A 72,089-nucleotide genomic window follows, 5' to 3' on the forward strand; every position below is an offset into this window, starting at 1 on the left:
ACTCTATGTACATGTTATAACTATTAAAAAGGGGGGGGGGAAAAGAGCTAACATATTTATGTAAATATGCTCTGTGGTCCTAATGAAACATTATCTCATATTTACCGTGTGAGGATGGTATGAACGCTAAACAAAGATGACATGACTTGACTTGACGAGATGGGGAATAGTCCGTGGGATGAGTGGACCATGGAGTTGTGAGGGAAATGGATTCCACCATTGGTCACATCTTCTCCATCTCCACCCTTTTCTGCCTTCCCCAGGGGCCACATTTTCTGTGACTCCCTGGCTCACTTCTCCCTACCAACCCTTCATTCCCGATCCCAGACACTCTCTCCTGCTATGCCCCATTTACCCTTCATTCCCAATCCCAGGCACTCTCTCCTGCTATGCCCCCTTTCTCACCACCATCCACGGACCTGAACAGCCCGTCCAAGACAAGAGATTCACACACACCTCAACGTGGGCTCCATTATATCAGTGAGACCTGTGTTCTTCCCCGAATCACCTTGAACATTCGGTTGATATTCACCAAGACAAATGGTTACTTAAATAAAAGATGCTTTTAATTATCTTTAAACATGAAAACAGGATCAAACTTTAACATCACTATTAACTTAACTAACCCCCTTCTAATTCTTTTTACACTCATAATGTTAGTCTTATCTATTCTCATTGATGTACATTGTTATGTTGTTGCAATGTTATTTTCTCTCAATACCCCATTGCCACCACAGAGGTACCTTGTCTACAAGGCCTAAGGCTACATGTTTAATTATCCCTCTTTGGCACAATTGATTGCTCAGGTCCTGAGTCTGAGCCCATCAAACACTCTGTTCATGTTACTCCAAGGACAAAATGGAGTACGGAAGTTGTCAGCCTCCATTCCTTCAAGCACATAGCAAAGAGTAGTCATCTCGTCTCACTTAGCTCACTCCAGGTCATTGTTTCTGGCCAACACCCAGTTTAATTGCCTTCCCCCACCAGGCTCCATCAGCTTACCATCTGCACATTCAACCCACTGGTTTCCCTATCCCCTCCTCCATCTATCCCCACCTGCTCACCCTTTCTCTCTTATCTTTATCCACTCAAACCTCTCTCCATCTCACCCCCTCTGCACCTGGTGCAAACTTCTGCCTTCACACCTCCCCCCTCACCCGCCCTTCCCCCCCCAACTCCCCCTCCCCTCCCCCCACCTGCCTTACTCCTATTTACAATCTAGGTCCTGAGGCAGGGTCTCGACTCAAAACAGTGACCAACCCTTCCCCTCCACAGATGCGGCATGACATGATGTGACATTCGCTTGCTCCCTTTAGCTGAGGTTCCTGCCAATGGTGAAAGTTTCTTCTCATTTATCCCAGCAAGAATCAGTGCCCATTTAAAAGAATAGTCTTGAAAGGAACTGTTTGAAAGGAATAGTCCAGGAGTCAAGTCAATTTGAGATCCGTGCAACAAGTGAAACTCTTCAAAGTTGAAATATTTCCTTTCTTTACAATGTTTGGGTGACAAGCTGATTGTCTGCACCTCCGACTACTTCTACATCGTTTGAAAGCTGAATCTGATTAGGATTTAGTTGCAAGGAAACAATGCACGCTTTTGGGCAGCTTGCCAGTTTCCATATACAAGCTTTAATTGACACATGTGTGAAGCAATGTATGCAGATTAAATAATAGAAGCATTATCAAGGTTACAGTCTTGAAGTAACCGATGGAGTCAAATGGAAAATTGCCTCATAGTCTCCCGAGAATCGACCAGAACAGTTCCGTAGTATGAAATATCAAAATCAGATTAATTGATAAAACAGAGGGTTTCATGCACAAAACAGCGGAGAGTTTCACTGTGTTGCATGTAATTGTGGAGAAAGGACTACATCACACACTACAGCGCCATTGATCAGCTTAGCTAATGAGAACCGAATTCAGCAGAGCCTGATTACAAAACCTGCAGGGAAGGCACCGAGTCAAACAAAGGTGGTTTCATTTTAAACCTGTCTGCCCAAGCATTTAGCTTGGATTTGGAGTTCCAAGCTTCTCCAGGTTCAAGAACAGTTTGTTTCCATCTGCCATCGGGGTCTTGACCCTCCCCTTGTTACACTAAACAGGGACTACATCAACACAAGTGAGTGTCTGCACCTTTGCAAAAGTCACTTCTTTTGCACTTGGATGGGAATGAATATTTATTACCAGTCCACGCTGCTGAAGATCCAGCTGCGCTGGGTGGGTCATGTCTCCAGAATGGAGGACCATCGCCTTCCCAAGATCGTGTTATATGGCGAGCTCTCCACTGGCCACCATGACAGAGGTGCACCAAAGAAAAGGTACAAGGACTGCTTAAAGAAATCTCTTGGTTCCTGCCACATTGACCACCGCCAGTGGGCTGATATCGCCTCAAACCGTGCATCTTGGCGCCTCACAGTTCGGCGGGCAGCAACCTCCTTTGAAGAAGACTGCAGAGCCCACCTCACTGACAAAAGGCAAAGGAGGAAAAACCCAACACCCAACCCCAACCAACCAATTTTCCCCTGCAGCCGCTACAACTGTGTCTGCCTGTCCCACATCGGACTTGTCAGCCACAAACGAGCCTGCAGCTGACGTGGACTTTTACCCCCTCCATAAATCTTCGTCCGCGAAGCCAAGCCAAAGAATTTGTTTGCATTATTTGTCACTTTTTAATTCAATTAAGAATACTTTTGCAGGTTTTTTTTAGGCATTTTGTTGTTTTTTTAAACAAAGTGCCTATTCAGGAGCAGTAGGTAAGGATTTTGGTGCCATTTGTACATTGTACAATGTGTATGACAATAAACACATTCTTGTTCCGATACAAGGGACCTGTTTTTGGTTTCGATCGGAAAGCTGTCTGTGAATTTTTTTTTCTTGGAATTTACTTTGTGGTGTTTGATTCAATAAAGAGTATGTTGGAAAATGAAACATTTGATCATTCTGGCACACTTGAATACCCACAGATTTCAGAAATAACATATTGATTGTTTTTTTTCTGCCCCTTTTGTTAATCTGTATTAAATGGGACTGTCACCCTTATGTTGGCTTGTGTTTCTTCTTGGCATGTCTAATGGATTTGAACCATTATTGATTTGATTTTATGTATATTGCACTCAGCCATGCATCCTTATGTGCGTTGAAATGCTTAATGACGTAAAATACATCACTTTCCATTATTATGAAATGAACTTCTGGAGGAGGTAGTTGAGGCAGTGTGGTAAACCCTGTGCTATGATTGGCTGATGGACATGCCTCCTGAGACCGATCCTATCCATAACCCTTTGCATGTTCCCCATTCCCCATTCCAATCAGTCAATGAGGTTGACGGCTGTTCCAGTCTATAGTGAATAAAAGCTGATCAGTTTCTCAACTTCAGTCTTTTGTGATTATTGATGGTGCATCAGACAGTGACTATTGCAATATTTATGAAACATTTGAATGGATGTATGGATAATGTCAAAGTCAAAATTTTAGATTTACTGTCAGAGTACACACATGCCATAACATACAACCCTAAAATTTTTATCCTCTGAGGCCAGGCAGAACTTCTGCATTTTGGTAATCCACAAAAACTATACTCAGGCAGTTGACACTGTTACAGCGCCAGCAACCAGGGGTTCGAACCTGGCAGCATCTGTAAGGGATTTGTAGGTTCACCCCATGTCTGTGTGGGTTTTCCCCAGGTTCTCCAGCTTCCTCCCACACTTCAAACGTAAGGCCGTTGTCAGTCAATTGGGTGGCACGGGCTTGTGGGCCGGAAGAGCCTGTTACTGTGCTGTATGTCTAAATTTAAAAAAAAATAAATGTAAACAAACTAACCATGCAATATAGAGAATAAATCTGTAATAATAAATAATGTGCAAAATAAGAGTCCTTAAACAAGTCTCTGACTGAGTTTGATGTTGAGGATTCTGATGGTGGAGGGGGAACAGCTGTTCCTGAACCTGGTGGAGCAAGTCTGGTGGCACCTATACCACTTTCCTGATGGCAACAATGAGATCAGAGCATGTCTTGAGTGGTGTGGATCCTTGTAGATTTTCTCTATGGTGAGGAGAGTTTTGCCTGTGATGTGCTGAGCTCGGTCCCCACTATCTTTTTCCGGGCTTTCTGCTCAGAGATATTGGTACCCCCTACCAGGACGTGATGAAGACAGTAAGCACACTTTCCACTACATGTCTGTAGTTGTTTGCCAAGAAAGAGTGGGTTAGAGGGATATGGGCCAATTGCAGGCTGCTGGGACTAGTGTGGGTGGGACCTTTTGGTGGACGTGGACAAATTGAGCTGAAGGGCATTTCCACGCTATGTGACTTTGCGTGGGATAAGGAGATTTAGTAGAAAGCTGCCCTGAGGTAGAAAATTGATGCTGTTCTTTGATGAGGAGCAGAGTAGGCTTGAAGAGCCAAATGGCCTCCTCCTGCTCCTGTCTCCTGTTCAGAGGAAAGAATCTCTGGTTCAAAAGGTGAGAGGAACAGATCTGGAGAGTGTTTTCAGCATTTCTGGACTGCCATTCCAGGTAAACTCTCTGTGTGGCACGTCTGGAATGTTGGACAACTTGGTTACAGCAGAAACACATGCCACAAAATTTATGGGTCACGAAAAATAGGTTTGAAAGTTCAAGATTGTTTTGTGTTTGGTATTTCAGCAGAGATCAAAACTGCTTTTGCATAGAGATTTTTTTTCTAATGGACAAGGAGGTCCACCTTTTCTGCAAGAAAGAAGGAATGTACTTCATTAAAAAATACATACAATGTTGAAATAATCACTTTGGTCTCAAGTTCATTCTGAGGGTATCGAACTTGTGTTACCAAATCTGTTTGTGATTCATTGGATTTATTGCCACTGAACACATTTCTGTGGACAGATTCAGTTTCACTTACGTTTACAAAAGCCGCAATTACTCAGCTCATTAAATTTTTCTTTTTTTTTATCAAAACTCTTCACGTCTATCATCTGGGCAAATTTAATTTAATTATAAGTTACTGAAACTCCCCAGTTGTTTAAGGTTAGCAAAATCACGTTAGGTATCTACTGGAGCCTTAACCAATAACCTACACGAGTTAATCGGTTCACATCTCTGAATAGATTCGCTATCTTCATTTCAAAGAATGAAGGTCAGTTCTTATCCCAAGGGTTAATGGGCACTGGTACAAACATGAGAGCAACTGCACACCAGGAACCACTGGTAGGAGCCTCCAGCTATTCTTAAATAGGTCTCAAAAGATTATTGAGGTCCCCTACCATCCAGCAAACAGGATCTTTGACCTCCTACTGTCAGGAAGAAGGTACAGGAGCATCATAATCAGCATGGCCAGGCTGGGAAATAGCTTCTTCCCACAGGCTGAGAAGTTTTTGTTTTGGGTGCTATCCAGGCAAGTTTACCCACTTGTGAGTAGAGCAGGTAGTGCAAAATTGTGAAGAAAAGAGAGAGTCATGGGAAAATTAGAGATTTGAGGCAAAAACATCACAGGATCCTTTTGGATTCACTGTTGGAATGCAAGCAGGAAAAGGAAAATAAGAACAGAGGCCAAGAAGAAGATCTGAGGTGACATGGTTAGCAAAAATTATCACAGTGCCACCCACCTGCTTCATATCTGCTGTTGTCTGCAAGGAGTTTGCATGTTCTCCCCATGACCTGCATAGGAGTGGTCCAGTTTTCTCCGACATTCCAAAGACATACAGGTCTGGTCAGCTCATTGGCCACAGGGTGTATTTGGGTGGAACCGGAAGGGCCTGTTGCCATGCTGTATCCCTAAATTAACATTAAAGAGGCTCACCAGGATGTTGCCTGGATCAGAGATAATCAGATATTAGAAGAGGATGGACAAATTTGGATTGTTTGCTCAGGAGCTGAGGTGTGCAGGTGGGCAGGTAGAAGAGCCACCCAGTGGCCAACCACTTCAATTCTTCACTGACATGTCTGTCCAAGGCCTCACACTCTGCCCAATCAATAAATTAGAGGAACAATACCTTATATTCCGTCTGGGCAGTCTCCAATCAGACAGCATTAACATGGTCTTCAATTTCCAGTAGCCCCTCTGCCCATTGATCATTCCCCCCTCACTTTCCCTGATCTCTCTAGCCCCTTTTCCTCTATCTTGTTCCCCTCCCCCACCCACCTCACCTACCTGCCTGTCCTTCCTACAGATCCTCACCCCCTTCCTTCCTCCAATCAGTGTGCACCTTTCTCAGCCCTCTGCTCTCTCCTCCTATCACCTTTCAGCTCCTTACCTCCCTTCTCCCCATCCCCTGTCACCTGCCAGCCTGTACCACTTCCCCTACCCCCCCCCCCCGCAGCTCTTGCAATTCTTGCAACTCCCCATGAAGGGATCTGGCTCGAAGCTTGAAATGTCGATTTCTTTCCATGGATGCCAGATGACCTGCTGTTGGCAGTGACCTCAGGTGATTGATCAAATCAATGTAGCGTTGCTGAGCCATGATAAAGAGAGGGCTGGACAGAATTCATGTTAGTTAGTTCTGCTCTGAGCACTCTTCCCCCTTGTGGGCTCCAGGCCCTAACTTATTGCTTGGTCATATATCAGAAGGGTTCATTGTCTGCAGCATGCTTTGGAACAAGGGCCATATTTGTGAAAATTGTGATGCATTCAGACCTGACTTGGACCATGATTGTATCTGTTCCGCAACATAGTGGTTTGCACAACGCTATCGCAGCACAAGTGATCCAGGATCAAATCCAGTGCTGTCTGTAAGGAATTTGTACGTTCTTCCTCCATGTCTGCGTGGGTTTTCTCGGGATGCTTCCGACTCCGCCCACCATCCAAAGAAGTATGGGGTTGATAGGTTAATTGAATGTGATTAAGTGGCGAGGGCCAGAGATGTCATTAAAATTTAAAATTAATATAATCTCAGTCCTGTTTCTCCTCTTGCCCTCTTATTGAGGAAAGCTCCCACACTCAGAGGACCTGAAGTGTCTGATCTCCCTCCTTCATGTGGCCCTCCATTTCCTGGATTCCCCAATGGCATTCTGTAACACAAACATATTAGGCCTTTTCAGACTGCCATGTAAAATGGGGTTAATCGGGCATTTAGAAAGGGTTCGACCTGGTCAACCCTGTCGAAATCCAATCAGCTCCCTGATCTACCTCAGAGGCAGTCAGGGAACCCAGTATTCGAAAATGAAAATGGCCGACTCGCTTATTCCGGTTATGTCAGCACTTGAGTGCATGTGTTATCGGGCAGCCAGCATCCGAAAATTCGGCAGTATTTCCAGTGAGTACGTGATGAATCATTGTGGGGAGCGGGATCCCCCTTAAATCGCTGGCTTGTCAATTTAATGGGTTAATCCCCCTGCAGTTTAAAAGGTGCTTCCGACACCTTTGCCCCAGTAAATGCACCCGGGTCCCAGGAGGGCTCCCAGGTGCTGCAGTTTAAAGGAGGCTGGTGATGATGAGTACATTCTCAAACTTGCCTCACATTCGTACCAGAGGACACCAGTTTTAGGTGAATGGGGGAAAGTTTATGGGAGATGTCAGATTTCATCACAGAGAGTGGTGGGTACCTGTTATACGTGGATTGTGGAGGATCACGTGGACTCTCTGTCTGGAACATTGTGGATTGCGGAGGGTCATGTGACCTCCCTGTCTGAAATTTATTCGGAAGTCGCATCACCTGCCACCACTGCGGCCACCCATCAGTGCACATTTTACCATTGCCTCATTTAAATGATTCAGTGTCATCATTGAGCAGCCCCTAACTCAGAACAGTATAAAACATTGATGCATAGCACATTTATTCCTCTCTGCCTCTTGGTCCAAGTCCCAGACATCGCTCCACACCAGGTCACTATTGTGGACATCACTGGAGGAGTCATGGGTAAGTTGAGCCATAGTTCTGCGATAATTCAGTACTTGCAGAGATCCACACTCCCATTGGAAACAGGGAGTGTATTTGAAAGTCCCTATTTGTGAAGTGCAGACATGTACAAGAGCGTGTGGAAGATAAGCAGCCTCTAGTATCAAAGCCTCAAACCGTGCATCTTGGCGCCTCACAGTTTGGCGGGCAGCAACCTCCTTTGAAGAAGACCGCAGAGCCCACCTCACTGACAAAAGGCAAAGGAGGAAAAACCCAACACCCAATCCCAACCAACCAATTTTCCCCTGCAACCGCTGCAATCGTGTCTGCCTGTCCCGCATCGGACTTGTCAGCCACAAACGAGCCTGCAGCTGACGTGGACTTTTTACCCCCTCCATAAATCTTCGTCCGCGAAGCCAAGCCAAAGAAGAAGAGTATCAAAGTCCAAACTGAGTCCGATGTGAATTGCTATATACAGTAGTTTGTTTGGTAGTAGAGTAATTAAGTATCGTTTGATGTCTTCCACTGCTTGTCTCTCATGTGTTCAATAAAGTTACCTTTGATTGTAACACTTATGTCCAGACTCGTCTCTCTGTGAATGCACAAGAAACTGATACTTTCCAAAGACACCAATTGGTACTGCAAGTAGTACTCAACGTCTAGACACACACGGAGCACTAACCATGAGGGAGATTATACTGACAAGTGTGTGTGTGTATGTGTGTGTGTGTGTGTGTGTGTGTGTGTGTGTGTGTGTGTGTGTGTGAGTGTGTGTGTGTGTGTGTGTGTGTGTGTGTGTGTGTGTGTGTAGGTGGGAGTGGGTGTGGGTGTGTGTGTGTGTGTGTAGGTGGGAGTGGGTGTGGGTGGATGAGTGTAGGTGGGTGGGTGTGTGTGTGTGGATGTGTGAGTGTGTGTGTGTGTGTGTGTGGGTGGGTAGGTGTCCTGTCGGGTGCACACATAATCATGTACCTGCTCACCAATGGCCACAGCAGGAGGTGACCCACAGCAAGTAAGGGAATCATGGGGTCAGAATATAAAATCCCCAGCTGGACCAACAACTGATAGGGGTTCAGCCATGTGGCAGCATGGCTGCCAAGCTCACATGATGCCAATCAATTGCATCGACAGGCTGCATCCCCATGGAGAAAATATAGGGCACCAAATGACTAAGGGGAGTCCTGAAGGGACCCCAATGGCTTATGATATCCCTCCTGAGACACCAACATGAAATTGCTGGACAATTAGGCCAAGCAGGTGTGCAGAAAGATAGGGAGATTAAAGCCATGCATATGTCTGTTGTGCACTGCAGGAGGTAGCGCCAACTGCCCAAGTGCGAGAGACCAGCCTAGAAATGAAAGTCATGAAAGCAGCTTCCAAGCTGATTAAAACGCTGTAGCTGCAAGCAGCTTGCGGGTCTGGCTGGAAGCTTGACCCAGGCAAAGTCTGAGCCATTATCCAGCAGGGAAGAGATCGATACATGGTTGGAGGATGGGTATGTGTGGATGGATGATGATGACCATGAGAAACCAGTGGGTCTCAACCATTTTCCTTCCACTCACATCCCATGTAAAGTAATCCCTACACCATCGGTGCTCTGTGATTAGTAAGGGATTGCTTAATGTGGGATGTGAGTGGGAAGGTAAAGTTGAGAATCACTGCTCTAGACCCAGTTGTTACTGAAATATTTTTCTTGAGAAAAATTGTCATTGGCCCATTTCCTTTGGAGTTCTGAAACCGTGCACATAACAAATCAACGAGGGATGATTAAAACAGTGGTTTTCAAACTTTTTCTTTCCACCCACATCCCACCATAAGCAATCCCTTTTTCTAATCACAGAGCACTGATGGCAAAGGGAATACTTAAAGTGGGATGTGAGCAGAAAGAAAAAGGTTGAGAACCACTGTGCATACCCTGTATGCCTGAGCCTTTGCAAGCTCTATGAGTGACCATGTGGACCCAGGACTGCCAAAAGGGCAACCCGCCAACCTCCAAAATGGGGATGTAGCTGAAAATGGGGGGGCCTCAGGTGGGCACCTATGTGGTCACTGTGATATTATGGAGTCATAGGACTACTCCACCAAGGAGCTAACTGGGTGACGGGATCAATGCCATCAGTGAAAGGGAAAATACCTAGTCATGCCACTTCATCAGCTAAGAGACAAGGGAGGTCCCAATGTCTCCCTCTCTCATTGTAAAGTGGGTATTGTGGGCACTCTGCCTGAAAAACAGTTGATTGGCAATGCCTTGTGGGCGCCACTAGAAGGGGTTGATGGTCGCACTATCCTAAGGGAGTGGGTAGCTATGTTCCCTGCTCTCTGTGGGTATCTACAGGGCGCCCATGAGCACCACTTCCCAGGGAGCACAATGGTGACTGTGCCTTGGCAAGCTATTTAGTCACCACTGCATGCCTCAGCTTTGGAGGGATGATCTTGCCTCTCATGGGAGTGGAAATTGGGAAAACAGTCTGGGAAGGCATCCTGGAGGGATTGGCATACACAGAGCGGGGAGCACCCACTCAAGTTTTCAGGGCTGAGGCAAAATTTACTGATGTCACTCTGCTGGTCGCACTCTGGAGAGAGCATTGTGGGGGATTCCCCATGGTGGTGGAACTTACCATGGCCACCCAGTTCAACCTTGGACCAGCTCCCCTTTGGTCCTCGCGCACTAGAGGTGGCCCCTGACTAATCTATCTTTTGAGTTCTCCAAAACGCTAACCTCCCCCCCACACACACACAAAACTACCATTTAAGCTGTCCCTCGTCGACGTGAGGGTTATCAAAACACACTGCTGCATTCCCATCACTGATTCCAGCCATCAGCACCAGCTTGTTTTAGCAACAGAAACTTTCAGCAGACAGCAAGAGCAGTTGCCATGGACACTCACCATAGGAAATTCCAGCTTAACAACATTCACCACTTTTGTCATGCACCTTTTCATTACAGCCTTTGTTATGTACCCTTTTATTTGAACTCTGAGTTGTCAAACAGTTTATACTTTCCACTAAAGTCTTTCAGCTCATTTAACTAATGTCAATTATTTCTTCAGACTTTTAATTATTTTAATTACTATATTGAAAGTCCACACTCCCACCACTCCATGAGTGAAGAACTTTCCCCTAATATTCCCCCCAAAACCTTTCTCCTTTCAGCTTAAAATTATGACGTCTGGCATTTATTTCCCCCAATCTAAATGGAAAAATTGACTCGCATCCACTCTGTCTCTACCTCTCATAACTTTGGAAACCTCTATCAAATTTCCCTCATTCTTCTTCGCTTCAAGAAATAAAGTCCTAACCTGTTTAATCTTTCCCTATAACTCAATTCCTGAAGACCTGGCAACATCCTGGTAAATGTTCTCTGCACTCTATCAATCTTACTGATATCCTGTCTATAGTTAGGTGACCAGAATGGCACACAATATTCCAAATTTGGCCTCACCAATATCTTAAACAACTTCAACATAATATCCCAACTCTTATACTCAATACTTTGATTTATAAAGGCTAAGATGCCAAAAGTTTTCTTTACAACCCTGCCCACCCACGACGTCACCTTTAGGGAACAAAGTAACTGTATTCCCAGATCTTTTTGCTCCACCACACTCCTCAGTGCCCTATCATTTAATGTGCATCTCCTAATGTGGTTTGCCCTTCCATAATGCAACACCTAGCGCTTCTCTACATTAAATTTCATCTGCCTCTTTTGGTCTATTCTCCCAGATGGTCCAGATCCCTCTGCAAGATTTGAAAATCCACCTCGCTGTCCACAACGCCTCCTATCTTTGTATCATCAGCAAACTTGCTGATCCAGTTCACCAGAATCAGAATCAGGATTTATTGTCATGAACAATTCATGAAATTTTGGTGTTTTTACAGCAGCGTCACAGTGAAAACATTCATATTATAACCATCTTACAACATTACTCTTAAAAAAAATAATAATTGCACGAAAAGTGAGGCAGTGTCTTTGTTTCATTGATTATTCAGGGATCTGATGGCAGCGGGGAAGAAGCCGTCCTTGTGCTGCTGAGTGCTCGTCTTTAGGCTCCTGTATATTTTCTCCAATGGTAGCAAAGTAAAGAGGGCATGGCCTAGGTAGTGGGTGGCGGGGGTGGGGGGTCTTTGAGGATAGAGGCTGCATGTAGATGTCCTCGATGCGGTAAAATCTGGTGCCTGTGATGTCGCAGGCTGAGTTAACAAGCCTTTGGAATTTATTCTTGTCCTGAGAATTGTGGCCTCCATACCAGGCAGTGATGCAATCAGCCAGAATGCTCTTTGGTGACATATCACCAATTATAGCCACTAACGAGCCTTTGTAATGGAAGATTTAAACTGTGTTTTTTACTTCTGCAGCTGCAAGGCTAAGAACCTGCTTGTTTTTTTAGAATCAGCAGACAAACTCTAATTTACACCATGAGGCCCAGGATGCATATTTAGTAGACACACCTAAATTCCACCATGGGGCCCAGGATGCAGTTGAATCAGAAGACATTATCTAATTTACACTATGGGGCCCAGGGATGCATATGAATCAGTAGACATTATCCAACTTCCGCCATGAAGGCCCAGAGATGCAGTTTTCTTTTGTTGGTCGCAGACTGTCAGGAGACCTTGAAAATAATTAAAGAGATAAGATCTGAAGTAAACAACTTTTGGGTAATATAAGCCATGGTCCCACTGCTGAACTTTGAGACTCTCCAAGAGGTGGAAACATCTCTCAGCAAGAAGAAGAACTTCAAGAGTCCAGCTAACGTTCTGGTCGAGGGAGGTAGAGAAGCTGCTACCGGCGCCCCGACAACCTACTACAAGTGTGCAGTTGTTGCCTCGCTTCGGCAGTTGGGACCAGTCCAGGCGTTGATAAGTATAATTGGGAAGGTCTTGCATATTGTGGTGTGAATTCAGGTTTAGATTTAGTAATAAAGCCTTGTATAAACTGAACTGCTCTCGATGTGTGTGTGTCTATTTACTTTCGGTAGCTCAAACTCTGTGACCAATCTAAAACGATCAAAATGAGAGGTATAAGTTTACCCAAAGTGGAGGTTCCAAAACAGATCCTTGGAGTTGTTGACATCCAAGAATTTGAACTCTTGACCCTCTCTACTACTGAGCCCTCAATGAAGGCTCATCACATTATCATCCAGATCATTGATATAGACAACGATTGGCCAGCATTTAAAAGTGTGACCGAATGCTGAGTGAATTCTGTCTGTTTATTTTAAGGGGTTGTGATTTGGTTTTTTTTTGACACGGATAAGCTGACAAATTAAAGTAACTTCCCCCCCCCTCTCTCTCTCCCAGCCCTCCCTTCTACACACACAGAGGGTCGTTCTGCAGAGCGAATGAGATGGTAAAGTTTGACTTTAGCTCGAATTGCTTCGTTTTTCCTGCTCACTGATAAAAACAAAGAAGAAAAAAAAAGTGATATAGACAACAAACAACAATGGTCCCCGATCCCTAAGGCACAGCAGTAGTCACAGGCCTCCAGTCTGAGACGCAACCATCCACTACTACTCTCAGTTTTCTCCCACACAGTCAATTTCATATCCAGTTTACAACCTCTCCTTGGATATCTAGTGCCATAACCTTCTAAACTAACCTCCCATGTGCGACCTTGTCAAAGGCTTTACTAAAGTCCATGTAGATAACATCCACAGATTTTCCTTCAACTACCTTCTTGGTAACCTCCTTGAAAAACTCTACAAGATTCATTAAACACAACCTACCATGCACAAACCCATGTTGACTGTCCTTAATCAGCCCATTGCTGCCCAGAGACTTAGATATCTTGTCTCTCAGAACTCCTTCCAATAATTTACCTACTACTAACATCAGGCTCACCATGGCTTATTTTTGGAGCCTTTTTTAAACTTCGGGACAACATGAGCTACCCTCCAATCCTCTGGCATCTTACCTGTGGCTAAGAACATTTTAAATATATCAGCCAGGGCCCCTCCAATTTCTACACTAGTCTCCCTCAAGATCCAAGGGAATATCAGATCCAGCTCGGGGGATTTATCTACCTTTATTCGCTGTAAGGCAGCAAGCACCTCTTCCTCCTGAATCTTCATATGTTCAATGAGACATGTTTGTTTTCCTTCCTTCCTTATGCACTCTGCCAGTTTCCTGAGAAAATACTGATGCAAAAAAAAAGCAGTTTAAGATCTTCCCCATTGCGTGAAGGTCCAAATATAGGCAACCACTCTGATCCTCTAGCGGATCAATTTTGTCCCTTACTATCCTTTTATTCTTAATGTACTTGTAGAAACCCTTTAGGTTTACCTTCACATTATCTGCCAAAGCAACCTCTTTGATCTTATTTCTTTTTGCCTTCCTGATTTCCTTAAGTATTTTCTTACATTTTCTATACTTCAAGTACCTCATTAGCTCCTTATTGCTTATACCTGCTACACACCTCTTGCTTCTTCTTAACCAGGTCACCAATATCCCTTGAAAACCATGGTTCCCTATGCCCGTTAATTTTGTGTTTAATCCTGACAGGAACTTGCAAATTCTGCACTTTCAAAATTTTGCTTTTGAAGGCCGTCCATTCACTTAACATGGGTACTTAATTTTTACACTTTAGAAATCAGTTATTCATCATGTTTATAGTGATTGGCGAGTGATGTGACTTTCGAGAGGTGAAATGTTATTTATTAATGTGGCTTTCCTGTCTGGAACATTGTGGTATGTGGGTGGTCATGTGACCCATCTAAAATTTATTTACAAGTTGCATCCTCATTGGATTCTGGCCAGCCATTAGTGCACACCTTACCATTGGATCATTTAAATTACTCATCATCATCACTGGGCAGACACTCAGCTCAGAACTTTATAAAACATTGATGCACACCACATTTCTTTCTCTCTGCCTCTTGATCCCAGTAAGAGTTCAACACAAATTCACTACTGTGCACATTGGTGGAAGGTGTGCACGACACTTAAGTTGAGCTGTATTACTGCTGATAGATTGGTTCTTGCAGAGAGCCGCACTCCCACTGGAACTGGGAATCGGGAGTGTGTAAGTCCCTGTCTGTGAACTATATACACGTGTGGGAGGCCACTGGTATCAGAGTCCAACCTGGGTCTGATGTGAATGTCTATATAGTTGCTTAGTAGTAGAGTAATTAAGTATTGTTTGACATTCTCCTCTGTTTGTCTCCCATGTGTTCAATAAAGTTATCTTTGATTGTAACACTTGAGTCCAGACTCGTCTCTCTGTGAACCTACCGAACCTGATACTTCCCAAACTCAACAGTGCCTGGATTGCACTGCCAGGGGTGGTGGTAGAGGATGGTATAATAGATTCTTAAAAGATTTTTAAATAGTCACGTGGATGTAAGAAATAAAGAGGTTATTGGTGTTAGGGAGGGAAGAGTTAGATGGTTGTGGAGTAGGTTTACCTTTGTGGGCCCCAGGACCTGTATTGGTTTCAAAAGTTCTAGATCATGGCACAGCAACTGAGATATTTCTTTAAAAATTCACAAAACCACAATAAGATCATCCCCTGACCTTTCCATCTTCCAGGGAACCCCCGCACCATCGAAATGATGGATCATTCTGAGGAATCTGTGGCACTACTGCACTCTATTAGTATGGATAGAGCATATAGCCTGTAACCTTGGGTCTCTTCTAAATGGAACTGTGTAAATCAACCAGAATATTTAAACATATTTATTTAAACTTATACCGGATGTAATTATGTGAGTATTGTGTACTGTTTTATGGGTGCTCCGTGGTCTGTAAAAGCGCTGTTTTGTCTGGTTGCATTTGTACATTCAGATGATAATAAACTTGAACTTGTTAAGAACATGGAGGTTTTGAAACACCTGTCAGGCCACAGCTGGAGCATTGTCTGTAATTCTGGTTACCACACCTACGGGAAGAAAATAGTTGCGCTGGAAACGAGCAGAGGAGATTCACCTGCATGTTGCCTGGAGTGGAGAGTTTTGGTTATGGGGAGAGAGCAGAGAGGCTGGATTCATTTTCCTTGGAATAGAGGAAGCTGGGGAGGGACATGACAGGGGAATAGGAATGATACTAAGCTGATCCTTGTAGCAGAAGTTTATAGGAGAAATATTTCTCCAGTGGGCCAATGTGGATTAGGACTGGATGGGCCAGTGTGGGTCATAACAGTGTTGCGCCTATAACAGTGTTGGGCCAATAACAATGTTGAGCCTATAACAGTTTTGGGCTTATAACAGTGTTGGACTAACCATTACGCCAACCTTGCTGTCAGTTCTGTGGTCTACTGTTTTAGTATATCTGCAGCTTGCACACATTTAAAGATGACATGTTTCTGACAGTCAGGTATAGCCCATGAGTGAAGAGTTTGACGTAAACCATTGTTTGCATCATGTTTGACAGGACTGATGTATAGCTCTTTGAACAAAAACATTCAAAGGGTGAGTTCCCATCTGGAAATGAACTCAAAGCTTGAACATGAAATTGGTTAACCAATTTTATCCATATTTAGTCTTGAATAAAATATTGTGTAAATATCAATTATCCCTATTCTCCTTATTAAACATAAAGTCAGCAAAATTTATATTTTACATCTCTCGAAATGCAGGTTAAATAGAAGTGAAAACTTTTCACCCATTTCAGGTCTTCTACAGCAATATATAATTAAAATTAAATTAAAATTAAAAATAAATCAATGATATATCATCATGGGTTTGCTGAGGCCAACTCTGAGTGATACTGAGTACAAGAGTATCTTAAAGGGATAAACTCACATCTGTTATGAAATCTCCAATTTCATTTTCAGCTTCACGGATAATTGAGTGATTCCCATGATTGCAACCATTAGGTCTATGAAAACTGATCATTAACCCCCAACCCCCACCCCTCCAAGATAAAGATGGTGAGTTTATTGTTAGACGCATTGCAAAAAATGAATATGGGAGAATTTGTGTAGGCACTGTATGACTAATACCATTAATGTAAGATATAGATTAGTTCAATATAATATTTTACACCAGCTCTATCTCATACCACAGAAGATGAATAAATTGAAATAAGATTTATCAGATCAATGTTTTAGATGAAGTGAAGATGTTGGATCTTTTATACATTCAACATGGACTAGTCCTAAAGTAAGGACCTTTTGGGCAGATCTATGTAATTTTTGGGAACAAGCTTTAGGAATATTATTTCCACTAAGTCCTGATTCATTTTTTATTAGGAAATAATAGTACAAGACCTAAACTAAAATTATCAAACCATCAATTGGAATTTCTTAAATTAGCATTCGCAGTAGTGAGGAAATGTATTGCAATAACTTGGAAATCTGACATATCTCTGGCTACGCCAAGGTGCCAAACAGAATTTCAAAGATGCATTCCTTTGGGAAAAAATACCTATAATTTGAGGAATAATTTTCCTATGTTTTAAAAAGTTTGGTGCTGTACACCCCAATAATGGGATTAAACGTAATTATGTCCTTCCTACGCCTCTAGACCCATGAAGTTCTCCTCTGAAAGTTTATGATAGATCTGGAGATATTAGCTGGATGGCAATCCAAAGATTTTCTTTCTTTTCTTTCTTTTTTATACCTATAAAGTTACTTTATATTACTCTCTACTTTTTTTATGAGAGGCTGGTTGGGAGGGAGGGAGTTTTGTGGCTTTTTGGGGTAGGGGTGGAAAACCATGAATGCAATTTTAATTTGTTTCTCAATATCTGTATTAATATAATGATCATAATTACTACATGTATGGAAATATTTTAAATAAAATATTCCAAAAAAAGACACATCGTACAAAGCACAAAAATTCTGACAGATGTATTAGACAGATGATAAATGTAATAGAGAGATGATAAATATTTGCAGTAATCCTAGTGCCGACCGTCCATGATTGGTGTACTAAGGGGTAGTTCAAGAGCCCGATTTATAAGGATGTTGCCAGGTTATGAGGGCCTAATCTATAGGGAGAGGTTGAGCAGGCTGGGGCTTTATTCCTTAGAATGCAGGAGGATGAGGGGTGATCTCAGAGAGGTGGACAAAAACATGAGAGGAATAGATCAGGTTAACACAGAGATTCTTTTGCCTAGGGTAGGGGAATCAGTAACTGGAGGCCAAAGAAAGAGGAGAAATTTAACAAGAACCTGAGGAGTAACATTTTCACTGTGGCTGTACGGAATGGGCTGCTGGAGGAGGTGGTTGAGGTTGATACAATTGCAACATTTAAGAAACATATAAACAGATACATGGATTGATTTCGAGGGATATGGGCCAAATGTGAGACTAGTGTGAGCAGGGCATTTTGGTCAGTGGGGGTACGTTGGACTGAAAGGCCTGTTTCTTTACTGTCTGACTCAATGGATTCTGAGTGACATTCGTAATGCAGGAACCTGTGGGATATGGCAGAGATGAGCAGGAAGGGAGCTGACAAGGGAGTTGAGGTCCTGATATACATGGAACAAAGTGCCCCAAATATGTGGTCAGGAAAGAGGGCAGACTTCAGTGAGCAGAAACACTTTTATTTAAGTGCTGGCCCTTTAAATAGCACATTTTCAAGGGAAGCTGGGTTAGTAAAGCCCAGTGGTTTTGTAACTAGATAAATGGTCGATTTACTGACAGGGTGGTTTAAAACCTCGCTGGAGATTATATTTGCATATTTCACCCCTGACAGTTCCACTCGGGTGAAACATACATCAGAAAAACACGCGTTCAGAAAAAAAACCATCAATACCACTGAAAACTGAAACAAACTACTGAAACCGTGTAAAATTGCTGTCCTCCAGGAGAGACCCAGTATTTAACTGCAGAGCACATTTGCTCTGTCGAAGCAGATTTCTAGCTCAAGGTGAGATGTTGGATATTTTTTGGTGGGGAAGGGGAATATGAGAAGATGATTAAAAAGAAACAAAACTTGAAAATGATTTGCATTCTTCTCTGACAATTTATTCTCAATTTACAGAGAAAATAATTACAGTCCTAAAACACAAGCCAATTTTCTTCACTGTATCACTGACATTATTTAAACGAAATGGTAATCCATTTCGTTTAAATACTTTGATGACATGTTTTGTCTGATCAGTGTCTCAGCTGTAACACTGTGGATTGATCACTGATAGCCCATATTATGAGTTCCACCTGAACCACTGTACCTCACAACCAATGTGTGCACTTTATGACCAGCTGTTTATTTGTTTTCAAGATGAGGTTATATAGACAGATTATAATCAGGTAGTTTCATGCCAATTTCTAAACGAATAAAAGCTTGTATGCTAAATTTTTGATTTAATTTTTAATTTAGACACAGCACAGTGACAGGCCCTTCTGCCCCACGAACCTGTGCTGCCCAAATTCCCCATTAACCTGCAATGCCGTAGGTTTTGAGGGCTGGGAGGAAACCAGAGCATCTGAAGGAAACCAATGTAGACACAGCAAGAACGTACAAACTCCCCACAGACAGTGCAGGATTCAAACCGGGGACACTGGCGTTGGGCTGATCGCTGCACTGACCATAGCACCCTACTTAAATAATGAGGAATGTTGAACGGATTAAATTGGAAGAGACACCAAAAGAGATGTCAATCGATGCTGATTTCTTATGCTTCATGTAATACTTGAATACTTGATTTCCGTGGTGTGTTCAAGAGTTACCTAATGACTTAGGAATCACAAACTTAACCATATAACCATATAACCACTTACAGCACAGAACAGGCCAGTTTGGCCCTACTAGTCCATGCTGTAGCAAATCCCCACCCTCCTAGTCCCACTGACCAGCACCCGGTCCATACCCCTCTAGTCCCCTCCTATCCATGTAACTTTCCTTAAATGTCTTTCCTTAAATGTCTTTCCTTAAATGTAACCAATGATCCCGCCACGACCACGTCTGCCGGAAGCTCATTCCATATCCCCACCACCCTCTGCGTGAAGAAATTTCCCCTCATGTTCCCCTTATAATTTTCCCCCTTCAATCTTAAACCATGTCCTCTAGTTTGAATCTCCCCCTTTCTTAATTGAAAAAGCCTATCCACATTTACTCTGTCTGTCCCTTTTAAAATCTTGTGAAGAGTAACCAGCTTTGTTTAATGGTGGAAACTTAAAAGCTGCAGATGCTGGAATCTGTGAGTAAACAAGGAGCTGCTTAATGGACCTGGCATGTCAGGCAGCATCTGTGGGGAGGAATGGCCAGTTGTAGCAACTGTGTCACAGTGCAAAATTAAGAACGAGAAATGATCAGATGTAGTCAATTCAAAGTTCAGTAAAAGTCATATTACTCAGTCACCTGCAGTTTTTTAAAACCCTACGTGTCCCAAATGGCATCATCGCATTGTGACATCATTGCATTGTGACATCATTACTTTGTGACATCATCGCATTGTAACATCGTAATGTCATTTAGAACCTCCCGAGCTGGTTCGATTAAACCTCTGGTGAGCTGCTACATCCCCCACCTCCCCCCCCCCGGGAACCAGCGATAGGAGTCTAAACCTTTGGTGCTATTATTGTCCACTACTCTTGGGCATTCAACTGCGCCTTCGCATCGGTGGTTGTGGCAAGGACCAATCAAGGTCGAGATGAACGGACTTTAGTTGGTTAATCGTAAATGTCTCTGGATGCCCGCTAATGTCCAGTACACAAGTTTTACCATTGTTTCGTAGCACTCTGAAGGGGCCCTCAATACGACCTCTGTAAGGGTGGCCCATGTGTATCTCTACACACAAGCACAAACTCACAGTCCTGGAGTTCCTTTGGGTGTTGTTGTTCCAGGCCTTGATGTAGGAACATGGGCCAACTTTCCAAGCCGCTCCCGCAGTCTGCCTAAGACTTCAGTCAGTGGCACCTCCTGTCCGTGTGCTGTGGGCACAAACTCCCCAGGTACAATGAGCAGGGCTCCATAAACCAACTCGGCCGATGAGGAGTTGAGATCCTCCTTGGTGCCATTCTTATTCCCAGGAGGATCAAGGGAAGTATGTCTCCCCAACCATGTACCTGGAGGTTGGCCATCAGTGCAGCCTTCATGTGCCTATGGAACTGCTCCACCAGGCCATTCAACTGTGGGTGGTCGGCTGTCGTGTGGTGGAGTTGCATTCCCAGCAATCGCAACAAAACATCCCAGAGTGCAAAGGTAAACTGTGGGCCTCTGTCAGAGGTGACATGTGTGGGTAGGTCGAACTAAGATACCCAAGCAGAAATAAAAGCTCTGGTGCATGAATCAGTTGATGATTCCATCATAGGAACCGCTTCTGGCCACCTAGCAAATCTGTCGATGACCATTAACAAGTACCTAGTCCCTCATGACACCGGAAGCGGACCGACAATGTCGACATGCATGTGGTCGAATCTGCGCTGTGGTGGCTGTAAAGGCTGAACCAGCGCCTTCATGTGCCTTTGCACTTTTGAAGATTGGCCGTCCATGCACGTCTTTGCCCAGCACGTGACCTCCTGTTTGAGTCCATGCCATAAAAACTTGTTGGCTATCAGGTGGACCATCGCTTGAATGGAGGGTTGGGACAGTCTGTGAATGGCATCAAAAATGCAACATCTCCATGCAGCAGGGACGATTGGGCAAGGCTAACCCGTAGAAACGTCACACAGGACAGTGGTACCTTGCAATCAAAGGCTACATCCTCGAGTTGCAGGCTTTTGACAGCAGTTCTATAAGGGGAGAGTTCGTCATTCTGGCACTGAACTTTGCAAGTCTACATTGGAGAGAGGGCACGTATTGGTTGTCCGGTGCAGGCTCTGACTTCCCAAACATTGCAGACATCTACGTGAACCAGTGCCTTAAGAAGGCAGCCAACATTACAGCTGTTACCTTCAGGCAGATATACAGAAGCCTGAAGAGAGCAGGTTGAAGAACAATTTTTATCCATCAGCTGGCTCTTGAGCCTCCCTGAGCAGAACTCTGCTCTTAGACCATCCAAGATTCATCTGCCCTGCTGATCTTGTCAACTGTCTCATACATTGACTTGGCTGAAGTGGTCAGGGGATCACTTCCTGTGAACCCTGGGCCAGGGTGATCTAATGCTCAGCTCTTTCTTTCCTCTCCACCTCCATAGAACATTGCAGCACAGAAAAAAACCCTTCATCCCTTCTAGTCTGTGCTGAACTATTTTTTTGCCTAGTCCCACTGGCCCATAGCCAGACCATAGCCTTCCATACCTCTCCCACCCATGAACTTGTCCAAATTGCCCACCCTCAGTGGAAAAAAGCCTTTCTCCATTTACTCTGTCTATCTCCCTCATAATTTTAAATACCACTATCAAATCTTCCCTCATTCATCTATGCTCCATGTAATAAAGTCCTAACCTGTTTAACCTGAATTGAATCAACAATTTGGGCCTGAGTCCTTGGTCAAGGTATGAGCAAAAGCAGGCAGGTGCCTGAATAAAAGATGGAGGGAGGACAGGAGAGAGGAAGGGGCAGGTTGAGGAGTGCAGGGTAACAACAGGTAAGATGTCATAAGTGGATATAGGTGGAAAGAGAGAAGTTGGGGGTGGGAATACCTTCCTGAGTGGAAAGGGAGGGGAAGTAATGGGGGCTGGAGGATAGGAAGCAGGTATCGGGAAGAGAGAAACTCAGGGGAAATTGGAGAAGGTGCTGTTGATGCTGCTTGATTGAAGAGTGGCCAAAAGCAATGTTAGGTGTTGTTCCACCAGTTTGCAGGTAGTCTCGGTCCGGCAGTGCACAAGGCCATGGACAGACATGTCGGTGTTGGAATGGTGTTTGGAATTGAAATAGTTGGCCTCTGGGAGCTCCCTGCTATTGCAGTGTTCAGAGAAAAAGTGCTCATCCGTATGTCTTTCCTGGTTATTCTGACCAATAACGGTGCTCAGAAGCTCCAACTCATGTCAGCAAAAGGAGAAGCAAGTGGTGCGTGACCTATGACACTGCCCAGTGCATGGCAATCATGATAGGTCAGACATGCTGAGCAGAATCACGCAAAAAGTGCCTCAGGCATTTTCCCAGTGCCTCGGAGATGATGGTCAGCTTGATGTAGCCACAAGTTAGGCATCTCCCACGTCTGACTTGTCCACGAGGCCAATTACCATAGGTCTAATTTCTGCGCTCTGTTGAAGGAATAGGAAAAGCAATTTATTTATATCCTGATGTCAACTGCAATCCTATGCATGAGCTCCAAATTTTATTTAGCACTTTGGACAATGCTTGGAAATGTTAATTCAAAAATTGCTCTGTTTACTTCCTGGTATGCAGTGATAATTCTGTTTGCGTTTGGCTGCTCAACCAATCAGTGCCAACAACAAGGTAGGGGGGAGATCTCTGGAGCAAATTCAAATCTTCCCTGCCAACTCCAATCTCCTTGGAATTCAATTCCAAGGCGCAGGCATGATACTCATTAAAATATCGTGAATAGACTACAAATTAAAAAAGAAAATAATCTGTAGCCAACTGCTACAAAGAAACACACACACACACACACACACACACACACACACACACACACACACACACACACACACACACACACACACACACACACACACTGTGTGTGGCACGTTAAGTTCACTCCTTTATTAGGGCTGGAAAGACTGCTTTTATACTGTTTAAGTTGCCGCCATTTTTGTTGATTGACTGAGTCATCCATAACAGTCATGAATAACAATAGCAGGCGGGAACATTCATGCATATGAATGCCCTTCTTCCCCAGCCTGTTTCTGCTGAATTAGCTGGGCAGCTTGACCAATGCTATTTTAGGGCTGTTGGTCTGATGCTGCCCCAGCTCCTACCCCACTCGGTTCGTTGTCCTGGGAGTCGCTTTAGCGATCTCAATCTGCGTCTGCTGCTGCGCGATGTGCCGGCCCGATCTCTGCAATTGCAGGCCACGACAAGACCCCCCCCCCCCCCCCACAATCCACAATCGGCATTACAGTCTATAGTGTCTGTAGGTATAGTCCCCAAAATCTTTTGTGGTCTGCCTCTGTGTCGAGGTGTTGGTATCTCCACGGGTTCTGATGGGTCTGTGTGGGTAGGCTTGAATCTATCTGTAGTGAATTCCTTTGGTTTACCACCAATGTCCAGCTCGAAGGTGGCTCCATTGTTTCAGATGACTTTGTATGGCTTCTGCAGTGGTGAACAGTGGGGTCCTCTGTGTACAAACACTTACTCACAGTCCTTGAGTTCTTTGGGGATGTTAGACTTGGCTTGTTCATGTCTGGAGGGTGGGATCGGAGCCACGTTACCGACCTTTTCGAGCAGCCTGTCCAAGAAGGTGGTTGTCTCTTCCTGTTGTCCTCTGGTCTTTGGAACGAAATCCCCGTGAACCGTGAGTGGGGCTCCGTAGACGAGTTCAGCAGAGGATGCATGGAGGTCTTCTTTCGGTGCTGTTCGGATGCCCAGTACTGCCCATGGTAGCTCTTCCACCCATTTGGGGGCCTTGAGTCTGGTCATGATGGAGGTTTTGAGGTACCTGTGGAAACACTCCACCATGCCGTTGGCTTGCAGGTGGTATGCCATTGTATGGTGTAGCTGAGCGCCTCACAGGTTGGCAATGTCGGTCTACAAATTGGAGGTGAACTGTGCGCCTCGGTTTGAAGTGATGTGCTGTGGCAGTCCGAATCTTACAATCCAGGATGAGAGGAGTGCTTTGGCACAAAACCTGATGGATGTGTCAGCCAGGGGGATTGCTTCTGGCCACCGGGTGAAGTGGTTGACCACTGTGAACAGGTAACAGAAACCCTGAGAGACTGGCAAGGGTCCCACTATGTCCATGTGAATGTGTTCAAACCTACGTTCCGTTGGCTCGTAAGGCTGTGGGGGGACCTTGGTGTGTCACTGCATTTTGGCTGTTTGGCACTGCATACATGCCTTGGCCCACCCCCGGTCTTGTTTCTGCATCTATGCCACACGTACTTGCTGGCCCACCAGCTGGACCTTAGTCCTGATGGATGGGTTTGCCAGCCCGTGGATGGAGTCAAAATCGCGTCACCTCCATGTTGTTGGGACAATAGGTCGCATCTGCCTGGTGGCCACATTGCACAGAAGGGTGGTGGTGGTAGGATGAAGCCAAAGGCCTGTGACAATGGTCCTGTGCTGCGGGATCTCGTCGTCCTGCTGCTTTGTCTCTGCCAGTGCTGTGAAGTCCAGACCGTTGACCAGGGAGTGAAGGCTGTGTCTTGACAAGGTGTCCGTGACCACATTGTCTTTGCCCAAGATGTGCTGGACATTGGTGGTGTATTCCGAGATGTAAGTCAAGTGTCTCTGTTGGCAGGCTGACCAGGGATCGGAGATTTTAGCCTGGGCGAAAATCAGTGGTTTGTGGTCTGTGAAAGCGGGGAAAGCCCTTCCCTCAAGAAAGTACCAGAAGTGGTGGATGGCTAAGTACAGTGCCAGCAGCTCTCTATCGAAAACACTGTACTTTAGTTCAGGGGGCCGCAGACGTTTTCTGAAGAAAGCTAGTTGGTACCAACTTCCTTCTATCTGCTGCTCCAGGACTCTGTTCCTGAGGCATCGACTGTGAGTGCCATGGGTGCATCTGGTCTGGGGTGGGTCAGGAGTGCATCTTTGGGCAGGGCTTCTTTGGTTTCCACAAAAGCACGTGCAGATTCGTCGTCCCAGGTCAGGTCCTTCTCCTTGCTGGACATCAGGGTGAACAGAGGGTGCATCACTCAGGCAGCTGCTGGGATAAACCTGCGATAAAAGTTTATCATCCCCATGAACTCCTGCAGACCTTTGGTTGTACTGGGTTTCGGGAAGCTGCAGGTGGCCTCTACCTTGTCGGGCAGCGGTGTGGTGCTGTCCTTTGTAACACTGTGGCCCAGGAAGTCGATGGTGTTCAGGCCAAACTGGCATTTGGCCAGGATGATGGCAAGGCCAAACTCGTACAATGACTACAGAGATTTCGGAGGTGCTGAAGGTGTTCCTGTCAGGTTCTGCTTGCCACAAGGATATTGTCAAGGTAGACGAAAGTGCCATCCAGGTCTTGGCCCACTGCGTCCATTAGTCACTGGAATGTCTGTGCCGCATTTTTGAGCCCGAATGACGTCCTCAGGAACTCGAACAGCCCAAATGGAGTGATGATGGCCATCCTAGGGATGTCATCACGAGGCACCGCGATCTGGTGATATCCTCGCATGAGGTCCACTTTTGAGAATATTGTTGCCCCATGCAGGTTTGCCACAAAATCCTGGATGTGTGACATGGGGTAATGGTCTGGGATGGTGGCTCCGTTGAGCCAGCGATAGTCGCCACATGGTCTCCAGCCCCCAGTTGCTTCAGGCACCATGTGCAGGGGCAAAGCCCATGGGCTGTCTGACCATTGACTGACACCCAGCTCCTCCTTGGCCATTCAGAGCTTCTCCACGGGAAGTCGTGTGGAGAGGTGGGCCATTGGACAGGATGTGATGTCTGATGCCTTGTCGAGGCATCTCCCCTGTCAACTGAGGGGAAAGGATTGTCAGGAATCCCGCTAGCACCTTGGAGAACTCATCCTCCGAACTTTGAATGGAGTTAAGGTGCATTGCCAAGACCGAACGCCCCTCAGTGTGATGGTCTGGTAGGACTCGGTGTGGATGAGTCACTTAACCTTAAGGTCCACTAGAAGGCTGTGGGCTCGCAGCAAATCCGCTCCAAGGAGTAGTTGTTCCACTGCGGCCAGCATGAACTCCCACGAGAAGTGACTGCCCCCGAACTGCAGCTCGGCCCTACGAGTGCCATAGGTCCATATACTGCTGTTGTTGGCAGCCCTCAACATGGGTCCCGCTAACCTGCGCCTAGTGTCCAATCCTGTCGGGTATCATGCTGACCTAAGCTCCTATATCCACCAGGAAGTGTCTGGCAGACAGGCAGTCCCAGACATACAGGAGGCTCTCTTGTTGGCCAGCCATCATGTCCATCAGTGACAGCTGGCCTTGTCATTTCCCTGGAACTCGCAGGGGGACTGGCATCGGTGGGCCTCGGTGGCCCATCTCTGGTGGTAGAAGCACCATCTGTCGCTGGACTTGCTCCTGCCTCTCGTCTGCTGTTCCTTGCTTGGGACTGCTCTGGTCTGATTGCGGGACTTCTTTACGAGCCCCATGGTAGCCGAGCACTTCTGTTTCTGTTTCCACAGAATGTCTGCCCGTGCTGTGACTTTCCGAGGGTCAGTGAAATCCGCATCTGCCAGGAGCAGTTGGATGCCTTCAGTAATCTGTTCCAAGAACGCCTGCTCGAACATGATGCCGGGCTGCTCATCTCCCAGGAGGGCCAGCATCTCGTTGATGAGTGCTGATGGGGATCTGTCTCCAAGCCCATCCAGGTGGAGCAAATGTACTCCTCGGTCTCGCCACGAGAGTCCGAACGTCTCGTTTAATATCTCTTTGAAGGCAGTGTAAGTGCCTTCCGATGGTGGCCTGTAGATAAAGTTGGCCACTCTGTCTGCAGTCTGCGGATCCAGGGTGCTGACCACATGGTAGTACCGGGTGGTCTCTGTTGTGATGCCCCAGATCTGGAACTGAGCCTCCGCCTGGTCGAACTATACACCGGGTCGAACTGTCCAGAAGGTTGGGAGCTTTAGGCCAACTGCGCTGACTGCTGCTTCGTTCTCCATCGCTAGATTTAGATTCCTTCTAAACAGTCGGGGTCACCAATTGTAGCGGACCGCTATAAAGAAACACACATATACAGTGTGGCAGGTTAAGCTCACTGATTTATTAAGGCTGGAAAGGCTGCATTTATACTGTTCAAGTTCCCACCGTTTTTGCTGTTTGACTGAGTCATCCATATGAATAATAGCGGGTGGGAACATCCATACATATGAATGCCCTTCTTCCCCTGCCCCTTTCTGCTGAGTTAGCTGGACAGCTTGACCAAGGCCATTTTAGGGTTGTTGGTCTGATGCTGCCCCAGCTTCTACCCCCGCCGGTTCATTTTCCTGGGGGTCACTATAGCGATCTCTGTCCACATCTGCTGCCGCGTGATGTGCCGGCCCGATCTCTGCAATTGTGGGCTGCCACAAATCCAACTGGATTGATGGTTTGAAAGGGGAATTCCTGCAAAAAATGTGGTGAATCTAAGATAGACAAAAGGAAATGTGCTTGGATGGGCAGGTTTTGAACCATATATCTCCAGGAATGAATAGGTAAGTAAGGAAATGCATAGAAAAGCACAATAAATTCTCAAGGCAGAGGGGTGAAGCAAGAAAGTCTGCAAATGCTGTGATTGTAGTAAACACACAAAAGTACTGGAGGAACTCGGTAGATGCTGCAGGACCTGCTGAGTTTCTCCAGCACTTTGTGCATTTACTCAAGGCAAAGGGAAAACTTTAAAACCTCCAGTGACTGACACCTATAGGAATCAGAAGATGCCTGATAAGTGCATTTTCCGATTGCTTGAGACTTACAATTTCAATGCCTAACTTCTTTCTTCTTCTTTGGCTTGGCTTCGCGGACGAAGATTTATGGAGGGGTATGTCTACGTCTGCTGCAGGCTCGTTGGTGACTGACAAGTCCGATGTGGGACAGGCAGGCATGGTTGCAGCGGTTGCAAGGGAAAATTGGTGGGTTGGGGTTTGGTGTTGGGTTTTTCCTCCTTTGTCTTTTGTCAGTGAGATGGGCTCTGCGGTCTTCTTCAAAGGAGGTTGCTGCCCGCCGAACTGTGAGGCGCCAAGATGCACTAATAACTAATACAGTTGAAAAGACAAAAATACTATACTGTACTTACAGTGAACAAACGTCACTTGCATGAATATATGAACCTTAAATATTTTACTTTATTTTCCATTACATTCTTTGAAATATTTAACCATTGCTGATTCTGCAGGTTTCTTTCCCTCCATGGAACCGCCTGAAAAATGAACAATAACATTATGGATAATTAACTTCACCCCCTCCCTCATGCTTTCAGATAAAGTCTCTAACTCTTACCAGGCAGGGATAAGGAGACACTTTAAGAGAGTCACCCCAACAGCAAGCGGCATCAATCAGCTCTTCATCATGCGAGACGCCATAACTGTTTCACACAACCTTATTCAAACAGCTGATATGAGCAAAGCCTGACCAAGGTGTTCCATTGGCTGAATATTTGCTCCAATCTTCACCGAAGGTTTGTGTAACTTCAGTACATTTATGTTGGCAATTTTATACTTACATATTTTACCTGTTTTTTTATTCTTATTTATTTTAATTTTTAAAATTTAGTTTCCTCTATTATTTTTGCCGGTTGCTTGAGGCTCTCGATAGCCTGAATTCCAGATACTAGGGATTTTATTGTATCTTTAATAGGGAAAATCCAAATGGTTTAATGGGGCAATTATAAGCACATCATGTATCTCTGTATCCTTTTCACTAATTTTCCCCTCATAGTTAATATTTTGAGGCTAACTTTGCTTGTGCACAACATGAGAAACGTTATCTAGCATTGATACAAACTAAAGGACTCAAAGGCTGAAAGTTATCCTGGCCCAATAGAGCTTTATACAGGTGTGCCCTTCTGAGGGGGGTGAGATAATCATTACTATGGCTGTCACACGTGTATAGAAGCAGCTGATCACAAAGGGTAGGATTAATAGTGAATCCTTGCACACCACTTGCCAAAGATGCACTGTCTTTGACTTATCCAATGTCCTTCCACAACCTCACTGGGGGGGTGGGGGGTTGACATATGTAATAATACACTCTATCTTGCCACTGTAGTTCATAACAAAGGTTCTATCAATATGCAGCACACAGACGTGCTGGAGAAACTCAGCAGGTCATGTAGCATTGACAGGGAGTAAAGGGGAACCAATGTTTTGGGCCTGGACCCTTCATCAGGAATCAGGAAAAACAGGGAGAGGCTTGAATGAAAATGGAGGAAGGAAGGAAGGAGAGAAGGAGGGAAGGGAGGAGGGGAGGAGAGGGGAGGGGGAGGAGGGAAGGGGAGGAAGGGGAGGAGGGAAGGAGGGGAGGAAGGAGGAGGAGGAAAGGCAGGAAGGAAGGGAGGAAGAGGGGAGGAGAGAAGGGGAGGAGGGAAGGCAAGAAGGAGGGGAGGAAGGGGAGGAGGGGAGGAAGGGGAGGAGGGAAGGAGGGAAGGAGGGGAGGAGGGGAGGAAGGAAGGGGAGGAGAGGATGGAAGGAGGGAAGGGACGAGGTGGAGGGGGAGAAGGAGAGGAGGGGAGAGGGGAGAAAGAGGAGAGAAAGGGAGAGGGGGAAAGGGGAAGAATGAGGAGGGGAGGAGTGCAGGCAAAAGGACAGAGGTGGATTCAGATGGGAGGGGAGAAGAGAAAGTCGCTGAGAAGTGATCAGGAGAGAATAGAGAGACATGCTGTGTAGTTCTCTGATAGGAGAAGGAAGGAAGAGGAGTGGGGATTTTGAGGAAAGGAGACAGAGGGATAAGAGAAAGAAAGAGCCTGGAGGAGAGGGTTGGAATTGGAGGTCAATGTTGATGCCATCTGTTTGGAGACTGCCCAGACAGAATTTGTAGATGGATTAATTTGGTGATATAAGTCGGTGTGGTAATGGGGTGTGGAATTAAAGGGATTGGCCACTGGAAGGACGTTGCTGTTGCAGAGGACTGAGGAGAAGCCCCTCAAATAACAGGGAGGGAAATAACGACAAGGTGGCGATGAATGGAAAGTGACAATGTACAGTGAAAGAAATGCATGAATATGACGCTCAGGGTGTGAAGAGACTTTGAACAGTTTTCTGTTTGTAATTAGGTTATGGTGCACCGACCCCCAAAGTGGGGGTTAAGTTCAGGATGCATGAAGTGATGTTGCAGCTCTATAAATCTCTGGTGAGACCCCACTTAGAATATTGTGTTCGGTTCGGTCAACTCATTACATGAAGGAGTGGAAGCTGTGGACAGGGTTGTGGTGAAACCATTATTAATGACAGAAGCTTTTATGTTTGACCCTGCTCTCACTCCCCGACTCATGACTCCTCCCCTTTCTCCCCCATAATAGCTGTCACGCCACAAGTCTTCCGCCAGTTTGAATCCAGGTCAGGGAGAGCCAGCAACTCAAGGGATAGGAACATAGGAACATAGGAAGTAGGAACAGGAGTAGGCCAAAAATGGCCCATCGAGCCTGCTCCGCCATTCAATACGATCACGGCTGATCTAATTTATGTCCTAACTCCATCTACCTGCCTTCTTCCCATATCCCCTAATTCCTCTATCATGTAAAAATTTATCTAACTGAATTTTAAATATGTTTAATGAGGCAGCCTCAACCACTTCCCTGGTTAGAGAATTCCAAACATTCACTACTCTCTGGGAAAAACTATTTTTCCTCATCTCTGTCCTAAATCTACTCCCCCGAATCTTGAGGCTGTGTCCTCTTATTTTAGTTTCCCCGGCCAGCTCCAAAAACCTTCCTACATCTATCCTATCCATACCCTTCATAATCCTATATGTTTCTATAAGGTCTCCTCTCATTCTTCTGAACTCGAGTGAATACAATCCTAGACGATTTAATCTTTCATCATAAGTCAACCCCTTCATCCCAGGGATCAACCTAGTAAACCTCCTCTGGACCATCACAGTACTCCAGGTGCAGTCTCACCAGTACTTTATACAGTTGCAACATTACCTCCCTACTCCTGAATTCAATTTCTCTAGCGATGAAGGCCAACATTCCATTTGCCTTCTTAATAACCTGCTGCACCTGCAACCTAACTTTTTTTGATTCATGCACAAGCACTCCCAAGTCCCTCTGCACAACAGCATGCTGTAGTTTTTCACCCTTTAAATAATATTCAGCTCTTTTATTTTTCTTGCCAAAGTGGATAACTTCACACTTACTAACATTGTACTCCATCTGCCAGACCTTTGCCCACTCATCCAGCTTAAATATATCCCTCTGCAGACTCTCCACATCCTCATTACAATTTGGTCTTCCACTCAATTTGGTGTCATCCGCAAACTTGGCTACACCACATTTTGTTCCCTCCTCCAAGTCATCAATGTAAATGATGAACAATTGTAGGCCTAACACTGACCCCTGCAGCACCCCACTTACCACTCTCTGCCAACCTGAAAAACTCCCATTTATCCCGATTCTCTGCCTCCTGTCAAACAACCAATTTTCAATCCAGGCCAATATACTTCCCCGGACTCCACTTTCCTGTAACTCACTGATAAGTCTCTTGGGTGGCACCTTATCAAACGCTTTCTGGAAATCCAAATATACAACATCAACCTGTTCCCCTTTATCCACCGCACCCATTATATCCTCAAAGAATCCTAACAAGTTTGTCAAACAAGATCTTCCCTTTCTAAAACTATGCTGCATCTGCCTGATTGAACCCTTACATTCCAAAAGTTTCACTATTTCATCTTTAATGACGGCTTCAAGCATTTTTCCAACTACAGACGTCAAGCTAATTGGCCGATAATTTCCAGTCTTCTGCCTACATCCCTTCTTAAAAAGTGGCGTGACATTTGCTGTCTTCCAGTCTGCCGGGACCTGCCCAGAATCCAAGGAATTTTGGTATATGACCACCAATGCATCAACTATAACTTCTGCCATTTCCTTCAGAACCCTTGGATGCATATCATCAGGACCAGGTGATTTGTGTGGCTTTAGTCCCATGATGCCGTCCATCTCCAGCTACTAAAAGCCTTCAGTCTCCAATAACTTCAGTCTTTGTGTAATTGATCATGCATCAAGGGTGCAGAGGAGATTTACTAGTATGATTGCTAGATTGAAAAATATGTCTTAGCAAAACTGGGGCTTTCTCTTTGGAGCAAAGAAGGATGAGATGGGACTTAATAAAGATTTACAAGATCATGATTTTAATGTGGACAGTCAGCACCATTTTCCCAGGGTGGGAGTAGCAAACATCAGAGGATAATGGTACAAATTGAAGGGAGAAATGTTAAGGGGAGACATCAGGGTACTTTTTTTTTCCACAGAGAGTAGTAGGTGTCTGATATCTTTTGGTAGTGGTGGTAGTGGTGGTAGTAGAGGCTGGAACAATAGGGGCATTTAAGAGAGTCAGGCATATGAATAAAATAAAAATAGAGGATTATGAGGTAGGAGGGGTTTAGTTTTCTTTTGATAGGTATATATGGGTGGGCATAATATGGTGCACTGAAGGGCCTCTACTGTGCTGTAATGTTCTATGTTCTAAATTCTAAAAGAGAAACAGTCTTTCTTATAAACACAAGACAGCATTCATTGAGGAAAAGGCATTCTGAGCACAAAACACTCAAGGTGACTTTGCCGTTGTTTCCTGAACACAATGAAAGCAGAATTCCTGTGTAACATTTGCAAGTAAATATAATCAAAGGAGAATGCAAAACTAGCTTGTCTTTTTCACGTTTGTGGTTTTTACAGAACCTGTAAAATTTCAAACATCAGAAGTGTGTTGTAACCTCAGCAAGATTCCAGTTTGGATAAATACGATCAGTTCAATAGCAAAAGCATGTCAGCACAAATAAAGTCTTTTCTTGAAGCCCTCGAACAACAATTTTATTGTTCAAAAATCACAGATAGCATCAGATCTGGCCTGAACTTTAATTGCAAAATGTTTCCCATGAATATGCATGGATTAGAGATCAGTCCATTCAGGAATTAAAACTTGGAATAGAACTCAGTGTTGTGGAATTCACTGGGGCATGATATATTTACACAAGGTTATTATAACTTGTGGACCACTTGATCTTTGCATGACCCACAGTTGTCAAAAAAACAACCATTCTGCAGAAAACTGAATTAATTTTGTGTTGAAAAAACAACTTCTTTTTTCATCCATGGACTGCAGTGAGGAATCAGTTCTGTCGGAAACGGAATCAGTTCTGTCGGAAACATCCATTTTCTCACAAACTGAGCTTTACTGGAACTTAAACATTTGAATATTTGGCAATGAAACTTGACAATTGAAATGGTAACAGTTGGGTTTTATGCACCCAATAATAATATTCCAAATTACACGGGGAGCAAAGGCTTGTGCTAGAGTTAATTTCCTGGAACAAACCTTGATGTATTGCAATGTAACGGCATCAGAATCTCTCAGCTTGTCATCCAGTCTCCCTGAACAAGTGTTTTGAGTGATCCCACTCTCCCCCTGCTTCCCCCCACCACCCCACACCCTGCAATTTTTTTTTCTTTTATTTACGTATATCATTTTTTTTGTGTCGAAGAGCACCAGTGCCAGTGTAAGACTCTCCTTCCATCCAATATCCTACAGATGACCTTGGGCAATGTGTAGTACCTGTTTAGCCTCCCAGTCAGGGTCACGGGAAGCCATGGATTGCAGATGGCGGATGGTTTTTACAGGCAGATTCTACAGATTGGAATTTATGGTTGTAAAACTAAAAATGCTTGGCAGATGAATCTGCTAATCAATGGCCAGGGTTACCTGTCTAGTATGGACACTGCAACTGAAGATGGTGATGGAAAACCACTTCAGTATTTACCCTGATATAATCATGAATTCAACATCGACTATGGTCTCAGCTCAAAGATGGAACCTTCACCGAAGGAGAACAAGAGGCAACAACTACAATTCAGAGGGTCAGGGATCGTGATGGATGGAGAGACATGATCACCCAAGCCGAATGGCGAGGCACCTGAATGAATGAATATCCAATTACTTTTTGAAAACTGCAATTGAATATGGTTAGTTAACAAGATTCGATGGTGCATTAACTGGGTATCAATAGCCAGCAGAGGGTGTTATATGTGAGGACATCTTCACCATCCACTGACCATCAATGCAACATAGAGGACAAGTGAGCAAAGAACCATGGCAATCATTACAGAACAACTTTTAGAAACTACAAAATGAGTTGTTCTCATACTTACATTTTTCCTTGGAGTACAGGAGGATGAGGGTGATCTAAGAGAGGTGTACAAAATCATGAGAGGAATTGATCGGGTATACGCACAGTCTTTTGCCCAGAGTAGGGGAACTGGTAACTAGAAAACACAGATATAAAATGAAGGAGAGGGAGATTTAACAGGAACCTGAGGGGTAACATTTTGTACACAGAGGATGGTGGGTTGTACACAACGGGCTATTGGAGGAGTTGGTTGAGGCAGGGACTATTGCAACATTTAAGAAACAATTTGGACAAATACATGGATAGGATGGGTTTAGAGGGATGTGGGCTAAATGCCAACAGGAGGGACCAGCATCAATGGGACACTTTCATCAATGAAGAGCCTGCTTCCACACTGTTTGATGCTATGAGCCTTCTAAATTCCACTCCCCTCACCTCATTATGCCCTCTCATTATGGACTCTCAAAGAGTCCACCAATTATTGGGCCTGTTCTTCCTTGTGTTGGTGCCTCCTTCCAGTGTTTGTGGTCTTTCTCAGTTGTGATGGTTCCACTCCCCATTACAGCCCACCCCCAACCACAACCTTGAAGGAGAAATTGTGCTTTTGATTCCAGTGTCTATATTACTTATGTGATTGGCATCAATAAGACCCTGGAGACCTCTGTCCCTCCTTTCTTCCATGTTTACTCTCACTCTTACTGCTCTGACACTAGTCACCCCACCATTGACCCTGGCTCCATATTCTATCACCTTGTTTGCTTTCTCCTTTGTTCAATGCATTCTGAAAACAAGATTGATTCCATCCATCACCTTTATTGTTGTCTACTTTCTGAAAACTTCTCAAATAAGGTTGGTCAAGCAAGATTTTCTCCCATGAACTCTTACCTTATTAACAATTCATCTCTCGATGGGCTTTAATTCTCCCCTTCAAAAGGGATGACCTTACTTTGTTAATTTATTAATTTAAATGTAATCATACACCAGGGTAACAGGCCATTTTGGCCCACGTCCATGCAGCCCAATTTACACCCAATTAACCTACAACCCCAGGTACATTTCAAATGGTGGAAGGAAACCAGAGCCCCCAAGGAAAACCCACACCAGACACGTACAAACTCCTTACAGAGAGTGCAGGATTCAAACCCTGGTCCTGATCGCTGGCGGTGTAAAGGTGATGTGCTAATCGCTATGCCAACTGTGCCACCCCCGATGTTGGCAATGTTTCAGTAACTCTCCAGAAATGTTATGTTTCCCTTGCTAAGTGTTTATTAGAGAGATCGACATAGAGCTTTACAGCATGGAAACAGGCCCTTCGGCCCAACTCATTCATGTTGGCCCTTCCCAACCTGGACCAGTCTCATTTGCTTGTATGTGGCTCATTATCCCTGTAGATTTTTCCAATCAAGAAACCTACCAACCAACCAATATTCCCTTGCAACCACTGCAACTGTGTCTGCCTGTCCCGCATCGGACTTGTCAGCCACAAACGAGCCTGCAGCTGACGTGGACATTACTCCTCCATTAATTTTCATCCGCGAAGCCAAGCCAAAGAAAGAAAGAGACTGATCTTTAAAAAGGCTCTTGCTTTCAACAAATTCATATTTTTTTAAATTTATTAAAATTAAATTTTAGACTTACAACATGGTAACAGGCCCTTTAGGCCCACCCACTTACACCCAATTAACCTACAACTCTCGGTACATTTCAAATGGTGGGAGGAAGGCAGACCTCCGGAAAAGCCTACACAGACACGGGAGAATGTACAAACTCCTTACAGACAGCACGGGATTCGAACCCCAGTCCCAATCACTGGCACTGACCGCTACACCAACCATGCCAGATTTTTAGCTATAATAAACACTAAAATCTATCTGGTCTGCATGTAGGTTAAATTCGTCTTGCATTGTTGAATTATCTTTGTCCTCCCCACATTAAATTTGTTGATTTAAGCTACATCCAATATTCAGTGGCCGAGAATTAATTCCTCCTCTTATTTCCTGCTTCTACCTTTCATGTCTTGCAAAACCATACCTGATGCAGTCACCCTGCCTGACATCAGCCAGAGACCAATTACTGTTTGCATGTGATGCTTCCTCTATCTGAAGCTCTGTCTAGCCCTTTTCCCAGTTCACCCTTTCAGGTGGAAAAGCCATCATGCTTTCAGGTCGTCATCAGCCCAATTTGCCTAACCATTCCTGCTCCACTAGCCCTGACAAGCACCCCACACACCCTGCTTCACCCAGCTTCCCATTCCTGGTTTAGTATCCCAAAAGCTCTGTCCTTCCCTCTTCCTATTTCACTCCACATGGTCTGCTGGGTCATTACCCTTTCAGGTTCTCTTCAGCTCCACAGTGTCATTATTCCTTTCGGTCAGTTTGAGCACCAAGAAATCACCTTTCTTTAAGATCTACTTTTTTCTTGTTTGTCTGCATATTTCTTCCTCCCTCTCTCACACCATCAGGGGGTCTGTAGATTACTCCTCTAGTGTGATTGGCCAATCTCATCTGATATAAGAGGTGGTGAGAAACTGAATTTTCTAAAATATTTATTGAACACCAGGGTGTTTTTTTTTTAAAGTCACAATAGTTTCCATATTCAAGAAGTATTGACGATTTCAGAATTGGGTATTATTTTAGAGAAGTGTTCACAATATTGTCTGTCTCATGGATGACTCCCACAGATATCAGAATTAAATGTCATAATGTTACAACATGTTCGTACCAGACTCCAATCACCTCTATTTCGGCGATTGTTGGGAAGCAATCACCTGCCACAAATTGGATTGTATTTCACCACACAGAAAAGTGATTTGAAATGAAAACTTTTTAACTTCAGAGTTCTGCAAAGTTTTTAGCATCTCCCAGCCCAATGTTCAGAGCAACTCAGACAAGGGCAGGTCAGAAAAGTCTTCCACCATTTTGAATCATGGTCATGGTCTGTAGACCCACAGCAGGAGGTGTAGGGTAGAGATGTTGCCATTAAAAGTTGTACTTCTGAAAAATCTGCCAAAAGAGAGGAGGACGATGAGAGGAAAAAGCTCTTGTAGGTGTTTAAAATAGCAAAGAATGGATAATTAATGTCCATGCAAAGAAAGGTGGAATGGTTGAACGAAGAGACACTGAATATGAGACAACCGAGAGATGGGAAGCCATTGCGGGAAGAATGGACATTCAAGTATATTTAGGCAGTATGGGCTCATAGTTGAGTGATTTGGCAAACTGATGTGCATGAGTTTTCTGGATGGTAGAATTTAGTTGGGGAAAAAAATTCAGTCTACAACATCAGAATATTTAAGCCACTGCTATCATAGAAATAGAACATAGCATCCTTCAGATGTTGTGGTATGTCAGTGGTTTTCAAACTGCCCCCTAAACTCATATTCCACCTTAAGTAATCCATATGTCATAGGTGCTCTGTAAGGGATTACTTAAGGGGGTATGTGGGTGGAAAGGTTTGAAAACCACTGTTTTAATCGTACCTCATTGACTTGTTATGTGCCCGGTTTCATAACTCCAAAGGAAATGGGCCAGTGACAATTTTACTCAAGCAAAATACTTCAGTAGCAATTGGGTCTAGATCACTGATTCTCAACCTTCTCTTCCCACCCACATAAGCAATCCCTTAATAATCACAGAGCACCGATAGCATAGGGATTACTTAAAGTAGAATGTGAGTTTAGGGGGCAGTTTGAATCCCACTGTGCTATGTAAACCTACTGCACAAAAATCTAATCCTTCCTGACCCATTACCTTCCCCCACCATTTTTTTTACATCCATGTGCCTGCCTAAAAGTCCTTTAAAAGTCCCTAATGTACCAGCCTCCACCATCACCCTCAGCAATGTATTCTAGGAACCCACCACTCTATGTAAAAAAATAACTACCTCTGGCATCTCCCTAAACTCTCCTCCATTCTCCTTAAATGATTGTCCTCTGATATTTGCCTTTGTTACCTTGGGGGAAAAGGTACTGGCTATCCACCTTATCTATGTCCCTCATAATCTTATGCACCTCTATTAGGTGGCCTCCCAACCTCTGTTGCTCCGAGAAAAGCCCTAGCTTAGTCAACTTGGCTTCGTAGGACACACTCTAACTCAGGCAATATACTGGAAAATCTCCCAGCCACGATAGACACTTATAACGGCCACTGCTTGTGGAAAGTTATAAACATTGTGAAGGACTCCACTTAGTCCTTCCGCAATCTATTCTCCCTCCTGCCATCCAGGAAGAAGTAGTAAAGCATTCAGGCTCCCACGATCAGATTGTGAAAAAAAATTTTCCCCCAAGTCAAGAGGCTTCTGAACTATGGAGACACAGGGTTAGCCTATGTAACATATTTATAAGTGATATGTTATTTATAAAACAGATTTGTTGTAATTTATCCATGTAAATAACCAGCTCCATGGTCTGGAGAAACGCTCTTTCATTTTCACTGTCCACTGCAATGGTTATGGCATAAACACAATTTGATTTGACCAAAGTTTCTACATCCTTCCTGCGAAGAGGTGATCAGAACTGAATACAGTACTCCAAGAGTGGTTTACCCAGAGTTTCACAGAGCTGCAACATTACACAATCTCTTGTGGTTCTTGTAATCAAACCCCTGACAAATGCAGACCATGTGTCTTCTTCACCACCCTATCAACTTTACTGACAACCTTGTGGGATCTATGGTCCTGGACCACAAGATATTTCTTTTTCTCCAAACTGTTAAGAATCCTACCATTAACCATATTCTCCCCCTTCAAGTTCGATCTTCCAAAGATTAATTATCCGGATTGAATTCTATATTCTACCACGTTTCTGCCCAATTCTGCATCCTGTCCATATGCTTTTGCAACCCATGACAACATTCTACACGATCCACAATACCTCCAACCTTCATATCATCTCCGACTCATGGATGCACCCCTCTACTTCTACATCCAGGTCATTTATAAAAATCACAAAGAGGAGGGGTACCTGAACAGATCCCTGCAGAACTCCACTGGTCACTCACCTCACTCACCTCCAGGTAGAATCATTTCCATCTACTACTACCCTCTACTTTCTCAGGCAAGCCAATTCTGAATACACATGGGTTTCCATGAATCCCATACCTCATGACTTTATGTCTCCTGAATGAGTCTACCATGGGGAACTTTGTCAAACACCTTACCAGAATCTATGTGCATCAGATGAACCACCCTACCTTCATGAATTTGTTTCCCACCTCTTCAAAAAATTTAATTAGGCTCTCATGAAGCTCTACATGCCCCCTCACAAAACCATGCTGATGATTCCTGAGAAGTCTATGCTTGTCCAAATGCTCATAAATCCTGTCCTTAAGAATGCTCACCAATAGTTTGCCCACCACTGATGCAAGATTAACTGGTCTATATTTCACAGGATTTTCCCATTTACCTTTCTTGAAAAAAGGAACTACATTTGCCATTCTCCAGTTCGCCAGTGTCTCTTTTGTGGCCAAGGAGGATCATTTCCAACAATCCAGGAACCACTTTCCTCACTTCCTGTAGTAACCTGGAGTAAATCTCGTCTTATCTATCGACATGTTTTTCTGAAGCTCCAACGTATCTCTTTCTTAAACTTGACAGTTCTATATTAGCCTGTTCTATATTGATTCACCACGAGCCCTCTCCCGAGTAAACACTGAGCTAAAATATTCATTTAGGACTTTCCCTTCCTCCTCTAACTCCAGTCACATATTTCCCATTTATCCTACCCTCACTCTGATCATTCTTTTGTCTTCACGTATGAGTAGAATGCCTTCGGGTTTTCCTTGATCCAACTAAAGTGAAGAAGCTGAACAAGTAGGGGCAGCTAATGGGGAGTTTGTGTGGAAGGAGGCAGAGAGGGCAAAATTACAGCAAGTGGTCTGAATTGCAATGCAAAATGGACATAAAATCAAAAGTAACAAATAAAGGGCTAAAGGTCTTGTATTTAAATGCATGCAGCATAAGAAATAAAGTGGATAACCTTGAGATACAGCTGCACATGGGCAGGTAAGATGTTGTGGTCATCATGGAGTCATGGCTAAAGGAAGGATGTCAGTGGGAGCTGAATGTTCAAGGATACACATTGCATCAAAAGGATAGGCAGGAAAATTGAAGTGGTGAAGTGACTCTGTTGGTAAGGAACAATATTAAGTCATTAGATCAGAAGATATAGAATCATTGTGGTTTGAGTTAAGAAATGGCAAGGATAAAAATACACTGTTGGGTGTTATATACAGACTTCCAAACAGTAGCTAGGATGAGGACAACAAATTACAACAGTAAATAGAAGAAATGTGTCAGAAGGGCAATGTTATGTAGTCATGGGGGATTTTAACATGGAAGTAGATTGGGCAAGCAAGTTTGGGAATGAATCTCAAGAGAAAGAATTTGTACGAAGCCTACACATTGGCTTTGTAGAGCAGCTTGTTAATGAGCTCACGAGGTGATCGGCTACACTAGACTGGGTGTTGTGTAATGCACCAGAGGTGATTTGGGAGCTTAGAGTCAAGGAACTATGAGGGAGCAGTGATCACAATAGGACTGAGTTCAATCTGAAATGTAACAAGGAGAAACTAAAGTGAGATGCGTTGGTATTTCATTGGAGTGAAGGGGATTGCAGCAGCATGAGAGAGGAACTGGCCAAAGTGGATTGGAAGGGGGCTCTAGTAGGGAAGATGGCAGAGCAACTATGGATGGAAGAAATGGAGAAGGTGCAGGGTAAACACAGACCAAAAAAAGAGGAAATGGTCAAATGGAAAAATGTCTCAACTGTGGCTGACAAGGGAAGTCAAAGCCAATGGGAAAGCAAAAATTAGTAAGGATTGGGCAGGTTTTAAAAACGCAGGAGGTATCTAAAAATCTCATAAGGAGAAAAAAATTGAAGTGTTAAACTCGCAAATAATATCAAAGAGGATACAAAAAGATTCAAGTATATAAAGAGTAAAAGAGAGGTGAGAGAGGATATAGGACCATTAGAAAATGACGTCGGAGAAATAATAATGGGAGACAAGGAGATGGCAGAGGAACCAAATGAGTATTTTGCATCAGCTTTCACTGTGGAAGGCATTAGCCATGCATCAGATGTTGAAGGGTATCAGGGAAAGGAAGTGAGTGCAGTTACTGTTTCAAGGGAGAAGGTGCTCAGAAAGCTGAATGGCCTAAGGATGGCTAAGTCTCCCAGACCAGATGGATCACACCCTCGGGTCCTGAAAGAGGTAGTGGGAGAGATTGTGGAAGCATTGGTAATAAACTTTCAGGAAGCAATAGGTAAGGCCCAAGAGGACTGGAAAATCACAAACGTCACCCCACTGTTCAAGAAGGGAGGGAGGCAGCAGAAAGGAAATTATAGACTGGTTCACCTGATGTTGGTAGTTGGGAAGATATTGGAGTTGATTGTCAAGAATGAGGTTATAGAGGCACATGGCAAGATAGTCAGTGGTGAAGAAGGCAAATTCATTCATTTCAAGAGAAATAGAATATGAGAGCAGGGATACGATGTTGAGGCTTTATCAGGCACTTGGAGAATTGTGAACAGTTTTGGGCTCCTCTAAGAAAGGATGTTCTGACGTTGGAGAGGGTTCAGAGGAGGTTCACAAGGATGATTCTGGGAATGAGACGATTATCATATTTGACAGCTCCTGGCCTTTATCATTGAAATTTAGGAGAATGGGGGGGGGGGGGGGGGGGGGATCTCACTGAAACATTTTGAATGTTGAAAGGCATGGACAGAGTAGATGTAGAATGGTTGTTTCCCATGGTGGGAGAGTCTAGGACAAGAGGACACAACTTCAGCATTGAAGGGTGTCTGCTTAGAACAGAGATATGGAATCTTGTTGTCACAGGTCGTTGTGGAGGCCAGGTCATCGGGTACATTTAAGGATCCTGATTAGTCAGGGCATCAAAGATTATAGGGAGAAGGTCAGGCAGTGGGGCTGAGTGGAAAAATTGACATGATTAAATGGCAGGGCAGACTCGATGGGCTGAATAGCCTACTTCTGATTCTATATCATATGGTCTTGCTGAAGTCTTCTCATTCCATCTTCTCGCTCTCCAAAGTCCCTTCTTGAGCTCCTTCCTGGCTACCATGTAATTCCAAAGAGACCTGTGGGACTTCTGCTTTCTAAACCTTGTATATACTTCCCCCTCCCTTCTAAGTAACCAATCCACCTCCCATGGCAACTATGACTCCTTTACCCTGCCATCTGTTCCCTGTTTCAGTGGAACAAACCTATGCAAGACCCCTTGTAAATCCTCCATGTTTCTCTTATACATTTCCCCAGAGAACCTCAGTTTCAACATTACTCTCTCAACTTCCTTCCTAATCCCATCGTATTTGCCTTCCCCAGATTCCCAATTCATCTGCTCATATCCTTGTCCATAGCCATGCAAAAGGTCAGGGAGTTGTGGTCACTGTCTTCAAAATGCTCCACATGAGGTCTATCAGCTCATGGTCAGGTTCATTACCTAGCACTACATCCAGTCTGGCCTCTCCTCTCATTAGCTTGTTCACATACTGTGTCAGGAACCCTTCTTGGACACATCTGACCAATGTTGCCCCATTTGAACCTTTTGGATTCAGGAGATGCCAGTTAATATTAGGGAAGTTGACAACAGCCCTGTTATATTTCCACCATTTGTCTACTTATTTGCTCTTCGGTGTCCCGAGTGGGGGCCTACAGCTTAGAGTGAGTGTTCCCTTCCCTTTTCTGATTTCCACCGTCACCGACTCAGTAGACAATCCCTCCACAACATCATCCTTTTCCTGATTAGTAATGCTACTCCACTCTCCCCCCCCCCAATCTTTTACCTCCCTTCCTATCCCATTTAAAACCTCTAAACCCTTGTACATGCATCAGCCAATCCTGTCCAGGAGACCCTATAAAGTTCACAGCACTATAGTTTCACGTACTGATCCACATTTCTACAACCCCTCCCTCATCCGACCTAACACTTTGGTTCCTGTTCCCCTGCCAACCATGTTTAAACAGCTCCAGCAAATAGTGGTGAAGGATTGCTTATCATTTGGGTTCTTCTTTCTCACAACGCCGGCAACATTCCACCTCCCAGCGCTCGACTAAAGGGAAGATCGTGTGTCCTGAGATACTCTCGGGAGGCAGCGTGATGCCAGTGGTCACATCATCTCCTCCTCCTCCCACACCAAGGCCAGATTTCCCCTGTCAGTGTCTCATTTCACTCAAACCACTCAGGACTGGAGCTCAAGGGAGGCAGAACTGATAAAGATCTGCTTGTGAAGGGAGAGCTGACAGCTTCATTAATCATGGGTGAATCTGGTGATGAACTTTAATGGCCACTTTTTTGCTTCAATGCACAAATACAATAGATAGTGATTCCAGCAGGAGGGATTGGGAAATGCTCTTGTTATTGGCCTCATTTCACTTTTTGGCACCAGTTTTGCATGAAATACTCAGCTTCTCCTTGTTATCATTGTTGGATGAACTTTTAAATTGTCTAAATTAAGTAATTTAAATCTAATTTCACTGACAATACAGTGAACAGTATTCTATCTGATTCAGATGATTTGCAAGTTTGCTTGATGCCACTAAAGTGTCTGGTATTGGAGATGGTGAAGACGTTTGTCAGGAGGCCCTTTCAAGCAAGGAAGAGGATCTCCACCCTTTCGCCTAGAGACTTACCTCTCTGAATGCGTCGTGGCCGGCTCTCAGGTGCTGAATCCAGCCCTTCTCGGGGAAGGATAAACAGCGGAACACAAAGCTTCGTCTCCTGGCTTGAATGTTCAGCTGCTGCAAGCCTATGACCCATCTCCACATTCACCCCTCTCCCTCCATGACCCACTCAAGGGAGGGGCGACAGGTGGGAACTGCCAAGGCAGCAGGACCCAGCAGGAGCCATCGGGGCAGGGGTTGTCAGCAAGCAGCCGGTGTGGACTGTGACAGCCTCAATGGGCCACTTCTCTGCGGCTCAAAATGCGGCAGAGCAATGGCCACCTTCCCTACCTATAATGCCCCTCGCAGCTGAAACTATTCTGGGAAACACAGAGTGGGTCCAGCTGCACAGGGGATTATGGGTAGGGGAAGACACCCATTGCTCTTCCGCCTATTTATGATAGGTGGCGCTACGGCACCAGTCAACCCACCTCCATTGGCTGCTGAGGACGCTAAGAGGAACTTCTTGATATAATGCGACGCTGGAGTTTTAAGTTTTTCCCCCACACTTGTAGCCAGCCTCTGCGCGAAGGCCTGGCATGAAATGGCCTAAAGATTACAGCATGATATTGGTTGATTTGCCAGATGGTTGATGGAATTTAATGCAGAGAAATGTGAGAGGTTTGAGAGATCTGAAGTCAATAGGACCTACACAGTGAAATTATAGAAATCTGTGGAGTGCTGTAGAGCAGAAGAATCTAGAATATAGGAACATTCAAAGTGGTGTCACAAGTTGATAGGGTGGTCAAAAAAGGCATTTGGCACATTGGCCTTCATCAGTCAGAGTACTGAATGCAGAAGTGGGAGGTCATGTTACACTTCTATAAGACTCTTCGCTAGGACTCAACACCCCTCTCTGTAATTGGATTCTGATCTTCCTCACGGAAAGACCACAGTCTGCCTGGGTCGGTAGCAGAATATCGAGCGTCGTCACGCTGAGCACTGGAGCACCTCAGGCTGTATACTCAGCCCGCTCCTGATCCATGATTGATCCAGTTCCAACAGTGTCATCAAGTTTGCAGATGACTTGACAGTCGTCGGCCTCCTCAGCAACAACGATGAGCCGCACTACAGAGAAGAGGTGGAAAATTATGCGAGAGTAATAACCTGAGTCTCAGCATGGAGAAGATGAAGGAGATGATCATGGACTTCAGGAGGACCAGGAACGACCACTCTCCTCTACACATCAACAACTCTGTAGTGGAGAGAGTGGAGACACCAAGTTCCTTGGAGTTCACGTCAGGAAGACTGCACTTCCCAGCCACCATTGTGTAAACCTTCCACAGGAGCTCTATCGAGCATGTCCTAGCCGGATGCTTCACAGAAAAATGGATCGGAGGTTAATCCACAGGACCTTTAGAGTGGCAGAGAGGATCACTAGGGTCCCCCCTCCCCCCATCGACGTGTTCATTGTCTGAAGAGGGTGCTCAAAATTATTGAGAACCCCTTCCAAGCATCTTTCAGCTGCTCACATTGGGGAAGAGATACAGGAGTATCAGAGCCAACACCACCAAGCTGAGGAACACTCTCTTCCCATGGGCAGTGAGAATGCTGAACGACCAAAGGAACTGCTCACACTAACCACTCAAAAATCTCATTTGTATAAAACAATGTTTCTTTATTTATTTTTATAGATTAAAATACTTGTCCTGCATATGTATCGTTTGTCTGTATGTGGGGTTTTGTGTCTGCATGTTTTGTACCGAGGACCGGAAAACAATGTTTCATCCGGATATATTTGTACAATCAGATGACAATAAGCTTGACTTGACTTGAGGCCTCATTCTGTTCAGTGTTGGTAACTGGGCAATAAGGAATATGTTGTCAAGCTGGAGAGAGTTCAGAGAAGTTTTATGAAGATGTTTCCAGGACTAGGGGACCTGAGATCTAGGGAAAGGATGAGCAGGCTGGGGCTTTATTCCTTGCAGCGCAGGAGGATGAGGGGTGATCTCACAGAGGTGGACAAAATCATGAGAGAGATAAATTGGATGAATACACAGAGTCTCTTGCCAAAGTAGGGCCATCATTAACCAGAGGACATGAAGAGAGCTGAGAAGGATTTAAAAGCAACCTGAGGGGTACCAGTAACCTTTTTACATAAAGGGTGGTGAGTTTATGGAACAGACTGCCAAAGGATTTGGTTGAAGCAGGTACTGTTGCAATGTTTAAGGGAAAAAAATTGAAAGATCCATGGAGAGGATAGGTTTAGGGCAGTGGTTTTCAAACTGCCCCCTAAGCTCACACTCCATTTTAAGTAATCCTTGTGCCATAAGTGGTCTGTAATTAGTAAGAATTGCTTAAGGTGGGATGTGAGTGGAAAGGGAAGGTTGAGAATCACTGCTCTAAACCCAATTGTTACTGAAATATTTTGCTTGAGAAAATTTACTCCATTTCCTTTGGAGTAATGAAATCGCGCACATAATGAGTCAATGAGGGACGATTAAAAAAGTGGGTTTCAAACTTTTTCTTTCCACCTACTTACCACCTTTAGTAAGGGCACTTATGGCATAGGGATTGCTTAAGGTAGGATGTGAGTTTAGGGGGCAGTTTGAAAACTACTGGTTTAGTGGGATATGGGCCAAATGCACTCAGTGAAGGTGGGACATTTTGGACAGCATGAACAAGTTGGGCCAAAGGGTTTGTTTCCATGCTGTATGACTCTATTTTGATGTTCTTGTACTTGATGGTAGTGGGTCAACGAAACTGTGCGCTGGATGGAAAGGGTCCTCAATAATTCTTTTAGTCCTATTTAAGGAATGCTCCCGGTGAATTTTGTGAATAGAGGAAAAGGAGACCCCAGTGATCTTCTCGGCTGCTTTGATGATTCTCTGTATTGACTCCTGTACCAATGCTTTGCAGCGATCACACCAGACAACGATGCAGCCAGACAGCACATTCTCAATTGTGCTCCTGTAAAATGATGTCCAGATGGGGGCCAGTTGCCTTGTCCTCGTTAAGAAGTGTAGGCACTGCTGTGCCTTCAGACTAATAAGGAGATGTTGCGGGTACAGGACAGGGCAGCAGCATGAACAGTAGCCGACTGGGCACATAGTCCTGAGGTATCCTGTCATTTTGCTCTTAACCATGTATTTTTATGAAATATTGAACAGAGCCAGAGACTGGTACTCTTCACGACACTAGCATAGCATGTAAAGTGAAGAATTTCACTGCATCTTGCTGCATGATGACCAATTCAAATTTCCTTCTCAGAGTGAAAAGATTTTCTTTAAAACTCCCCCCTCTCCTTAACCCTGTGCCGTCTATTTCTGGACTCCACTGCCCTGGGAAAAGGATTCTGATGATCTCTCCTATCTTTGCCCCTCCTAACTTTATAAACCTCTGTAAGGCCCCTTTTGTACTCCAGTGAGAATAAATACCTTCTGCACATTATCAATGCTACCCCATCTTTCCTGTAGTGCACCAACCCAACTATGTGCAGTCTCACCAATGTTCTGCACCACTGCAACTTGACGTCCCAACGTCAACGATAGCTGGGAATAGTAAAGTTTCTCCTGCAATCAGTTGGTAGTTTGATATGCGTCAATTCTGGTTTGTCACATTCAGCTTGATAATAAAAGCATTCTAACGTCAAAGCGGCAGCTTAAAATTGGATTAGAAAGAAACAATTGGACTTGTTCTTTATCTGTTAATTAAACCAGAATTGGGTGGCCCTCCTTCTAGATCTCCAAATAGCCAGCCACTAATTCCACTTCCCATTTCCTCAATGACATGTCTCTCCATGGGCACTGTACTGTCAAGATGTGACCACAAACAAATTAGAACAAAACCTTCCTTAGATTGTGTCAGAGTATATAGAAAGGTTTGGAAGATAAAATGGGAAAGGTTTGTTACTTACTGTCTGGAAGGTCATGTGATCTTTGCAGGCAGAGAGCAGAAAAAAAACAGGAGAGAGGGAGAGCGAGAGAGTGAGAGAGAGTGAGAGAGAGAGAGAAAGAGAAAGAGAGAGAGAGAGAGAGAGAGAGAGAGAGAGAGAGAGAGAGAGAGAGAGAGAGAGAGAGAGGATAGACAAAGACATCGGTTCCAGAGGGTCAAGCTGGGAAGCTTTGGAAGATGGCCTGGTCAGAGGAGAGGACTGGCTGTCCGGTGTTTCCCTTGGAATAGGAGAAACAGAAAGGAACTCTGTGGTGACCTGAAAGAAAAAACCCTGAAGGGGGCAACTTTCGTCAGCAAAACACTGGAGTGATTAGTTAAAAAGGAATCAGTGGTGGATGTCCTGGAACTAGAAAAACTTTCTCTCTGAAAACCAACAAGAACCCTTCTGAGCAGTACCTGTTAAGCACCAAAGCCTGGTGAACTTTGTTAATGCTAACTTCTGTGTACCATACAAGCATTGCCTGCAACCTGTGAGATTGGACTGTGATCCAAATAACTTTTCCAATCTTAAATATACATTACACAAACCTGTGCTTAGTATTAGAGGGGGGGATTAGGTAGGTTAAGTAATAAGTTAAATTTTAATTCTGTTTTCTTGTTCAATTATAATTAAAATCTACTTTTGTTTAAGTGACCTTCTGTTGTGGTACATATCTATTGCTGCTAGTTTGTGGGGTCCTCTGGACTCCGTAACATGGTAAAGAAGGCTTTTGGTATGCTGGCCTGGTGAACTTTGGGTTTTTTTTGTTTTTTTTTAAATAATGTCATTTTTATTGGAGATGAAAATCAATGACTGGAAATGTGAAATAAGTACAATAAAAGAAATGGAAAGAGCACTCAGGATCTGAGAATAAATGCTTTGAGTCAACTGTCAAAATATTCTAACTACATTTCAGATTTTACTTAAGTTATTAACAATTTCTCCTCACCACTTGCAACCCACAATTTGTCCATTACACCACCAGTTCTTGGTGCACTCTGGCCATTTGACACAATGGGTTTTGCTTTAACAGACAGTAACTGCTGTACTCAAAGGATGGAAATAATTTCCAAATATATATAGCAGTTAATGTTAACTTCTGTGCACAGTATAAGCATTGCCTGCAACCAGTGAGATTGGACTGTGAACCGAAGAACTTTGCTGAACTTACACACGCATTACACACACGTGTACTTAGAACTAGAAGGGGGGTTAAGTGAGTCAATAGAGACAAGTTAAAGCTTGGTTCTATTTTCATGTTCAAAGATCATTAAAAGCAACTTTTGTTTAAGTTACCCTTTGTTGTGGTGCATTTCTGTTGCTGCTGGGTTTTGGAGTCATCTGGACTCGTAACAATATTCTGCCTCAACAGTCTCCACCCGGATATCAGTGCCTCCAATTTCCAGTAGCAACCACCCCCCTTGTTTTCTACCCTTCCCCTTTCTTTCTCTAATCCTTCTTTTTTGCCTCTCCTGCCCTCTCGACCTGCCTGCCACCTTCCTTGGTCCACGTCATTCCCTTCACTCCATGGTCTGCTTTCTCCTACCGGAGAGCATCTTCCTCAGCCTTCTGCCCCTTCCTCCTATCATGTCCTACCTTCTTACATTATTCCTACTTATTTCCCCCCCTTCCGCACCCACATTGTCCCTCCGCCACCTGTCAAATTGCGCTCCTCTCCCTCTTTCCCTGCCCCCCTTTTAATCGGGTATCTTCTCATTTCCTGCTTCCTATGATGAAGCGTTTTGGCCTGAAACATCGGCCACCTATTGCCTTCTATCGATGCTGCCTGACTCACTCCTGTCAAATACTTTCATTTTTCAGTTACCACGAGAATGAAAAATGTGTCCTTTGCTGCAATTTTAGAAAACTTTACCATTTAACTAAAATCTGATAATTCAGCCAATGAAAAGAATATAAAGCTCAATCTGGATTATGCTTAATCATATCCAACATTATTGACCCGATGACTGCTTCTGATGAGCATCTGAATCCTCTCTGTTGGTCACAAAGGCTTGCGTGGAAACTTTCAGCTCTCGGCCAGGGACCTGTCTGCTCATGTTAGTGGGTCCTATCCAGTAGTCTCAGAGATTCATTTAAGGATGTTTACTTTATACATTATTTATTACTGAATATTCATTTTTACAGTATTGCGAAGTTAGTTTGTTTACACGTCTTTCTTTGTCTACATTTCTCTCTTTTGTATATGTATCTTTTTCTTTTTAAAATATTTTATTGAATTTAATTAAAAAACCTTTTTACATGATTTCTAATTGATCACATAATTCAATGCAATTCTTAGTGTAGACATAACATAACATATAATCAGTAATACAGAATATAAACCGTAATTATCAGGCAACAGATCTTGCTCAAAACCTCAGATTTGGATGTTAAACAGAAAATAATAAGACAGATTTAAGAATCCCATATACGGATGATAAATCTTCATCCTATTCTATAATGTGACCATTATTAAGTGTCTACTGTAGCCTGGTTTTGTCTAGAAGAGAAAAAAGAAAAAATACAGAACCCACCCCCCCCCCCACTAATCCTACCCCTCCCACTAAACAAGGTTAACCTGCATCTAGAAGATAGATATGAATAGAATCACGGCTCTCAGACTTCAGACAGGGAATCCTCAGAGGATTCATGCAACTAAATCTTCAAGTTGTGATAGTAATCCATGAATGGGCCCCACAGATTGTCAATTTCAACCTTGACATCTTTAATGTTGTATCTAATTTTCTCCAAACGTAAGACCTAATATCACACAGCTATTGCATAGGACGAGGTGAAGAATTCGCTTCCCCTTTCATCAGAATTGCTCGTCTGCCTATCAATGAGGTAAAAGCTCGGATTCTCTTTTGGGTTGAATTCAATGGTGTAACCTCTTCTGGAGAGAAACCACCAAAAGCAATTAAGGGGAATGGTTCTAATTTGATTTTAAGAATCACTGATAAAGTTCAGAAAATTTGTTTGCAAAATGTATTTGATGTGGGGAAACTCCTAAAACATATCAATCAGTGAAGCTTCAAAGATTTTACATTTATCAATATCAGAATAAAAACAAGATAATTTCACTTTAGACATGTGTTTTCTGTGCACCACCTTAAATTGTAACAGAGAATGTCGTGCACAAAATGAAGATTCATTCATTAAATGAAGAGTGGTGTCCCAGTCCTCTTCAGAAAGCGATATATTCAAATCCCATTTCCATTAATTCTTGATCCCAGTCACTGAGATTATTCTTAGGTCCATCAAATTTTTGTAAATAATTGATATAACCATATAACCATATAACCATATAACCACTTACAGCACAGAACAGGCCAGTTCGGCCCTACTAGTCCATGCCATAACAAATCCCCACCCTCCTAGTCCCACTGACCAGCACCCGGTCCATACCCCTCCAGTCCTCTCCTATCCATGTAACTATCCAGTCTTTCCTTAAATGTAACCAATGATCCCGCCTCGACCACGTCTGTCGGAAGCTTATTCCACATCCCTACCACCTTTTGCGTAAAGAAATTTCCCCTCATGTTCCCCTTATAATTTTCCCCCTTCAATCTTAAACCATGGCCTCTAGTTTGAAGCTCCCCCACTCTTAATTGAAAAAGCCTATCCACGTTTACTCTGTCTGTCCCTTTTAAAATCTTAAACACCTCTATCAAATCCCCTCTCAATCTTCTACGCTCCAGAGAAAAAAAGCCCCAGTCTGCACAGCCTTTCCCTGTAACTCAAAACTTGAAATCCTGTCAACATTCTCGTGAACCTTCTCTGCAGTCTCTCTATTTTGTTTATATCTTTCCTATAATTTGGTGACCAAAACTGTACACAGTACTCCAAATTTGGCCTCACCATATCAATCCACCAGGAAAAAAATTCACATCAAAAAGTAAATCAAGAACATTTATTTCAGGAATTCGAGGAAAATCAGGAAGTTTGAACTGAACAAAATGCCTAATCTGTAAGTATCTAAAAAAAAATGTCTATTAGGAAGTTTAAATGTTGTTGTCAATTGTTTGAAAGAACCAAAATTATCATGAATAAAAACGTCCTTGAAACTTTTTATACCTAATCTGTTCCACTCCTTAAAACAATGGTTCTCAGCCTTTTTATTTCCAATCACATCCCACTTTAAGTATTCCCAATGCCATTGGTGCTCTGTGATCAATAAGGGATTGCTTAAGGTGGTATGTGGGTGGAAAGAAAAAGTTTGAAAATGACTGCTTTATTTATAACTAATTGACTTGTTATGTGCACAGTTTCAGAACTCCAAAGGAAATAGGCCAACAACAATTTTTCTCAAGCAAAATATTTCAGAAATAATTGGGTCAAGAGCAATGATTCTCAACTGTCCCTTTCCACTCACATCCCACCTTAAACAATCCCTTAGTGATCACAGAGGACTAATGGCATAGGGGTTACTTAAAGTGGTGTGTGAGTGGGAAGAAAAGGGTTGAGAACCATTGCCTTAAAACCTGTGTCAAACAAGGAAGTTTGAAAATGATGATTATATGATAGGGCTGGCAAGAGCACTATGAAATCCAAAAAATGTCCTAAATTGTGCTCACATTCTCAACCAAACTCTGTCTTGATATCAGATTATCCATTCATTTAGAAAAGGAAAAGGGTAAAGAAGAATCTAAAATTGCCAACATAGATGAGTTTTTAGAAAAAAAATTCAGTTCCTTTCTTCCCAGGAAGGGCGATTGACTAAATGATCAAAATGTAATAATATTAACAAATTACGTATATAGACTGCCCAATAATCAAATCTGAAATTTGGAAGTGATAATTCCCTGTTCCTTTTTTTCTTTCGAAGAAAGGCCTTATTTATATGGAGTTGTTTTCCTTGCCATATGTATGAAGAAAGGATCGAATCTAATGAATTGAAAAAAAAATTTAGAAATGAAAATTGGTAAAGATGGAAAAAGATTCAAAAATATAGGTAAAATGTTCATTTTAATTGCATTAATATGTCCAATCATGGTAATAAACAAGGGTGACCATCCTGATAATAATACTTTAGTCTGATAATTGGTACCAAAAATGTTTCTTTCAATAGGTTTTTATAACTTTTAGTATCATCTTGAGTAAAGTTACCAGTAACTAGAAATTCCATCTGGCCTGCAGGAAAACAAATCTCAGGGTTATACGTCCTCTGACGATAAATGTGAACATTAACCATTGGACTTTTGAACTTTGGATAGAATGGACATGAAGAGGATATACCCTGTGATGAGGGAGTCTGTGACCAAAGGACACAGCTTCAACATTTTTTAAAAAGTCCCTTTAGAACAGAGATGAGGAGGATTCTCTTTACTCAGAGGGTGGTGAATCTGTGGAATCCGTTGCTATGGATGGCTCTGGAGGCAAGGTCATAGAGCATATTTAAGACTGAGGTCAATTGGTTCTTGATTAGCAAGAGAGTCAGGGGTTACGGCGAGAAAGCAGGAGAATGGGGTTGAAAAGGATAGTAAAACGGCCATGATGGGTTGGTGAGGCAGAATTGATGCGCCAAGTTCAGCTCCTACATCTTCTAGTCCTGGAATAAAACAAAGCTCAAACTAAGAGTCTCTGTTGGTGCAGTTTGTTCCATGCTGATCCAGGACACTCACCCCGAAGGAATTCATCAAACCATCAGCATGGTATTGGTAGCTGGCTATTTAAGTTGGTCAGAGCAAACAATACTGGGAATGTGCAAAATGCCACATCTATGAATTGAACACGTTGAGTAGAATTTGAACTATTTCCATTCATGCATGAACTAGCTCATAGTATCGGACCTCACAGCTCTGGAAAAGAGCAGCTGTCCTTTGGATTCCTGCCGAACGTCTGATTTTCATTTTACTCATCCACCAAGCTGATACATTTATAACCTTCAACCATTAATACATTTCCAGAATGGAAAAAAAAACTAATTATAATGCTTGTTCAAGGGGTTTGCAAAGGTTAACATATTTTAATGGATCTGATAAGGTTGCATGAGAACCTCAGTACTTCAAACTAATGCTAATATGGTTAAACAGATAATGTGAAAGTTCTCAGCAGGCCCAGCAGTAACTGTGGAGAGTTAATATTTCAGGGCAATTATTTTGATCCAAATAAAATCAAATATAGAAGTTGGGAGGTCATGTTGCAATAGTATAAGACGTTAGTGAGGCCTCATTTAGAGCAACATCTCTAGCTTTGGTCATTGTGCTGCAAGAAATATGTTTTTATAATTAAATTATTAAATTCAGACATATAGCATGGTAACAGGCCATTTCACTCAATTAATCTACACCCCTGGTACGTCTTGGACAGTGGGAGGAAACCAGAGTGCCTGGAGGAAAACCCACGCAGATATGGGGAGAACGTACAAACTCCTTACAGACAGCGCAGGATTCAAACTCAAGTCGCTAGCGCTGTAGCAGCTTTGCACTAACCACTATGCTAAATGTTCCACCTGTGTGGTCAATCTGGAGAGGGGGCAGAGAAGCTTCATGAGGATGTTGCCAGGACTTGGGGACCTGAGCTCTAGGGAGAAGTTGAGCAGGGTGGAGGTTTATTCCTTGGAGCGCAGGAGGATAGAAAGTGATCTTATAGAGATGGACAAAGAGGAATAGATCGATGGAACTCGCAACAGTATTTTGCCCAGAGAGGGAGAATCAGTAACCAGAGGACATAAGTTTCAGGCGAGGAGGTAGAGATTTAACAGGAACCTGAGAGATAACGTTTTTGCACAGAGGATGGTGGGTTGCCGGAGGACATCTGGGCCCTGCGTCAGGTACAAACAAGAAAAGGCATGCACTTGAATAAAATGTTTGCGGGGAAGGGGGGGTGAGAGAAGAGGAGAGGATGGAGGAAGGGGCAGAGGAGTAGCCCTGGCTCACAGGTAAGAGGCCATAAGGCCAGAGGGTAGAAGAGAAAAAAATCTGACAAGTGATGGGGGGTAGGATGTAGCCCTCTAATAGGAGAGGGAAAGGACCGAGATGGGGAGCTGGAGGTGAGGGACGTACTGTGACAATGTTGCAGAAAATATTGGATGGATGTACAGATGGGGTGGTTTAAAGGGATATGGGCAAATGTGGGCAGATGGGGCATTCGTCAGTGTGGTCAAGCTGGGTTGAAAGGTTTGTCTCTACACTGTCTGACTCTATGACTGCCTTTGGAGGAGAAAAGAAAACTGAGGCCAATGAAGTTCACCCTGCCGTCTTTCATAATTCGTAAAGTATTCCTTGTAAAGTGTTACCAAGAATGACAAATTAAAACAACCTATCAGACCAATCTCCAGCGATATGTGATAATATCTCGTGAGGTCAACCTCACTAAAACCTCCTGATCCTCAAGATTCCTCTCTCGGCCTGGCAGTGAGCTGTCAGTGACCTTCAACGTGTGCTCAGTCCAAAGTATTTTTATTGCAGCAGGGGCAGTCATTAATCCAAGCCTCGTTCATGTCACTGTGCATTCTACTTTCAAACAGCGGTTATGGTTGACAGGTTGAAGCATACACTGTCCTGTCTGTGACTGATAATTATACACGATCGGGGACAGTGTTCTCCCAGTACTATAGCAAATCTGAGGCTTTGAATCTCTGTGTCCTCTCCTGACCCCATTTCTTGCTGCCTTTAATATCCTCATTCATTGAATGGGTTGTAGCCACTGCTACACAGAATGAAAGACACCACTACCACATTGGAGGTTTCAAACGAACTGTTTATTCAAACTTCGAGCGCGCCCTTTAAGGGTGGCGAAAGCTCCACCCCTGCATCAGTGGTGACATCACCACACACACCCGAGGCACGCACTCTGGCCTAAGCCACGAGGCACGGAGGCCCCCCGACAGTGTCATTTTCTCGCGGCTGCCCTACCAGTGCGGCGGTACAAGCAGGGCCGGTTCGCCATGAGGTTGTGCACCACCACACAACCCCCCCAGAAACAGCTTACGCATCTCGTCGCTTGGGCGGCCGACCTCGTTGTTTCGGTCGGGCCTTCTCTATTGGCTGGTGTCTGTCGACTTGTGTCTGTCGACTGTGAACAGCGCCCCCTTGCCCCCGATGTTCAGGGTGAACGTCTTGCCTGAGCATTGCAAGACTTTGTAGGGGCCTTCATAGGGGTCCTGCAGGGGCACCGGGAAAGGCCGAGGGTGCTGAGGAGGAGGCTTCTGAGAACGAGGTATTTACCTTCCTCCAATGAGTCGTGGATGAGGTAGTCCACCCTGGCTGCGGTTTCTTCATCAAGCGCACTCATGACATGGAAGAACATCGTGGAGTCTAAGGTTATGTGTCAGAGGTGAAACTGCACTTCCACCTACCCGAACCAAGTGCGTGGGCAATGCATCCAGAAGGGGGGAGTTTTACCGCGACTGCATTGATTGCTGTGGAATCCATATAGGGAGGCCTGAAACCCGTCTAGACTCACTGGGGTCATCAATGTAGCGACTGCTAAACAGAATGAAACACACCACGACCACGTTGGAGGTTTCAACTAACTGTTTATTCAAAATTTGCGTGCACCCTTTAAGGGTGGCATGAGCTCCTCCCCATGTCGGTGGTGATGTCACTACGCTCGCCAGAGGTGCTTGCCCTGGCCTAAATGCAGAGGTCCCCCGATGGTGCCATTTTCTCATGGCTGCCCTGCCGGTGCAGCGGTACAAGTGGGGCCAGTTCGCATTGAGGATGTACGCCACCACAGGATCAAATTTTTTTTAAGAACTTTGACATACACCTTATGGCCCACGACTCTGCACCGCCCAATTACACCCAATTCACCTGCAACCTCCGTACATTTTTGGAAGGCGAGAGGAAGCTGGAGCCCCCAGGGAGAATGTACAAACTCCTTATAGACAGAGCGGGATTCAATCCCCGGTCCTGATCACTGATGCTGTAACAGCGTTGCGCTAAACGCTACGCCAACCGTGCCACCGAAGTAGCAGTTCAAGTTCATTCCCACATGCACCAGGAGTAGTGACAATGCTTGTTTTATAATCATATAACCATATAACCATATACAGCACAGAACAGGCCAGTTTGGCCCTACTAGTCCATGCCGGAACAAATCCCCACCCTCCTAGTGTTAGGTCTGCTTTGTTCATGAATGAGTGAGACAAACACCAGACTGAGTCGAAATCAGGGTTCTTTGTTCTTGTAAGTACAAGGATGCATTCACATCTTGTTACAGCCCTGCACAGGGTAACTCCTTACACATTCCCATCTCATGATGTTTTACCTTACACTAGTCCCACTGACCAGCACCTGGTCCATTCCCCTCCAATCCTCTCCCCTCCATGTAATTATCCAGTCTTTCCTTAAATGTAAATTACGTTCCTGCTTCAACCACCTCCGCCGGAAGCTTATTCCACATCCCAACCACCCTTTGCGTGAAGAAATTTCTCCTCATGTTTCCCTTATAATTGATATCCTGTCAACATTCTCGGGAACCTTCTCTGCACTCTCTCTATTTTGTTTATATCCTTCCTATAATTTGGTGACCAAAACTGCACACAGTATTCCAAATTTGGCCTCACCAATGCTTTGTACAATTTCATCATAACATCCCAACTCTTGAATTCAATACTCCGATTAATGAAGGCCAACATTCCAAATACCTTCTTTACCACTCTATCTACCTGAGTATCAACTTTGAGGGTACTGTTTACCATAACTCCTAAATCCCTTTGTTGCTCTGCACTCCTCAATTGTTTACCATTCAATGTATATGACCTATTTAGATTTGCCTTTCCAAAATGCAACACTTCACACTTATCCGTATTAAATTCCATCAGCCATTTCTCAGCCCACTCCTCTAGCTTTCCTATATCTCTTTTTAAGCTATGGAAATCTTCCTCGCTGTCTACAATACCACTAATCTTTGTATCATTTGCAAACTTACTTATCCAGTTCACCACCCCTTCTTCCAGATCGTTAATATATATAACAAACAATAGTGAATCCAGGACCGATCCCTGAGGAACTCCACTAGTCACCGGCCTCCAATTTGACAAATAATTTTCTACCAGTATTCTCTGACACCTCCCATCCAACCATTTCTGAATCCATTTCACTACCACCTTATTAATACCTAATGCCTCCACCTTTTTTCCTAACCTCCTGTGGGGAACTTTGTCAAAAGCTCCATTCTAAATAGATAACATCCACAGCCTTCCCTTCATCAATCTTTTTTGTAACCCCCTCGAAAAACTCTATAAGGTTTGTTAAGCATGATCTACCCCTGACAAAACCATGCTGACTACTACCTATCAATCCCTGTTCTTCCAAATATTTGTAAATGCCATCCCTCAGAACACTTTCCATCAACTTACCCACCACAGATATCAGACTCACAGGTCTATAATTTCCAGGCTTACATTTGGACCCTTTCTTAAACAGCGGAACAACATGAGCCACCCTCCAATCCTCTGGCACTACCCCCATGACCAGTGACATCCTAAATATCTCTGTTAATGGCCCCACTATCTGTACACTAGTCTCCCTGAGTGTCCTTGGGAATACATTGTCCAGACCCGGAGATTTGTCCTCCTTTATCTTTTTTAACACTGCCATCACTACCTCCTCGGTTATCCTTATATGATTCATGACCTCCCCACTATTTTTATTTACTTCAACTGGTACAATATTTTTTTTCCCTAGTGAATATCGAGGCAAAGAAATCATTTAAAATTTCCCCGATCTCCTCTGACTTCTCACATCGCCTACCCTCCCTATCTACAAGGGGTCCAATTCTATCCCTCACTAATCTTTTACTTTTAATGTACCTATAGAAACCCTTTGGATTTATTCTTACTCTGTCTGCCAAAGCCCCTTCATGCCTCTGTTTGGCCTTTCTAATTTCTTTCTTAATATTTTTTCTACACTCCTTGTAGTTCTCTTTCAATTTCTCATCACCCTGCTGTTTATACCTCTTGTACACCTCCTCCTTTCCCCTAACCAAATTTCTAATATTCCTTGAAAACCAAGTCTCCCTATGACTTCCAGCCTTTCCTTTGATCCTCACTGGGACATATCTACTCTGTACTCTCAAAATGTCTTCTTTGAATATTCTCCATTTTTCATTTACATCCTTTCCTGAAAAAATCATGTCCCACTCAATACTCTCCAAATCCATTCTCATTCCTTCGAAATTTGCTTTTCTCCAATCCAGAACCTCAACTTTAGGCCCTTCTTTGCTCTTCCCTAAAACTACTAGAGTTATGATCGCTAGACACAATTTGTTCTCCAACATTAACCTCAGACACCTGACCTATCTCGTTCCCTAACAGGAACAGTTGTGAACAGTTTGTCTAGACACCCCAAACATAGTACAGCAAGTAAGACAGAGTGCAGAGTTACAGCAGAGGTCAATTGGTACAGATCACAGGAACCATCCTTGTACAGGTACGGGGGCAATTTGAGAGTTTTATAATGGAGCAAAGAAACTGGCCTTGAATGTGGTGGTGTGTAATTCTCACACCCATGAGTTTTCTCTCTGACGGGGGAGTGGGGTTGAGGTGAGCTCTCCTGATATTGAGTCCGGCTGTGAATGACAGGGGGTTATGAATCAACTCAGAATGGGGGAGGCATCTTGAGCAGCATGGGCAAGTTGGGCCGAAGGGCCTGTTTCCATGCTGTGTGACTCTATGACAATCAACAGTAGTGTAATTTGCATCTGGATGCTGAACTGACAAGAAATAGAACTGAACCATTGGCGAGTGACTCCCCTCCCATCACCACAAAGTCTTTACCTCATCTATAAAATGCATGCTGGAAACAAGATGGAATTTTTCACCATGCCATTCTCAACATTCTTCAAAGCAGCTCCACCCCATCCAGGAGAGAGCAGATTTCTTGATTGGCTTCCCACCACCAGCCACTGGCTATTGTACTCGGCCACTGGCCCACAATGTTGCAGTGTATGCCTTATTCAAAATGCTCTAGTGTTGTCTGACGCACCTCCAAAATCCATGGTCTTGCCCAGTGTGGTAAACCACTGCTGTATGTATTTGTCAGGTCAGGCACACCCATTGAGCAGCTGTACCTGTGACCCCTCCCACAGGCTCCTGTATAAAGGTGACTGTTCCGATCCTCAGTGCAAGACAGTTGAGCAGCATGGATGCGCCTTTGCTCTTTAGTGAATAAAAGTCTGTCGGTTACGCCACTCACAGCATCACCCAGCAAGAGGTACAGTGTGGCAGATGCTGTGGGTGGGTGGGGGTGGGAGGGAGTTTGGGGGAACACCACCACCTAGACCTGGAAATACATCCTAAATCCTGAACCTCTTTACCCAACAGCATAATTGGAGCGCCTTTGCCAGAGGCACATCATAGAACATAGAACAGTACAGGGCCTTCAGCTCATGATGATGTGCAGTCCAATATATTCTTACCGAACCCTCCCTCCCTACCCTTTCTTTCAGCCGTGCACCTCTCAAATTGTCTCTTAAATGCCATGAGTGTTTCAACCTCCACCACCACCCCTGGCAAGGCATTCCAAGCACCCACGATTTACTCCTGATGTCTCCCCTAACCTTCCCTCCCTTCACTTTGTACCGATGCCCTCTGGTGTTTGTTACTCCCACCATGGGGAAAATGCATTGACTCTCTATCCTATCTATGCCTCTCATAAATCATGTAGACCTCCATTAACTCACCTCTCATCCTTCTTTGCTACAAAGACAAAAGTCCCAGCTCTGCTAACCTCGCCTTACAAGACTTACTTTCCAATCCAGGCAACATCCTGGTAAATCTCCTCAGAACACTCTTTGTAGCTTCCACATCCTTCCTGTAATGAGGTGACCAGAACTGAACACAATACTCTAAGTGTGGTCTCACCAGAGATTTGTAGAGTTGCAGCATGACCTCTCAGCTCTTGAACTCAATCCACAACACCCCCTAGGCCTTCTTAACTATCCTATCAACCTGCGTGGCAACCTTGAGAAATTTAAGGATTTGAACCCCAAGTTCCCTCTGTTCCTCCCAACTCTTAAGTATCTGACCATTAACCCTGTCCTTCACTGAACTGCTAATAGCAACTAGCAACAGCTAAACGGACATATCCACAGAAAGAGTTGTCAATAAAGTGAGTCCATTCATGAACAGTTCCCACCCAAACCTCAGCTGTACCATTACTATACCTGATAAATGCAGCTTCTATATGGGGGTAGTTTCAGTCACCATTATATGGCCCATAAGCTCGTTACTTCCAGTGGCTACAACAGATATTAATGTATAGTTAATGTGAACATTTCCAGACAGCCATCAACACTGTACAACCTATGAATTTCCCCATGACTCTACATCACCTTTGTTGACCTCACCAAAGCCTTTGACACCGTGAGCAGGAAAGGCCTTTGGAAATACTAGACGACTCAGATGCCCCCCCAAGTTCCTCAACATGGTTATCCAACTGCACGAAAACCAACAAGGTCGGGTCAGATGCAGCAATGAGCTCTCAGAACCCTTCTCCAGTGACAACGGAGTGAAGCAAGGCTGCGTCCTCGCACCAACCCTCTTTACTATCTTTACTATCTTCTTCAGCATGATTCTGAAAGAAGCCAATAAAGACCTCAACAATGAAGACGGTGTTTACATCTGGTACCACACGGATGGCAGTCTCTTCAATCTGAGGCACCTGCAAGCTCACACCAAGACACAAGAGCAACTTGTCCATGAACTACTCTTTGCAGACGATGCTGCTTTAGTTGCCCATTCAGAGCCAGCTCTCCAGCGCATGACGTCCTGTTTTGCGGAAATTGCCAAAATGTTTGGCCTGGAAGTCAGCCTGAAGAAAACTAAGGTCCTCCATCTGCCAGCTCCCCACCATGACCACGTCTCGATCAGGCACACTGAACTCAAAACGGTCAATCAGTTTACCTACCTTGGCTGCACCATTTCATCTGATGCAAGGATCGACAAAGAGATAGACAACAGACTCGCCAAGGCAAATAGAGCCTTTGGAAGACTACACAAAAGAGTCTGGAAAAACAACCACCTGAAAAAACACACAAAGATCAGCGTGTACAGAGCCATTGTCATACCCACACTTCTGTTCGGCTCTGAATCATCTGGCATCACCTACGGCTCCTAGAACGCTTCCATCAGAGTTGTCTCCGCTCCATCCTCAACATTCATTGGAATGACTTCATCACCAACATCGAAGTACTTGAGCTGGCAGAGTCCGAAAGCATTGAATCCATGCTGCTGAAGACCCAACTGCGCTGGGTGGGTCACGTCTCCAGAATGGAGGACCATCACCTTCCCAAGATCGTGTTCTATGGTGAGCTCTCCACTGGACCAAAGAAGAGGTACAAGGACTGCTTAAAGAAATCTCTTGATGCCTGCCACATTGACCACTGCCAGTAGACTGATATTGCCTCAAACCGTGCATCTTGGCGCCTCACAGTTCGGCGGGCAGCAACCTCCTTTGAAGAAGACCACAGAGCCCACCTCACTGACAAAAGACAAAGGAGGAAAAACCCAACACCCAACCCCAACCAACCAATTTTTCCTTGCAACTGCTGCAACCGTGCCTGCCTGTCCCACATCGGACTTGTCAGTCACCAACGAGCCTGCAGCAGATGTGGACATACCCCTCCATAAATCTTCGTCCGCGAAGCCAAGCCAAAGAAGAAAAGAAAATAATTATCTCCGACTGGCACAAGCCCCTTTTTCCTGCCTTTTGATATAAACAAATGTACAAGGCTAATCTTCACCTGTAACAAAGCATCAATGGAAATCTGTGTTTGATAATTTTGCAAAAGAATGACAGAAACTGTACCCTTTGCCTTGAATCTTCAAATGAGGTTCTCTGGTATCAGTGAGTTGAGTCTGTCTACCTAACACTGAATGTACCTGTGATACGAGAATAAAACTGTGTCTTGCATCTTTTTGGTTCTGCTGTGTCTTTTTGTACCCAAACAGAAGCCCAGACTTTAACACCCAAAGGAGTTTAAGCATTCTACCCATGTCTGCATGGGTTTTCCCTGGGGACTCCGGTTTCCTCCCATTATTTGTAACGTACTGGGGGTTTGGGTTAATGGGTGTAAATTGGGTGGCATGGACTCATGGGCCAAAATGCCCTATTATCTTACTGTATGTATGTCCAAATGTCTCAACTTTATAAAAATCATAAAGAGGTGGGGTCCCAGAACAGATCCCTGTGGCACTCAACTAGTCCTCCAGGCAGAATACCTTCCTTCCACAACTGCTCTCTTCTTTCTATAGACAAGCCAGTTTTTAACCCATGCCTCATCACTTTTGGAACAAGTCTATCATGGGGGCCCTTGTCAAATGCCTTACTAAAATCCATGTAGACCACATCTACCATCCTACCTTAATCAATTTCTTTTGTTATTTCTTCAAAAAACTCAAATAGGCTCTTGAGGCACATCCTTCCCTTCACAAAGGCATGCATAAGTCCTAAAGTGGGCTGGACATCTCCAAATTCTCATAAATCCTGTCCTTAAGAATCTTTTCCAATAGTTTACACACCAATGACATTAGACTCACTGGTCTATAATTCCCAAGATTTTCCTATTACCTTTTTTAATCAAGGGGGCCACATTTGCCATTCTCGCTTTCTTCTCAATGGTAACTCAGGATGGGCAGCAAGTGCTGGCTATGCCCGTAACACCCAGATCCTAATTCCCCCTCTACTGACATTTTCCCTCAGTCCTGCATCCCCCATTTATACCAAAAGTGTTGGTTTCGTTGATGGACTGGAACCCTCCATAGGACATTGGTGAGGCCCCATTTGGAGTATTGAATGCACTTAGATTTGGTCACCATGCTAGAGGAAAGATGTTGTCAGGCTGGAAATGGTGCAGAGAAAATTGACAAGGATGTTGACATCACTTGAGCATCACTGCTAAAAAAAAGAGGTTGAGCAGGCTGGGGCTTTTTCCCTTGGAGTGCAGGAAAATGCAGGATGATCTCATAAAGATGTACAAAACCATGAGAGGAATAGAATGGGTGAATACAGAGTCATTTGCCAGCAATGCATTCCAGACACCCACCTTCTCCTTCTTTGGCTTGGCTTCGCGGACGAAGATTTATGGAGGGTTAATGTCCACATCTGCTGCAGGCTCGTTTGTGGCTGACAAGTCCGATGCGGGACAGGCAGACACAGTTGCAGCGGTTGCAAGGGAAAAATGGTTGGTTGAGGCGGGTGTTGGGTTTTTCCTCCTTTGTCTTTTGTCAGTGAGGTGGGCTCTGCGGTCTTCTTCAAAGGAGGTTGCTGCCTGCCGAACTGTGAGGTGCCAAGATGCACGGTTTGAGGTGATATCAGCCCACTGGTGGTGGTCAATGTGGCAGGCACCAAGAGATTTCTTTAGGCAGTCCTTGTACCTCTTCTTTGGTGCACCTCTGTCTCGGTGGCCAGTGGAGAGCTCACCATAAAACATGATCTTGGGAAGGTAATGGTCCTCCATTCTGGAGACGTGACCTACCCAGCGCAGTTTGATCGTCAGCAGCGTGGATTCAATGATGTCGGCCTCCGCCATCTCAAATTCTTCGATGTTGGAGATGAAGTCGCTCCAATGAATGTTGAGGATGGAGCGGAGACAACGCTGATGGAAGCGTTCTAGGAGTATTAGATGATGCCGGTAGAGGACCCATGATTCGGAGCCGAACAGGAATGTGGGTATGACAACGGCTCTGTATACGTTAATCTTTGTAAAACACCTACTTCTGACATCTCCCCTAAGGGCCATTTTGCACTGCCACTGAAAGCCAGTATTTAATTGCCCTTTTACCTGTGTGAACACGATCAACATGGCTTGGAGGGGGGGTGTTATTTTCATCCTGGTACTTACCCACCAAGTTGGGCATTATGCATCGGCTCCAGTGTCACACTGAACCAAGAAAAGAATGCTCTGATCCAACCCAACCTGGCTTTAAACACGGGTCATTGACACGCTAATTTACTGGGTTCTCAGTGTAAAAGGGGTACACTCACCTTAAAAGCTGGTATTTGTTATCGTCGCCCCAGGAAAAATGTGCTGGCAGTCCACTGTGGCTAAGCCCCTCATTATCTTATATACATCTATTGAGTCACCTATCGTCCTTTGTTGCTCCAAAGAGAAGAATTGCCATCTCATTCAGGATGTATCACATGTTAGAAAATGTTGGAGAATAAAATGAAAGGAGATAACTATCTCCATGAGCTGAGCAAGCCTTTCAGAGCTTGCCAGCTGGTCAGTGTTGTTTCTAACGGTTTCTCATCTCCCAAATATCATTCCCCCCCCCACAACTTCCCTAAACGCAAATGGCCTGGAAGGAATTCTACAGCCATCTCATCCAGCATATTGAATTTTTTTGTCACATATTCAGTTGAAGAAAAATAGCTGCAGATGCTGGGGCGAGTGCAATGCAAAAAGGAGCTATGGAATTTCATCAGAACACGCGACGCTCCACAGGAAATAAAGTGTACCCAACGGTTCAGGCCTGGGACTTTCATCAGGTATTAACGAAAACAGGCAGGCACCTTAATAAAAAGGTTGGTGTTAGGTCGGAGATGAGGAGAGGAAGGAGGAAGTGGCAGGCTGTAACATGACCAATAACTGTAAACCGACCCGAAGTGTGATTAAAGGCTTTAATAACCTAAAACATAGGCACATCTTCACATGCTGCTGGCCCAGTCCCAAGGCTGGTATGAAGGGAGGAGACTAGGGCAGCTCATCCTTTATTGGGGTATCTTAGGGGGAAGAGTTAGAGTCAGAGGCGGGTCAGCCTGTACAGTATACACGCAATGGCGTGTACCACCACATAGGCTTACAGGTAAGAGGTGGATACATGTGGGAGGGTAGAGGAGAAAGAAACTCTCTGGGAAGGGAAGGGGTGGGGAGCTACAGGAAAAGAGACAGAAGGATAAGGAAAGAGAGAGACTTGTGCAAGGGGTTGAACGGAAATTGAAGGTTGGCATTGATGGTAACTAGTGGGCGACTGCCAAATCAGAACATAGGTTTTGTTCCTCCAATGTGTGCGTGTACTCAATTTGGCAGTGAAGTTTGGCCATAGAGAGACAAGTCAGTGTGGCCATGGTGTGTGGAATTGAAGTGATTTTTCTGGCAGACGCATATGACATTTTATGCCAGTTATTCCATTTCTCCTGCAAATGAAAGATGAAGTGCAAAAGATCTGAGAAAGGGTCCTCGTGAAACAATCTGGGTAGGTTAACAGCTCAAGTAGAAACACAAAGATTGACCAAGGTATGGGGAGTAAATTAAAACTGAAATCAATGAGGCTCTGTCCTATCAAATGATTTACAGAGGAGAGGCTGGCTGCTTTTTAACAATTTGATCTGAATACAATCTTATGTACAAGTTATTTTTCTGTGCATCTGTCTAGAGTTACAAAGGTTTAACATTGTCATATGAAATATAATATCAACCCCTAAATCAGTCTAAGAGAAGCAGTAAAATAGTTGCATGCTACCAATGGAAAGCAATATTGTCATTAAACTCGAGAGGCCCAACCCAAGCTTCACACCATGTAGATTAGCACGATACTAATACAGCACCCGCGACTCACCTTCAAATTAACTGCTGTCTGCAAGGAGTTTAGTATGTGTAAAGGTTAAAACCTTGTAATTTTGTGCCTGTCTCTTTAAGAGAACTATTGTTTGTAGTGTTACCATAGTAATATGTCATAATATCCACCCAGGCTAACCACTTGCTCTTTTTCTACAAGATGTGAAGGAAGCGTGAACCCGAGAAATTTTTCTTTGAATTTTTGTATCTCTTTAAGTATTTTATATCTCTAGGTATCTTTGTATCTTTATACAGTAAATGCTTTGTTATTCACCATTATGAAAGTCTTGTTGTGAAGCTCTGCAAAATGTTTATTTGTTCTATTAACAAATTAAAACTACATAAGGTAACAGCCACAGAGATGGATTTGTTGGATTAGATCGAAACTCGGAATATGGTAGCTCACACTTTTGGAAGATGAATCTTTGAAGTTAGGAATTTAGAATATATTAGAATAAGGAAAGTGTCACCTATAATATGTTATCCCTGTGACTGTGAGGGTTTCCTTCAAATGCTCCAGTTTCCTCCCACTCTCAGAAACATGTAGGATTTTCAGTTAATTGGCTGGCATGGATTTCAACATCCGAAATCAATTTCTACCATGTTGTAAATAAAAAACAATGTTTTAAAATAAAATAATATAATTATCTAGAGCCTCAAAGGTTTGACAGATTTCTGGTTCTGACTTGATTTGTGATTGATACAATTAGTCACAGGGTCACAGAGCAAGGAACACACACTTCGGTCCAACACGTCCACGACAACCAAAATGGCATTCTGGGGTCGCCATCTTTGCCTCCAATGGAGTGATCTCCTGACCCCTGGCGTCCTCATATCTGTTCAAATGTCTTGTGATCAGCATAATGGTGATGGCAGATGAGGGCTTAGCACAGCTCCTGGCTCAACATGCACGCAAGTTTGATATGTGTGAAAATCTCAGTTGCTGACTACAAATGATCGATCTTCCCACTCACATCCCACTTTAAGTATTCCCTATGCCATTGGTGCTCTGTGATTAGTAAGGGATTACTTAAGGTGGGATATGAGTGGGAAGGGAAGGTTGAGAATCACTGCTCTAGACCTAATTGTTACTAAAATATTTTGCTTGAGAAAAATGGTCATGGGCCCATTTCCTTTGGAGTTCTGAAACCGTGCACATAACAAGTCAATTAGGAATGATTAAAACAATGGTTTTCAAACTTTTTCTTTCCACCTACATACCACCTTAAGCAATCCCTTACTCATCAGAGAGCACTGATGGCATAGGGATTACTTAAAGTGGGATGTGAATGGAAAGAAAAAGGTTGAGAACCACTGCTCTGCACTAAAAAGCAAATGAGACAAATGTAGTTCTGGGAACAGGAGCACAGCAAATTCCACTTGTTAGAGATATAAACAGCTGCAAACATGGCAAATGGAGGATGACTCAGGATGTGAGCTGGTTTACTTTGTTCTGATATTGAAATCCACTGGTGTGCCTTTCAGTGTCTATCGCCACCAACCATTCTGATGGCAATCTATTATTTGCACTCAAGGTTTCTCAGATGCCTTCTCGTGAATATATCAAATTCTTGCTGAGGCAATTTTCATTGGGCACAATGGAAATAAATGATGCCTTCAAACGATGTTTATTTTCTGAGTATTCATCACAGAGAATATCTCCGTGCCTGTCCTGATCTCATAACAATTACAGCACGGAAACAAGCCATTAGGCCCTTCTAGTCCGCACCGAACCAAACACCCCTTTCTAGTCCCACCTCCCCGCACAATGCCCATAACCCTCCATCTTCTTCTCATCCATATACCTGTCCAACCTTTTCTTAAATAATACAATTGACTCCGCCATCACTATTTCTCCCGGAAGATCATTCCACACGGCTACCACTCTCTGAGTAAAGAAGATCCCCCTCATGTTACCTCTAAACCTCTGCCCCTTAATTCTTAACTCATGTCCTCTTGTTTTAATCTTTCCTCCCCTTAACGGAAATAGTCTATCCACATCCACTCTGTCTATCCCTTTCATAATCTTAAATACTTCTATCAAATCCCCTCTCAACCTGGAACATATTAAAATATAAGAATCTATTGAAAATAATTACTTTCCACCCCCAGTTCGGATTGTCTGGAGAATACCAAAGAGAGCCCCAAAACATTTCATACATATATTAGGAACAAGAGGGTAGCTCAAGATAGAGGAGAGAATCCATACCTGGAGATAGAGAAGATAGTCAAATATTTTCCATATTACATATTTGTAGTATTTTGAGCATTTACCAAAGAAAGACATGGGTGATTGTGAGATCAGGAAGGGTAGTATTGCCTTTCTAGGCAGGGCCAGTCAGCATTAAAAAGGAGCAAGGTTTGGGTCTCTTTGGAAACAATTAGTGGATAGGTCCACAGAGTCTGATGGATTCTATCCCAGGGTACTGAGGGAAGCAAAGGAGGAGATTACTGGGGCCTTAACTAAGATGTTTGTGTTCTCTTTAGCCAAGGTCTCAGTATTCTGGAGGATGGCCCGTGTTGCCCCTTTGTCTAAGAAGGTCAAGAAGAGCACATCAGCAAAGGATAGGCCCATAGAGATAAACAGAAATGTCTGCAGATTCTGGAGTCAAGTGCAGTACCCAAAGCCAACAAGCCCATCAGTGGTAGGGGAATTACTGAAGTACTTGACTTGAAGAGGATTTGTAGGGACAGGATTTACTTACATTTGGAAAAACACAGACTTAAAAAACAAAGTCACCATGGCTTTGTATGGAGAAAGTTCAGTCTCATATATCTAATGGAGTTAGTTCAGGAAGCGATGAGCATAATTTTCAAAATTAAGGCAGTGGATCTTCTCTATATGGACTTCATAAAGCACTTGACAAGGGCCCTCATGGTAGGCTGGCCTAGAATATTGTCACAGAGAAATATCAATGAGTTGGTATATAACAGTGGTTTTCAAACTTTATCTTTCCACTTACATACAACCTTACATAATCCTTATGCCGCAGGTGCTCAGTTATTAATAAGGGATTACAGAATGCGGAATGTGAGTGGGAAGGAAAGGTTGAGAACCATTGCTCTAGACCCAATTGTTACTGAAATATTTTGCTTGAGAAAAATTGTCATTGGCCCATTTCCTTTGGATTCTTTCCCCTCACATTCCACTTTAAGTAATCCCTATACCACTCTGTGAGTGGGAAGAAAAAGGTTGACAAGCGCTGGTATATAGGATGCAAAATTGGCTTGGTCATAGAAGATTGAGGGTAGTGATGGAGGGGTGTTTCTCTGACTGGAGTTCTGTGGCCAGTGATGCTCCACAGGATTCAGTGCTGGGACCTCTGTTCTTTATGAGATGTCTAAAATATATGAAGGCTGATCAATGAGTACGCAGATCACACAAACACACACACACACACACACACACACACACACACACACACACACACACACACACACACACACACACACATGCACACACACACACACACACACACACACATATGCACACACATGCACACACATGCACACACCTGCGCACACACACACACACACACATGCTCTCACACACACACACATGCTCTCACACACACACACACATGCTCACACACACACATACATACATGCGGGTGCACACATGCACACACGGACACATGCAAACAGACACACACATGCACACACATACATGCACACGCACATATGCGCATGCACACATGCACATACATGAAGTTGAAGTTACCAAAGGATTCAGCAGGGTATGTAAACCCCTCAACAACAAACTCAATCAGAGACTCATTTAAGGACTCTTACATGCACTTTATTGATTTTCTATAGTTCTCTCTGTATTGCAGTTTGCTTACATTTGTCACCCGTTTACAGTTCTTTTATCTGTTTACATGTTTTACACTGTGTACAATTTATTTTTTTGCACTACCAATTAGTGATAATTCTGCCACAACAGGGATCTCATGGTTGTATGTGTGTACACTTACAATAAATCTGAAATCTGTGGAAAGAAATGACAGTTGGAGCTTAATCCCAACAAGAACCATATAACCATACAACCACTTACAGCACAGAACAGGCCAGTTCGGCCCTACTAGTCCATGCCGTAGCAAATCCCCACCATCCTAGTCCCACTGACCAGCACCCGGTCCATACCCCTCTAGTCCCCTCCTATCCATGTAACGATCCAGTCTTTCCTTAAATGTAACCAATGATCCCGCCTCGACCACGTCTGCTGGAAGCTCTTTCCACATCCCCACCACCCTCTGCGTAAAGAAATTTCCCCTCATGTTCCCCTTATAATTTTCCCCCTTTCAATCTTAAACCATGTCCTCTAGTTTGAATCTCCCCCTTTCTTAATTGAAAAAGCCTATCCACATTTACTCTGTCTGTCCCTTTTAAAATCTTAAACACCTCTATCAAGTCCCCTCTCAATCTTCTACGCTCCAGAGAAAAAAGCCGCAGTCTGCATAACCTTTCCCTGTAACTCAGACCCTGAAATCCTGTCAACATTTTCGTGAACCTTCTCTGCACTCTCTCTATTTTGTTTATATATTTCCTATAATTTGGTGACCAAAACTGTACACAGTACTCCAAATTTGGCCTCACCAATGCCTTGTACAATTTCATCATAACTTCCCTACTCTTGAATTCAATACTCCGATTTATGAAGGCCAACATTCCAAATGCCTTCTTCACCACACCATCTACCTGAGTATCAGCCTTGAGGGTACTATTTAGAAACACAATAATTTGCAGATGGTAAGAATGTAGTGAAACCACAGAAATGCTGGAGGAGCTCAGCCAGTCTCGCAATGTCATAGGAGGTAAAGATATACAATCAACGTTTTGGGCCTGAGCCCTTCTTCAAGGTATGAGTGAAAAGCAAGGGAGAAAGGAAGAAATGGCAGGGGAAGGGGGATAGGCCAAGTTCCTGATCAGGGAACTGAAACGCTGTTGTAACTGAAATGCTACATGACAGGTGGGGACACTAACCACAAAAAAATATGGCCTCCTCTCTACTACAATCAACTCAGCCCTCAACTGCACATCCTCCATTACCCAAACATTTGCCGTGGACCTCTCCACCCCCACACGCAACAAGGACAAGGTTCCCTTCTTCTCACTCACCATCCCACCAGCCTCTGCATCCAACAAATCTTTTTCCACCATTTCCACCACTGTCTCCCTAACTCCCTTGTTCACTCCTCCCTTCTCACCAATCGTCCTCTTGGCACCTACCCCTACGATTCCAGAAAATGCTACACTTCTGCCCACACCTCCACCCTCACCACAATTTGGGGCCCCAAACAATCCTTCCAAATGAAGCAACACGTATGACTCTGCAAGGGACATCTACTGTGTCCAATGCTCCTGTAGTGGTCCCCTCTACATCAGAGAGACTGGAATGAGACTTGTTCAGCCTTAGCTCTGTCCGACACAATAGTGTGGATCTCCAAGTGGCCACTCTTCTCAATTCCTCCATCCCATTCCCTTGTTGACATGACTGTCTCATGCACTGCCTCTCTGAGACCACCTGAAAATTGGAGGAACAAGGCCTCATCTTCCCTCTAG

General features: G+C 44.1%; 1 long non-coding RNA gene across 4 annotated transcripts; it reads left to right on the forward strand.

Moving 5' to 3' along the window:
* The first annotated feature begins 20,153 nt into the window (after window positions 1–20,153).
* On the forward strand, window positions 20,154–33,139 carry LOC138745792 (uncharacterized). Of its 4 annotated transcripts, XR_011346514.1 has the most exons (5): window positions 20,154–20,198; window positions 28,525–28,806; window positions 30,400–30,476; window positions 32,138–32,249; window positions 33,022–33,139. It is a non-coding gene; the product is annotated as an uncharacterized lncRNA (long non-coding RNA). The 4 variants fall into 4 exon arrangements; XR_011346515.1 differs by lacking the exon at window positions 32,138–32,249; XR_011346512.1 differs by lacking the exons at window positions 30,400–30,476; window positions 32,138–32,249.
* The last annotated feature ends 38,950 nt before the right edge of the window (window positions 33,140–72,089 follow it).

The sequence above is a fragment of the Narcine bancroftii genome, chromosome 11 (assembly GCF_036971445.1).
Source record: "Narcine bancroftii isolate sNarBan1 chromosome 11, sNarBan1.hap1, whole genome shotgun sequence".
Taxonomy (NCBI): Eukaryota; Metazoa; Chordata; class Chondrichthyes; order Torpediniformes; family Narcinidae; genus Narcine; species Narcine bancroftii.